Source organism: Sitodiplosis mosellana, unplaced genomic scaffold (genome assembly GCF_009176505.1).
Source record: "Sitodiplosis mosellana isolate CC-2019 unplaced genomic scaffold, AAFC_SMos_1.0 Smas_scaffold_3, whole genome shotgun sequence".
In the NCBI taxonomy this organism is placed as follows: Eukaryota; Metazoa; Arthropoda; class Insecta; order Diptera; family Cecidomyiidae; genus Sitodiplosis; species Sitodiplosis mosellana.
The window spans coordinates 8,388,214-8,447,399 of record NW_022595246.1 but is presented as its reverse complement, the minus strand read 5'-3'; the positions used below and the strand labels follow the sequence as shown (position 1 = coordinate 8,447,399).

The 59,186-nt window shown below is 37.6% G+C and overlaps 2 protein-coding genes across 18 annotated transcripts; one reads left to right on the top strand and one right to left on the bottom strand.

Moving 5' to 3' along the window:
- Positions 1 to 34,081: 34,081 nt before the first annotated feature.
- Positions 34,082 to 35,445, bottom strand: LOC129565920 (uncharacterized histidine-rich protein DDB_G0274557-like). Of its 2 annotated transcripts, none has more exons than XM_055441268.1 (4): positions 35,374 to 35,445; positions 34,922 to 35,157; positions 34,600 to 34,848; positions 34,082 to 34,504 (listed from the first exon to the last, which is right to left on the bottom strand). In XM_055441268.1, exons 1-4 carry the CDS (start codon positions 35,374 to 35,376, stop codon positions 34,273 to 34,275), a joined length of 720 nt encoding a protein of 239 aa, XP_055297243.1. In that variant the 5' UTR covers positions 35,377 to 35,445; the 3' UTR covers positions 34,082 to 34,272. The 2 variants fall into 2 exon arrangements, with proteins under 2 accessions (XP_055297243.1, XP_055297244.1); XM_055441269.1 differs by having other exon boundaries at positions 34,273 to 34,413.
- A 1,174-nt stretch (positions 35,446 to 36,619) lies between these two features.
- On the top strand, positions 36,620 to 51,702 carry LOC129565911 (protein phosphatase Slingshot homolog 2). Of its 16 annotated transcripts, none has more exons than XM_055441245.1 (8): positions 38,238 to 42,413; positions 45,174 to 45,348; positions 46,727 to 47,236; positions 47,506 to 48,080; positions 48,168 to 48,233; positions 48,337 to 48,531; positions 48,691 to 48,960; positions 49,066 to 51,702. In XM_055441245.1, the coding sequence occupies exons 3-8, from the start codon at positions 47,162 to 47,164 to the stop codon at positions 51,464 to 51,466; spliced, it is 3,582 nt and encodes a 1,193-aa protein (XP_055297220.1). In that variant the 5' UTR covers positions 38,238 to 42,413; positions 45,174 to 45,348; positions 46,727 to 47,161; the 3' UTR covers positions 51,467 to 51,702. The 16 variants fall into 16 exon arrangements, with proteins under 16 accessions (XP_055297219.1, XP_055297225.1, XP_055297213.1 ...); XM_055441243.1 differs by having other exon boundaries at positions 45,095 to 45,348; XM_055441247.1 differs by having other exon boundaries at positions 41,501 to 41,626.
- The last annotated feature ends 7,484 nt before the right edge of the window (positions 51,703 to 59,186 follow it).

Here is a 59,186-nt window from a genome sequence, read left to right as displayed (position 1 = left end):
GAGAGAGAGAGAGAGAGAGAGAGAGAGAGAGAGAGAGAGAGAGAGAGTATCGAGCCAATGAATTTGTTTTTTGTGTCTCATAATATGACTCGAATATGCCTTTACGCATTTTACTTGTGGCTATGCAGAGTCGAAGTCGCGCGAGATGATACACACGAAAAATGAAATGTGCGTTGTACAAATTCGGTGTCAGTCAATCACTGAATGCGTCGAAGAGCTAGCGCATCCAGTTTTCAAAAAAAATTTGTTCTTCTACCTCTTTTCTTTTCATTTAGCTGGTGGTGGTGGTGTCGGAACGAACAATTTATGTACAGTTAACAATGCAATGTGTTATTTGTCAGATCGTCTTCTCAACAGCAAATCAATCTCATTCCAATGTCGAAAATGTGGACTTTTGTTGTGCGTAACGAGCAACACGCTTATGACTTGTGTACACACAAAAAAACTATTGTTGGAATGAAATAGCCCGCACACGCACGAGCTGTGTGCAGCAGCATGCAATCAAAGAGTGCACGTCATGTTGACCACCGGCACTTCACTCATCGGATTGCATCACGAGCGAATTTTTCCAAACTGACTTCAACAAGGGAAAAAGAGAATAAAAATGGCAACTTATCAAATACGCCCAGAATGCCGTTTGTTTTTTTTTTCTATACGAAATGAATCACGAATTCTTTGGAAGCTTGAACAAAACCGTTTTTCTCAAGCAGCAAGAGAGAAAAAAAAATGCTGCTAAAGAAAGAATCGCCTCGTGCAGTGAGAGCGTCTCTCGCGTACGCAGGTCATCATAAATCCGTTTCATTAAATGACTGCACTCTTGAACAAATTTTCATCCACGGTGCGCATACAATGGCGCGCGATGAGTTACAAACCGAAAATCAAACAAACCCAAACCGTTTCGAATGATTCATGAAAATAAAAGCCTAAAAATTGAAAGCCAAACAAACATACCGAACCAAATTATCGTTTATAATATACTTTTACCCATCATAAAGCAAAGCCAGAAGAAGAAGAAAAAAAAACCAACCGAATGAAATAAAACAGAACTGTTTCACGCATTTTTCTCGCTCTCCGTGATTCAGTCAGTCAGTCCATCCAGTCGAGAGACAGTTCATATATGAATAATTCTAGTTGTTGGTCTATCAACTCCAACAAAGTGAGAATTTCATGAGTTTATTACTGTGCTTTATGTTTACATTTTACACAGTTTAACTGTGATATTTGGCTATTGGAATTTTTTTGGTTTCGCCTCTCAATTTTTCTCTCACTTTGTCCCTCTGTGTCTGTGTCTATCTCGATGTGTTTCATTTTCATTTTAAAACGTTGCTTATTAAAAGTGAACATTTCAATTGTTTTCATGACCCCGTAGGTATTCCAGTAGCATTTTGACATTCTTTTTCATTTCGATGCTATATGTGTTGTTATTCCATTCTGGTTCTAGTGTGTGCACAATTTCACACGTTATTCAAAGTCTTGCGAGCATGGGGCCAGTCCATCGCCAAAAAGAAATTACACCGCTTACAATGTCGACGCATATTTGTCTACTTTCATCCACGGAGAGAAAAGAACAAGACCATGAATGGCTTTGGCTGGAGCGAGTGAGTTCTTGTGTGTGTGTGTGTGTGTGTGTGCACGCGTAAAGTGAATGGCCAACAAATCGAATTAAAAGAGAGGAAAAAAAACGCGACAACGACAACTGAAGAGAGCACACATTCTTTCAACAACACAAAAGAAATTGATCTAAATTTCATTAATTTGCGATTCATCGAGAGATTCAATTTGCAAAGCAGTTTGTTTTTTTAAGTTCAACAGAGACACACACACAAAAATGTCTATCTCTCTCTCTCATTACCGAAATGCCAGAGGGAAAAAACCAGTGCTCTGCCGTTCGCATAAAATAGTTCCACTTCCATTTCGCTTCCTTTTCCTCTCTCTTTCTCTCTCTCTCTCTCTCTCTCTCTCGGCTATCGTGCATATTTGGTATGTATCGAGCATCTAATTTAGACGACTATCTGGCTGACGAATTCACATCACGTACACATCTCATTGACTGAAGTTTCTGTGCTGGCTCGACGCTCTCTGGACGAAAACCCATGAAAAACAAATGACAAAAACGACGATGGAACAACCGAAAAATAAAAGAACGCGTAAAGAGATGACAACGACAACGATTGAACGAATAAACAGCAGCGCCTGCAAAAAAAAGCGCACTGTGCATACGGTACTTATAAATATGCGGATGTGTTACCGCACTTTGGCATTATGTTGCCGAATGCAAATGGCAAGTATTTCACATAAATCAATACACATGCACAATGTGTGTTTAATCAGATTTATTCAAAGTAATTCACCGCGAATCGAAGCCATGCTCAACTGAGAGTGTGCTTTAGAACAATACATATAAGACGGAGAAAGAAGCGAAGAAGAAGAAAAAAAAAGAGATGGACATGCACTCTCTGTACTCGGTAGGCTTGGTGTTCTCATTTCGCGCACTGTTGAAGAGAGTACCGAGAGTGTGAGAGAGTACTGTTGTTGTCGGGCTGAAATCAAACCAAAAATCAAATTTCGTTTTTGTTATTTGTTTAAATATGTTGAGCACGTTACACACTTGAAATACCAGTAAATGGCAAAATGTCGACGACGACGACGACGATGAAAAAGAAGAACACTGACAAGTGGTTTGAATGAAAGTATATGAATCTTATTCTGCGCGTTTTTTGTGTCTGTCGTGGAACCATTGTACAAAAGAATTTCAAAGCAAATGAAATTCACGACGTGGAACAAGTAGAACAAAATGAAACTTGATAAAAAAAAAAATCCCCAGCCTAGTCGCGCGCAAGCAGAGCGAACGATAAGCTGCAAAACGAACTAACTGAGCAGCGGAAACGACGAGACAAAAAGAGAAAATTTTGCCAGTTGACATTTTTGCCGGTCTGTCAAACAATAAGACATATCAACACACTCATAATTAGGTTTGATTGAAATTTTAATTATGCCATTAAAATGCTTGGAAAGTGACAAAATGTGCTTGACTGTCTGAAAAATGCACATCTGGCCGCAAGAACAATTTCAACGGCAAATGATATTTTTTTTTTCGGTGATTGTTTCCAAGTGTTCGGTTGTATTTTTCTTCTCTCTCTTTTTGATTGCATTCATTTTGCATATCGCATTGCGATTGCAACTGCATTTTAATGGGCACGATTAGTCAAATATTGTTTCGTTTTTTTCGTTCGTTTCTCGCTGCTTCGCATTGGCATGTAAATCACCGATCGTTCCTTTGTTCCGTATTTTTCTTCTTCTTCTTTTCTGGTTGGCGTTGGAATAGCGGTATTCGTACTATTTTCATTGTGCAAAATACATTTTGCTAAATATTTGCTTTGTTGCGTCCACTGTACATTCCTGAATTCAGATGCACATCTTCGCGTTGTGCGTGATTTGTTTTTATTTTGCGTCGTTATTTCTCTGTGTGCGTGTGCAACATGCCATTCATTCCGGCCAAACCGAATGCATCAAAAGAATCTCTTCTTTCTGCTCATGTAAGAGAAAGAATAATCTTCACTACGAAAAATTCTAAATCGTAAACAATTTTATGGGTTTTCAATGCGTTTTCTTTTTCGTAAGCAGTGCAAGTGTGTGCCGAACGATTGAGCTGAACAAAAGCCTGAAAAACGGCACACATTCGGGCATTAGTTGCCAACCAATAAATACCGTAAGTATTGTAATAAGCACTTCGACGTTTAAATCTTGAAAATTTCCATGTAAACAACGATCGACCATCAACGTCAAACGGTGACAATTGACACGGCAACGACGACGAAGACGACGACGACAATGAAGATGATGGCGAAAAAAACAAGTCACCCAACACGATACTCAAAATCGGTGAGACACAACACAACCGTTCCTCACAACAATGAATATAAATTACCTGTGTGTGATTTGGTTTTTTGTGTGTTTTGTCGCTGAAAAAATCCTTTTTGTTGTTGTCAAATGCCAAATTGCTTCGTGTCACAATGAATGGAACAACCGAAAGAGGTGCACAGCACACCGAGTGTACCGAAGCATGTGAAATAATCACAATTTAAAGAAGACAAAAAAAATATGTCATGTATTGCATAAACATATCGTTGGACGTCATTCGGCATTAAAGAAATGATTACGAAGTTTAAAGTAACTTGCATTTGCATATTCTCTCTTTCAAGGAGCTGCGACTGAATGAAAACAACAGCATTAAATAAATAACCAAGTCAAAACAACGTGCAAACGAACTGTTTTTTCTTTCGTAGACACAAGCGTAACTAACAGAAAGTTGCGCGCTCGCGCGCACACACACACGTTACGATCTAGAAAAGAATGCACTTGATCGTGAAAAAAGCATTAACAACAGCAACAGCAACACAAGATGTGTAAACGACACCGCTCGCTTACACTCACTCTCTTTTTCTTGCACCAACTGACAGATTGTGCTAGCTACGACACAATAAACCATCGCCCACAATATACAATTCCATAATTTTTTATTATGCATTACGATTTATGGCGTGTGTCGCTATACGAATGGCAAACTTAGAACAACTAATGAGAGACGATGGTTTGGCCATAAACCAAAGCTCAAATGAGACACTGAGATGAAATAGTAATAATACTTAGAGAGAAAAAAGAGGCGAGAGAGGAAAATATTTTATTGGTTATTCGAATAGAGTACCGTAGTTCTTGGCAATATTTGACTAACAAAAGGGCCACTCGAAAGCAGCTGCGAAAAAAAAAACGAAGACGAAGCGCACCCATACACACATACAGTTTATGTTAAACAAACGGAATTGTTTGTAACGAATTATGTGAGCGCGCTGATTTATTAGTAAACACTCGTTCGATGTTTTATCGTTTTCAAAGCACTTCTTGACCGCTAATCTGCTTTAAATATACGGCTTTTCGTCTCTTAAGAGTTTCTCTTGATGCTTGCCCACCGGCTTGGCTCGCTCACTTGCAATTGCCTTGGAATTTACTGTTTATGCTAAGCAAATTCCAAATTAAATTCAGCAACAGGTAGCAGGAGGCCGGCGGACGGGTGTGCGCGCGCTTTCGTCAAATCTAACGGTGAACCGTATAAATTGGCAGGTATGCTAAATCAGGAACCGATTGACATATATTTGACAACCGCTACTCTTTTATCATTTTTTTTTCTCGGGGCCAGCAGCAACCTCGAAAATTCTTTGCTTCATTTTATGTATGAGCCAATTCCTCGCTCATCACAATATTCAATTCAATTTAGACATTTGGTGAACACTACTTCACATGAGAGAATCGCTTCTTATCATTATTGAGATCAAGAATAACTGTTTCGTCGCTCACTCTTACGCACACATTGACCAGTGGTCCGTTTTCACGAGAAAAAAAAACGAAAGAACCTTTGAAAATGCCAAGCATTCTCTTGACAATACCAACTTTCGGCAGCACAAGAACCACACAGACCACTTTCAAGTGTATTTACATTTTGTATTTTCTCCTAATCCAACAGAAACGATGAAAGCGAATTATGCCAAATGTGTTATTGAAGATGATTCGCTTTTACTGTTAAATGAGAAATTTATTGATGAATTTTCTTTTAAACAATCGATTGCGATCAAAATTCTTTAAAAATTCCATTTTAATTCAGTTTTGATATGATTTTTTTTTTCTTTTGTTATCATGTTTATTTTTATCTCTTAATTTTTTTTTCTTCTGATTTCTTATTTCTGATATCATAATTTTCATATTAGATTTATTTTTGTTTTTGGTGAATGGCTAAGAAGTAGCACGAGCGACGGCCCATGAACAAATGGTACAGCGGAAAAAGGTAGAACAAAACCATTCAATTGATTCGAATGGATAGTAGAACAACAGATTGTTTTCATTCTTCTGAGTTTCTAAACAACAAAATACGCTCTGGCAAAGAGAAAAAAAGCACAAAATTCTTGAAATTACAATAGAAAAACGAGACACAGTCAGAGAGAATTGGCGAGCAAGCGGAGAAAGAGCTCAAAGCGACAACAAAGAAAAAACCGATTCTTTTCACACGCACAATTTCACTAAACAAATTAAATTCCGTCTGAATCGAAGTAATAATGTGCGTGTGAGTCAGCATAATGTATTCATTTAATTATGGCAGTTTAAAAGCAGTTTTCGACTGAAAAAATATTAATTTTCGCACTCACGCCAATTCTTTGCAAATGTCTTTTTCATTGCGAAGCGTCGAGCAATTTCAATAATCGCTTTATTGATATGTATTTGTGTGTGTGTGTTCTGGAATCACATCAAATATTTGCATATTTTCGCACATCACGTGCTTTGCCGCATTGAAATTGGACGAAAAGATTGGTGGCTTGGTCTCGGAGGCGAGCCAACTCGAATCGTGATTGTAAAAAATGAACTTTTGATACAAACAAATTTTATATGACGTGAAGCATCGGTTCATTTCAAACAAAACCGAATAAAGCACCACAAAGGAACGAAGAACCACAGAGAAGATGGAGAGCGAGAGAGAAAAAAAAACACCACCTCACAATTATGGATAATTGGTCACTGGATGAATGATTTTAAAGCGTTGGAAGAAAAGCGATGAATGTGTCAAAAATCATGCCAAATTGGTGGCTATTTGCGTCCATTTACCAAGAGGTCAAAGAAATATATTGTGTGTCGTCGTGGCTTTTTCCCCCTAAAAGTTCAATAATCTGTGAACCCGTTTTACGGCTGCGGTTATATAATTCGAAATCAAACACCAGTTCCCTAATTAAATTGAATGTTCCCTCTCGCATGATGCCGTTTCATCGTAACAGTTATTTAGTTCTCAAGCAAACAGAGCAGAAAAATGGATCACAGCAACGATTAATATTCGTTCTAATTAAGAACCTTCCACCTGAATATATACATATTTCAAGAGGCACAACATTCTGTTGGTTGGTTGTGAACGCCACCTCAACTCATATGAACACAGGAGATATATCTCCACGTAATCTTGGCATGATCAGTTATCAAAAAGGAAAAGAGTTAAATTAATTTTGGAAACGATTGTGGTTGGTCAAAAATTCACGTATATTTTATGTCAATTAGCCACTTAATCTCTGAATGCATTTCGCAAAAAGTTCTCTCTTTCCAAACGAATAATCGTAATGCGAAAAAAAGATTAAGGGATTTTTAATTGCCGTTTCGTTTTTTGGGTATTATTTCATCTTGTCATCCGCCATCCACCATCCATATGGTCCGAGTTGATAATATTAATTTAGATGAATTGGGTGACTTCATTTTTCACTCGATGCTTGGCCAAACAAAGCTCACCATTAATAATCTACTTATAAAAGTATATGCAAGCAAAAAAATTTCACACAACAAACCGAGAGCTGTTTTCGTTTTTCTTCTTTTTTTTGCATTTCTTTCCCATTTTCAGATTGATTTAGAACTGAAGCAGAGATATAAATATTCTCTCGTTTGTTGGTTTTTCTTCTCGTCGAAGAATAGAGTATTTCTGTTTTCGTATTTGCCGGAAGTTGAAATTGAATAATACGCACGTTGGTCGCTGGTTGATTTTCAATGATGCAAGAGTTTTAGATAACGTGTGATATTAATGGGCAAAAATTAAATCGCGACCGTTACTCTGATTACAAACTTTTGTTTACAATGGCCATTTTTGGCGTTAATGATTTCCATCGTGATCGTTTCCACGTTGAACAAGAGAGAGTAAGAGACCGAAGAGTGACTTCAGTTTTACTGGTGGTTTGGTGAGCAAATTTATTGTGTGATTCGCCTTTTAATGAAAACAAAAAAAAAACAAAAAAAGCACGCACACACCGAGAGAGTTCTCCATTTCATGCGATTACTGCAGAAAGACCATTGACTTCTTGTCTTGTGTGTTGTCTGGAATGATGGTGCGCGTGTTTAATGTGCGCGCGCTCTCTCTCTCTCTCTCTCTCTCTCTCTCTCATTCGTCAACGTACATATCATCCCATTGTCTTTGTTTTCATTCTGGAATCGTTTTAAGATTCTCTTGACTTTTACTATTTTCAGCGCTGAACTGAAGTTGCGAGTGCTGTTTTCATCCAAAATAAATGCTTCTTCATCACCATCATCATCGTCGTCTTCGTCGACGACCGACGTCGTAGTTGTTGTTGTTGATGTTGATGTTACTTTTTTTTGTTGCTTTTAATACGACATAATATACCGTTAATTTGGTTGAAAAATACTATTATTGTTCCATAATAACGATGATTAACATTATACATGTTTTATTACACACGTTGAAATTGAAACTATACTGTCAATTTTCTATGGAAACATGTGCGTGTGAGAGAGTTGAAATGTGAATTTGTTGGGATTTTTTTTTTCGCGCGAACAGCCAATAGATTTTTACGTTAACCGGAGAGCCACAAAAGCACTGCGATCGAGCAACAACAACAACAACAACAACAACGACAACGACGACGATGACGATGTTTGGCTTGTCCATCCGTGGTCGACGTTTGTGGCGAGGTTAAAGAAGATTATGGAACGAGGTGAGAAAACGACCAGCGGCTATACAAGTTCTAAAGCCGTACGTGGTAAAACAATAATAGGTAACTTCTTCGACGTTGCTGCTTCTTTCTATGCTCCTCGCAATTCTCGTTCATATATTAGTTTTGCCCTCATCTTGTGGCCATAATTCGCCGGTCATCGATAGTTTTTTTTCCGCCCATCGTACTCTCTCTCGCTCTTCTGTACGGCTATTATGGTAATTTTGTGTGCATTATTTTCGCGTGTCGAGTTGGGAGATCACGCGCGCTCTGTCTATGTCTCTTGGTTCGCCATCAATTTCAATCGTCTAAGTTAGGCAGGCGATAGGTGTCGATGATAAAATAATCTAAATAGTTCGAGTGTTTGTATTATTCGCATTTAATTGGATTTCATTAGAAGTGCTCGAGCACATAGAAACCGAACAGTAACAAACGAGCGAAAAATGGAGAGAAACACAGCATAACCACATACCCAAATAGTAAATAGTTTATTCAACTCACTCTCGACAAAAACGAAGAGGATACTCGAGCAAAAATAAACATTAAAACTGTCTTGAGAATAGTTCTTAAATTCGGCTACATTTTTGCATAAATTTTTCCGGTATATATTTCACTTGAACCAACTTTGATCGGTTTATTGTTTTACTTTGCTCTTAAACTTTTCATCGGCTTCTTAGCTTTTATGCGTTCATTGTGTTTCGGGTGAAACGGAACGTACCAACAAGAATTGGAGTAGATAAGATTTGTTTTTTTTTTCGTTTGTTATGCGTAATAAAAAATCAGGCGAATGAACCAACTAGCGAAAAAAAAGGAACGGCGTAAATAAAATTTAAATGAATGAAATAAAGCGCGTTTTTGTTTTATGATTCATTTTAATAATAATTTAATATATAGTAATAAAATGCGGCGATGAAAAGGTCGAAGCACGTGGCTAAAGTCGAAATTAATACGGCAGAAAGTTTTTGCGAAAACTTGAATACAACAACAATAAACGAAAAACTTAATGAAAATATTTTCATTTAATTACCGAGACGAACCCACCGAAAAATGTGCCGTCTGTGTGTGTGTGACGAGGGCAATAAAAGGGGAATTTATTTTCACCATAGATAAATGCAAAAATACAGATATATACGGACAGACACGGGCAGAATCGATTGCATTGAAACGTTTAACATTCGAGCCAACTGTAAATTAAAGACTTTGGCCGGACTCTGGATGATTTGCAAAATGAAGAGAGGCAAACGAGCAAGAGAAATGAGCAGCATACTGCTGTGATAGTGATAATGGTGTTGGCACTTGCTGGCTCCACGTCGTATGCAATTATTGCCGTTGTTTTGTAGAATGTAATTGCCGGTAGCAAAATACAATTCTGAGAGCATCGGATGAACAACAAAATTAGGAATTACATATACTGTATACATATAGATTCTCTAAATGTGGCCGACGAGGCGCGTGAACTGAAGAATGAAAACGTTCATCTTTCTTTTTTTTTCGTTCGTCGTTCATACTCTTTCGTTTTGAATGCTGTATCAATTGCAATTGTTAGTGCGGTTGCCGGTTGAAATCGAGGTATTTATGTGCATGAAAATGAAGAAGCAAAGCAAAGTGAAGCGAAATAATATTGAAAAAAAAACATAACCACAACAGACAAACTTCGATCGTACGAAAATAGTTAAAACCGATTGCAACCAATAAAAATGGTAAAATGAAAATGGAAATCTTCTTTTGATTTGCCCAAGCAAAGGATGCGCTTAATGCTATAGAAAAGAGAAGAGAGAAAAAAATATACACAAAAGAAAGAAGCAGAACAACAACAACACGGGCAAAGGCTGTAGCATATTCTGATAAATTCCTTCTTTCACCATTTGAGTTCCACTCGTTGTGCTCGAAATTAATATACGCGCATTGAAACGAGATAGCCATGTCTACTGTATAAATTTTTGCACATTTTATTCAACATTGAACACACGATCCATGAAAGAAAAAAAAAACGATGCAACGCACTAAACGAAAACGAAACAGAGGAAAACAAAACTCGTGTGCAGTGCTAAAACAAAAAAGGAGCCTAGGCGTGTGCGCGAGCTTGAGCGCAAGCCGGGATGGAGCAAGACGGCGACGAAAGAGCCCAGAATAAAATCATTGAATTAAAAGATTTTAAATTGTTATAAATTCTGGTATTTAATAGTTTTGTAATAGCCGAACAAGCACAACAAATGGACTAGCAGCGGCATCAGCAGCATTTACCTATTAGTATTCCAGTGGGAGCACAAATTTTACTGGCCTGGCGCTAAGCTAATGGGTTTTCGTTCTCTTTTTCGTTAAATGTCGTGTAATTCGATATATTTTAGTCACTCTTCCTTTGCTGCTGCTGCTCCCCAGATCCATACAATATATCGATATGTTCGATGGTGATTACGATTATGGCAGACACATAACGCCGCACATTGTACACCACACCCCAAGTACATCATAAATGTTTTAATTAAAGATTCGCATTCAAAATGCAAAATCCACCAATTGAATATATATGCATGTACATATCGATGAGCGATAGCGAGGGAAGCGAGAGACACACGACACAACCCGGCTAAGATTTTTCATCGGTGTGTTCGCACAACGCGTCGACATTGGCTGTCGTCCGTTTGCTGCTGGCGCTCTTCTCGACATATAATTAACGTACAGTTATAAAACGTGTATTTATATTATTTAATCGCCACTAACTAACGAATGTTTCGGATGCATGCCCTGAATGCTGATCAAACAACAATTAATCACATATCTTTTGTATGATGAAGCAATATGTTTTCATTTATGCTGGCTGTGTCGTTTAGAAAAGAGAGCGACCCGAAGACAAATGAAGACAGAGTGAAGAGAAAAAGCTAAACGAGCTTGCATTTTGTTTTCACTGAAAATGCTTTGTCTCTCGGTAGTTCTTCTTCTTCTTGTTCTTTTCATTGTGGCGTCGAGTGAATCGCACTCGGAAATGAGCCATTTGTTCTCTCTTGATCTTTGTCCATTTCAATTTCAACTAGACTCGAAATGGATCTGGACTCTATTTGGTGTGTGGTGAACGCGCGAGCGCCCAGCGTAATTTAATGAAAAGTTTCGAGAGAGAATTTTTCACATGGGTCTTGAGATCTTCGTTTTTTTTACTGCGTTTTTGATTGTGTTTTCGTGTGAATGTTTTTCTCTCCAAATAGCCATTGGCGATAGGTGCACGGTGTCTACGTCAAAATACAATTTGCTCTCCAACAATTTATCAATAACACAACAAGCAAAATCGGAATGTTGAATAAAAAAAAACATACACACACCGCGTATTCAATGTCTGTGATGGTCAGAGAAGATGCTACAAAAACGAATTCACGTAAAGGGCTTCGTAATTTATAAAGCGTCACTGTTATTTACTTCTTCTTCTTCTACCAAGTGTATGGTTTTTTTGCTGCTGCTGTTGCTTGTTGTTATTCATTTTGTCTTGTCGTTGTAAAGTTCGTTGAACGGCCTACCGAAAGTTCCGTGATATTTTTAAGTATGTGCGCGCACATTTTTTTTTGCGCGCTCTGAGAGATTGACCACTTCAATTAAAGTGAAACACAAAGAGTCAGAATTTGTTTCGTTGGTCATTGGGCAGTTTTTTGTTATTGTTGTTGCTGCGGCTGATGCTGAGGCTGTTTTTCTCGATTCTTCTGTCATGTGCTTGGGACTTTCATTCTTTTTTCGATGTTGTTTATGCTGATAGCATTTGAGTTTGAATATATTTTGTTCTTGAATTCATCATAATTTCAATCCAACATATTCAAATTGTTGCGCGTGTGCGTGGCGTGCACTCTCTCGCTCACTCTCACACAAAAATCGATCGTACGCATTAGTGTCCAGTTGTGTGGATAATGTTTTATATTTCCTTAACATTACTTAATTTTATGTTGTTGTTTTTTTTTCCTCGTTTGTCTTTCTTTTTTTTTGGTTGCTTGTGTGATTTGTGTGTACGGCTTTTTTTCACCGCTTGCTTTTAGAGCTGGCGTTGACCGATGTCTTTGTGCCAAAAAAAAGAGTGGCGAAACACTGAGACACAAACGACAAATGAGTTAATATTTTGAGAGTTGTTGCTGCGCACCGATAAAATGCTTTTGCTCTTGCCGTTTGTTCGCCATCATGACACTTATCTTTTTCTCATTAAACAAATGTGTACACAATTCGAAAAATTCTTGGCGTTTTTTTTTCTTCTTCAGTTCATCGTCGTCGTTGTACGCACAATAAATGGTTGGCTTATTTGGTTTGCATATAATTTCGGTGGACTACACACAATCTCGGATTTCAAATTAATGAAGACAGAGGAACAAGACAAATTTCGTGTATGACTGCTTTTGGCAGCAGCGACAGGACTTTCAAGTGAGAGCATGATTGTGAATGAAGTGGGGTGAGTGCAGATAAAGAGAGTGTGTGCAAGAGAGAAAGAGAGAAATACGCACACAAAAAAATGAACAAAACGATAACAAAATATAATAACAAACGCAACAACACACCAGAATCATAAGTTAAAATAAAAATCGATTGGCTGTTTTGTTGTCGAGTTGAATGACCTATTCATCAGGCATTTGCAGCGCATCGATGATTCCGTTGGTGCCAAGATGCTATACTCTATAGATGAGAGAGAGAGAGAGTGTGTGCGAGCGATCCTCAGAGAGTGCGCGCGTACCGTGTGCACACGTAAACTATCATCGTGTTTGACGGTTTCGCATGCCCATCGGAAAATAAGCAATAATCTGTAGTAAAATACAATAAGAACAGGAACAACGAAGCGACAATAAAAAAAAATTGTGCATAGCCAAAGCCCAATAGCCCAACACATAGTGTATGGTGTATGGTGTGTGAGCAAAAGTATTTGCTGTTCTCGGGATTGGTTCTCATTTGGGCCTAGACTCTCGACCAAACACACTGTACTAATGCATGAATACGCCACACGCACAACACACCAACACACTCACTCCGTTTGGATCATCATCATCAACATCATCAATAGCAACAGCAACAGAAACAACAACAGCACAAAAATACCAACGAAATGTGCCGAGCGTAACCTGCATTCAATGTAAAAATGCTCTCTCTCTCACACACACACACACACATACAAACACCGAACAAACCGATCATCTTTAATCGTGCAATCGTTGCCAATATCAATTTTAAGAACACGATATATGAGAATGCAATAACGAACGACACTTTATGCCAACAACACCAGCTAAAATAATCGATACACATCGCAGCATAATTCAATGCGAAAGAAGTGTTCATGTGTCACGGGTGAGCGCAAGGGGCAGCAGCAACAGCGGCAGCGATGGTGATCATCATCGTCCGATTCATTGGAAAAACAACAGGCGTGATCGCTGTTTGATGCATCATTCAGAATCGTGGTCAAGCATATGATGCTCTTTCTCTCAATTGTAATGGCTATTACCAACGATAACGACGACGACGACGACGACGACAACAGAGCGGCAAAGGCGATGACTACGATGACATCGTGTATGGGTCTGTCGATACGAGAGAGAAAGAGGAAAAAAAACCACGAGCCACAGCAATCTGCGGAATTTCCATTATTCACTCATCGAGAATATTGATCATTTTGTCACTTACTAACATTGGCTTTGTTACCATTTTTCCCTGTTGCAGTTTGCCTCTCGCCTTTTTTTTTATTTCGGTTTACTTTAACAACCATTTGCTAATGGCTGCGCGTTGTGCTAATACCGATGCAACTTGCCTTCGTGTGTTTTATTTTTCGTCGTTTCACAACAAAATAAAACAAAATGACAACGAATGGAAGAAATGAAAAAAAAGACTTGTGATCAACACCATAAGTATTACTAATTTATTGGCTGGCTATCTACATTTCTCTGAGAGAGCACCAAACCGGAATTCAATTGTTGGCAAAAGAGCCTGAACCATGTGTGGTTTTCTTCATTTAAATTCATGCATTCAAGTCCTCAACATACTTGGATTGGTGTCTATTCTTGGCTTGGCACGTAAAAATTGCTGCATATTTGGTCTCATGATTGCGTTTTAAGTTCTCTACCTTCTTGTTGGGCGTTTTTTTTTTCCTCTACTTTACCCTTTTTTTATGCCAGAGATATCGATGCACCATTTCTGGCGATTTAAAATCACACTGACGCCAAACGCAAAATAGACCAATAAAATTTCAGTTAATTTATGTCACATTCCAGACTGACCGATCATCTTTTTCGCAACGTAATGCGAACGCGCATCGATCGACCGACTCCCAATGCTCGATTCGATGCGCAAATGATACTCTCTCACATCTATTTTTATCACACACACACACACACACATCAACGGCTTGAACTGATGTGACTGTACTCGCGATTTGATATCGCATGATGATGGTGAGTGTTAAGCCGTTCAATGTGCAACACACAAACACGATATGCAATGGATTGATTAGGCTCTTAACCACTTTTATTGGAGTTCGATTCAATCAAATTGAAAGTTTGGCTCCATCCAACCAACATAATAAAACTGATCAAATTGTTATTTCCATTTTGCATTTAAGAGAAGAAAAAAAAGCGTATTTTATGGATTTCCTTTTCCTTAAACAACAATTAAATGTGTTGATTGTCGCCTAAAATAATAAAAAGTTTTGTAAGTGATAAAAACTGCCGAGGCACCAAGTGTGATTGTCATCTAAAAGAAAAAAATATTCCCAGCAACATTAACATAGATGATGCGACTGCATAGTGCGCTGCTGCTGCTGCTGTAGCACTTCTAAGTGATCTGTTTGATAAATACTCTACAGAAGAGAGGAAGAGAATAGAAATATGAAGGAAAAAAAAGAGTCTTGCAACTTGCCTGAAAGTTGCAAATCCACAATCTATAAATAAACACACGGCAGCGTTATGGTAATGGGTGAACGCGCTACAAATTAGTCGTAAGTGTTTGTTAGGCTAATTGCATATATGCGCACGTCGATGGGCTGGCAAATCAATTGGATTTGAAAACGAGCTACAACCGCGGCTTTGGCGACGACGACGACGACACGGCAACCATTCAATGTTGCGCCGGAATAAAAACGTCGAATCGAATACATCAAAATGGGAAAAAGAGACCAGACAGGAAAATAAAAGATTCGCTTTTTTTATTTGTTCCATTCCTCTTCTGAGCTTTGGCTTTGCACATTCGCAGAAGAGAGAGAGAGAGAAAAAAACTGACAAACACCGATTAAAAATGAGCGATAAATTGAGAAAGACACCAGGCGTTAAAAGATTGCTGCAAGACTACGTCGAACTTGTACAAACATGAAATTATTTTTCTATTAGAGAATCCAAACACATCACGAGCCGTTTTCGTGTAATCAACGGGCTCCACTACGAAATTAACGAAGCTAGACTCCTTTCAAGCGAGAGCAAGAAAAAGTGAAGCGAAATAGAAAACACGAAAGAATAGTGAAATACACAGAGAGAGAAACAAAGATGAGCAACACAAACACAAAGTGAAGAAGAGCAACGACGATGTGAAAAAGAAAATAATCTGTATTACACCATGGAATAATATAAATCGACCTTGAGAGGTCGACATCCTTTTTGCCATTCCATAGATGAAACCGTGAATGCGAAGAGAAAAACAAATCGAGAAATGGCTGGCCGGTTGCGTTGTGTGGTGTGGCTCGGGCACAAAAGACACACGACTCTCGATATGGATGGGGACAGTAACATGCACGACAAGACGGAGAGAGTCAAAAAATGCTTCTTAGAAATGAAGTGCGCACTTCATTTAGCAGTGCATTCAAAACGGCATCAATATACACATGTTGTGCCTGTTATCAACAGCTAGACATAGAAGACGAACGAACGAACGACCGAATAAAAAAACAATATGTGGATGAACGAAACAAATTGGAAACTATCGCAAAAACAACATACTACAATAATTCTATTCATTTCGCATGCATCGTCCCATGCTCTCCATTCGAAAACATAAAAAATGTTTTTACCATCGAAGAATTTAATTTTTTTTTTTACCTCGCTTCTTCTTTCCGTTTCGATACATTTTTTTCCCTCGATCCAGACGAGAGTGAAGAATAACAAAATGATCACAAAGACAAGAGAAGAACAAAACATAAAATATTGCATAGAATTCGTGCAAGAACGTAAACAACGAGGCACAAAGACAATGGAGATGGATGCGCCACGGATCGATTTTGTGTGCATTGATGCTTCGAAATCGATAACAATCAACTCGAATGAAATGACTTAAATATCGATCGCTCGCGTACATATCGAAAAGGGAATAACATCAAAAGAGATTATATTCAACTTACGCACGACGATCGTGCGCAAAAATTGTATGCACGGGCCGGGCGGCCGACGATATGCGTGCAAAAAAAGGGCTATTGAAATATACCTGTTATTGAAAGTGATCCTTACTATTGCGCTGTGTCAATTTTCGTTTGTTTCACTGAACAATGGACAACAGTGGAGGCAGCAGCAGCGCAGCGCGGCGATGGAGGTGGTGGTGGTAGTGGATGAACTCATCGTGCTCTCCTGCACACACGGCGATGACTCACATTCGTCAACCTCCCATGCGTTGCGAAATTACACACATTTTACCATATCTCGTCCACACTGGCCGCTGCTACAATTTCCGATTGTCCATTTCTTCGGTATGTGCATATCTTCTGCGCTGGCAGCGTACGAGTTTGTTTTTTCTCTCTTTTCATTCTGGCATTTTTGCAGCGAAAATTTAATTTCTACTCGTGTGTTGTTTCGCGAACCGAATGATTCGTCTTGTGAAAAGAATGAAAGGAATCACAGCGATCGAACTCGTTCTTGGCTCTGAACTTTGCCAGTTTTCGCCGTGACTGACAATGTTTCGTTATACATGTATTTTTTGTGTTCATTTCTCTCTCTACACTCCACAAGCTATTTGCCATTTTATTTTGAATAATTGATGTTCTGTTGATCTTGTACGCTGCACTCTGATGACCATCGGTGCAGCTCTTTTGTTGCATTTGCAATGCTGAACAATTAGGCTTGCAACTTTGTTTTCTTCTCTCTCCCTTTCGCTTCTCTTTTGTAATTTAAATTAATTCATTTTTGTGTCAAGATAAGAAGAGATTTGCATTTCTCTCGCTTAGCGCGCGTTGTAATTTTCAGGCGAAAAATCACGCCGAAAAAGGCGAAATATTTTTGGACGCAGTTTGCGCACATATGTGACTGTTTCATGCCGACAACGTCACAATCAAGCAAGTGATCACAACACACAGCGTTTGGCGGCATGTGAAAATTGATATTAGGCATATAATTTGCAGCACATCTTTTTTACTTCGTCCTGCGAATGTGTGTTTTTTTCGGTCCATGGCAAATCAGACGTGTATTTCGACGTCATTACAAATGCAACTCAAAATATAAATGTGTGTGTGTGTGTCTGTGTTGAATTGATTATGCGTGCAATCAAAAAAAATGCCGAACCAAGCCGAGAGAGAGATTCACTCCGGACATATGAAAATACATAATTGAATGTTTTAAATGCGCACAGCGTATACTTACCATACCAAATCGAGTGTTTGTGTATTTGCTGCTGCTGCTGCTGCTTCTTCCATTATTATTTCCAGAATATTCGCATTTCATAAAATTTTCATTTCGTTTTTTCTCGTTCGAATCTCTCTTTCTCTCCCTCTCTTTATCTCTGGTGTTCTTTTTCCATTTTCATTCTCATTCCCATATCACTCACGGTAATTTAAACCAATTAAAAACACTGCATAGTTCTGGATCAGAAGCGAGCGCTCGCTCGTCATCGTCGTTCTGTTGCTGTTTTTGTTTCGCGTGCGATGCTCAGACAAAAAAAGAACAAACCAAACGAAAGATAAAAATCAAATGGATAATTTGATTTTTCTACTGAAATTCAACCGCATCGATCTCTGTCTGTCATTCGTCGGAGGGATTCTCTCGTTGCTAACGGGAAATTAAATATTTTTCATTTGTTTTTTCATTCTTTCGTTCTTTCTCTGCACAAAGCATTGCAAAGTATTTGTTTTTCGTTTCGATTCGCAGCAGGCGAATTTTTCGAATTGATGGAAAATTTGTCGTTTGGTTGATACCTCATTTTCAATTTCAATATTGAAAAATTCCGATCGCTTTTGGCGGCAATACCAAAATAGAAATTGTCACTCAGTTGTTAGATATGCTTTTCTACATACGTTGTGCGCACGAAGAATGTCAACGTTGATACATCATGGAATTGAAATCGAATGCATTTTTCATGGTCAGAGCAATTCGAAAAATGTGTGCCTTCATGTGGTTCTGACTCGCAACATTTCTATAATCGAACCAGCAAACGAGAGAGAAAAAGCGTACGCCAAATCAGAGAAGGTTTTTATGTTTAAATAATTTCTTCTTTCACGACACAATCGTCGCTGAGCAGCAGCAGCAGCAGCAACAGTGACTGCAGTCACCATCCTCATTATCCATATGAATAGCGGTAATTTATATATCCAGTAATTTTTCAGTCGTGCCGATATTTTCGGATAATATTTTTAATTCGCCGAATGACCGCTCGCGCGCACTCGCTCTCTCGCGACATTTTGAACGACAGTCAACCTTTGCATTACAAATTACAACTGAAATGTGTTTTTCATCTTCTCCAGCAGCACAACACAAAGAACATTCATCGTAATTTCACACTCGCATACAGACCAAAAAGGGCTCAACACAAGAATCTACCCGAAAAAAATAAAATTCGAATTCTTTCAAGCCAATAATTAATTTGCATTTGCAACATAAATGAAAGAAACATTTAGATAATCTGAATGCAAACAGATTCTTGGCTCCGGCGCTGTTTGTGCTTCGCTTTTTTTCTCTTTCCATTTTTTATGCGTTCCGTGATACATGTGATAAAAATCAGCGAGATCGTTTGCATTTTATGAAATGTGGCCAGAGTCGAGTTGAGTTATTTTGCATTGTGTATGTGGTATGGCGCGCCGAGAGAGAAAATTACAATGTGAAATGGAGAAATGTATATTGTTTACGAGTTCGTACGAATTTTTCGGGTTTGAAAATGAGAGAGACGCCAATCGGTTTGGCTGGTGAATTGGAATGATGGCGACATATCTGCAATTTGCTAGGCATCAAAATGTCAAACTGTACGACATTTTCTGGTTGCCTTGTCAGTAATGGCCCAATAAACCCATAAATCTATCTACCGTGTGAATTTCTGGTTCGTTTTTTTTTTGTCGTTGTTGTTCTTTCATCTGTTGAGCTTCCATTTCAGTGGGTCTCGTTTTGTTTGCATCGATTCGTAAATTGTGTTAATTTCATGTAATATTCGCTAAGATGAGACCTCGGATAAGATTTGGTACATTTCACCGATCGGCATGCCAACTCAAAAGCACTATTTTATTGTTATTCTTATAGAAATGAAATGCAAAAGAATGCTTCAGTGCTACTGCTGCTGTTGCTGCTGTGTTCTACATTAAAATGGGATAGACAAGATGAGGAAATAAATGATTGAAACGACGATAACCATTGAACAAGTCGTCGTCAGTTCACAAATTCCCCGAAAAGAAAAATCGTTTCCCGCTCATTCATTTCATTATAATTTAATTGTGGTGGCCATATATACGATATATACAGTTGTTTATGTCGAATTTCCGTAGCCAGAGAACAACAAGCGAAGAAAAGAAAACAAAAATTATCAAAGCTAAAGCAGCACCAGCAGCATAAACCGATGAACTCAAGCATCCGTATACTCATTCAAAATCATGCAAAAGAAAGACACATTTCAATTTATTTTCCACCAATTAATTCTTGATACTAATGAACTATAAAAGATTTTTTTTTTACAGTTCGTTTTTTCTCGTTCGTTCGTTCATAATTTTTCTCGCTCTCATTCATTTACATGCAAAATAGAATTTTTTGGCAAATATTTGGCTTTTATTGCGGGCATTATGGCCGGTGGAAAGAAAATACAGTTCATTTTTTTTGCCGATTCGATAATATGTAACCATAGAATAATAAGTGGAGAAGCCAATGGTTCGTCAATCGAGCCATTCAAGTGTCAAAATTAAAATTAATTTTGATTATCATGCGAGTGGAACGGTTGTTTTGTTTGCCATGTGTTTGTGTGTATTATGGGATGACGTTGATTCCTAGGGTTGAATATGTTTGAGAGCGTTTTATTGTCGAGACATCATAGTTCGTGCAGGTCAGTGGTTTATTTTGGTAAATTCCAAGCATTCATCATCTTCGAATTGAGAGATTATCGTAATTAGCATAATAATGAACTCGCAAATTCCGCGGAAGACTTGCTACCAACCAAGTGTGTACATAGGTGTGTGTATATCGGTGAATAACGAAGAAAAATTTATTCACAATTAACACTATGGATCAATATTGAACTTGACACTCGACTATGCGGAATTGACTATTTGCTTCGCCTCTATTTCAGCCAAAGTTCGAAATTGTGTTTTAGCAACGCGGAATTTGGCGAATAATTTCATTAGCAATCGTTATAGCAAAAGTTCAACCACACTTTGCGCAAATTAACATCGATGGATCTGCAAACAGTCAGTCGAAAGACATTTGCAAAAAAAACACCAACAGCAAAACCAATCGAAAGATATTTCCCTTTCATCGGTTAAGACAAACCATTTGGCAGATTCTTCAAGTATTCTGTCATGCATCGCCGCTAGTGATGCTCGTACAATGTATCTACTAGTATGCCTATTTTTACGCAACATAACCAGCGGATGTATCGATCGAGAGGATATTGATACATGGCGTCCACATGGATGAGATTCGCTGTGCGAAAAAAAAAATACGCCAAACTAGACGTAATCAGACACGGCTATTAATATCGTACTAATCTGCATAATTTTGCTGTTTATATCGCATGAAATTTGATTACGTACTATTAAATCAACGATGAGAGAACGCGATCCATGGCATGCGAGAGAAAGAATTCATATGTTTATATGACGAAAACGTGAGCCGTGAACGAACGAACCAAACGAACGCAAAATGAAAACGTGAACACAAATTTGCTACAGCGCCAATTTTAAACGATTTACAACCATTAACAAAAGAGCCTATGGCATAGGCATGTGTTTGTGTGTGTGTGTTTCAGTGTTGATGGAACATGTGTAATACACATTTTAATTTTATAAATTTGAAATTAAAATTTTCCCCGTATGACGCGACGAAAGAATACGGCGGGAGAGAGAGAGACAGCGAGAGAGAAAGAAGAAGAAGAAAATAACAACACAGGTGAAGAACAACAACTATTTCAAACTAGAAACTAAACGCCATCAACGCCGTCGATTATAAATCAACGCTAATTCTGTTTTGAACCTGATGAAATGAGTTATCGAGCTATTTAACGAAAATGAACATTTCGTTTCGGCTGATTCTTCGTCACTTTGTCACTCAGTCGTCCGTCTGGATGGGCGAGCGAGCTAGAGAAATCGATTGAAATGAAAATATGCGTCTAGGTAGCGCAGCAGTAGGCTTGATAAATTATTTATGAAAATTGGTTGTACGGTTAAAAACGGTTTGTGATCGATTGTAAACTATTAGCTCACCGCATAAAATGCTCGTTATCGCTTTTGTCGCGAACAAAAGACGCAATCATTTTATTTTTGGTTAAATAATCTCTCGCGTAATTACGAGATTGCGGCCGTATTTATTTGCCATTTGCATAAAACCATTTCGTAAAACGAGTATTCAATCGATTTGTGTTATTTTGTTTCGTTCAGAAGAGACTCGTTCTGATCAAACCGTTTTGTTTTGTTTATTTTTTTCTTTCTTTTTTTATCATAATTTTTTCGTTTTATTAAATGCGCGCATTTTTTCGCCGTCAAAAGTGAGTTAATCTGCCGATAATTACGATGTAGCATGGCGAATCACAATACTCGCTCCTCGATGCCAATGTCAATCAAAAGTGAAAATCTTCTGCGCAACTATTCTTACAGTAGTAGTCATCATTTATCACTTGCTTCGTTTTATTATAAATCTATAAAGGAAATGATTTCATCTGTTAACGACGCATAAGTGCCACTCCTCGATTTCGACGACCGCGTTGATAGTAATAGTAATAACGATGGCATCATTGAGTGTTTTCGGCTTGTATTTAATTGACGGTTTACTTGGCTTACGCATTTAAATCTTTCTTATATTCGAACAAACGAGGGGCCATTTCAATAGAACGACGATGAGGTTGTAGAAAAAAAGCAAAGAATAGATATCAATACATTTAAGCCGATTAGACTGTGGCAACGATATAACTATTTTTGAGCATTGCACATGATTGATCACGGCCGTGACAAATCGACACCAGCTTTTTTTATGCCTTCCCAGAAATCACTTGTTCGAACGACGAATTACACGATTACCATTAGATAAATTCGATTATGACATAAGTTTCACTGAATCCAATTTGGCTTGTCATCTATTACTTTCGGTTTCATGCGGAAGAACAAGCATTTGTCTGCTTTTCTACAGTGGAATGGTCACGTTTTGGCTTTTTTTTACTTACCCCCATTTCATTTTATTGGAGCTAGAATACTGTGAAGTTTTTTTTCTGTTAAATTCTGATTGAAATATAGTTTACGGTTCAAAAATGGCCAGTCCCCAGTCAGTTTGGGGTTAAAGGAAAGAATATTTCTTTTGCAAGAGGAACGCATGTGGATACAAATTATTTTTATCTATGAGTATTATATCCTTTTTTGCCTTGGATACAGAAAAGTTTTTAATAAAAAATTCCGTCGATGTGCCATCTGAAACCTTGTGAATTCACGGAGAAATTATTCGATTGAGATATTTTCAAGTTTTTCATATATTTTTAAAAGAATGCAAACAAACGAAAATACAAAGTCAACAGGTACTTGCCTGAAACGCCGATTAATATGCGAAACATTTTTTGTTTGTCTATTTTTGATTACAATGCAAAACATACTGAATTTCGCTTGTTTGAACGCTCCAAAAACTTTAGTGAATAAATTAATTTTCAAGACGTTCAATGCATTGATGGCAGCCGAAATTCGGTCAACTTTTCCGAGATTCTACGATCTCTAACAATAACAAAAATGTTCTTAAAGGCTTAAAATTCTTTCAAATGTTCACTTATGCAAAAAGTATCCATTAAATTTTCGTCAACCTCAATATTTAATTTCACAAAATAAAGTTTTTACGGCCATAAAATTGAAAACTCTGGCGCCATTCAAATTGTTATCAATCACAAATACAAATGCTCAACTCAAATGCGCATAAAAAAAACGCAGAGTTCACGAAAGTTCACGCTATTCCAATGATGTTGATTTGATATCAACATCATTAGAGCATAGTAATTAGTTATTAAGAACATTCGGTTGACGTTTATCTTTTGTCGAAATGTGAGATTAAAACTGACTGATTTCACAGCAGAAGTCAGAAGCATATGATTGGGATGAGTATGATTGCGAAGCGAAAATTCAATAATGCTGTATTTTTAGATAATCGCATCATATTATCTTTCACCAAAAAGAGAGAAAAAAATGTAGAAAGCAAAGTTTTTGCGGATGGTTTTTCTATCCAATAAAGCTCATAATGTAACGGTGAATTGTTTGCAAAGAGTTCTTTTACCTGAAAATGAATTGGCCATTTTTTGTGTATTCAGTTGTCTATTATATGGCTTTATGACATATGTTAAAAGGAGCATCTATGTTCACCAATGTCTCTCTATTTGCAAACTCATTTCTCGAACCGGATTCAATCGAGTCGTTTTTTTGTCGATCTGATTCGTTTGTCTTGTGCTCTGCTTTGATTGTTTTTCTTTTTGTCGTTTTACTACAGTCTCCTCAGATTCACACATATGTTTTAGTTAATCGCTCATCTTCGTGTGTATCCAGAAGTCAAATCGACGAAAAGAACAGAAAAAAAATACTTATGAAAATACAACAGTTTCGATGGCTGTGTGAATGAGAACGGTTCACAGACTGGGCGTGCATGTGAATCTTGGGAACGAATGAACCGTTACACCAAAATGAAAAATAAAAAACAAAAATAAACTATTAACTAATTACCGGAACGTAAAATCGAATGGTTTTATATCAGATAATTTGTCATCGGCTAAAATAAACACATAATTCGAGATAACAACCGCCATTGAATGCGATCATAAAAAAGGAATCGATGTTTAGGTAAGGTGAATGGGCAAAATGAGATAAAATTAGATAATCACAGTGATTTTACACTCACAAAACGAATCGACATAGCTCAGATTATAAGAGAAAATAAGGTCGATTATAGCTTTGATGGTTTACTTTTTCGATTCTTTTATTCTGTGGCCAATGAGATCTAAAATCATTTTTTCTAATTTGCATATTGTGTTTTCACTCGATTCACACACAGAGAGAGACAGAGAGAGAGAGAGAGAAATACCGCACATCTGCTGCTGTTGCTGAATTTGTGGACTTTTTGAAAGTTTTCTTAGAATACGCCGAAAAAGAACAACAACAACAATGCCGAACAAATAATGAAAGGCTTAATGACTTTGTCTGCGATCAATCGAGCGATCAAATTAAAAAATTCCTTTTGCTAATTTGAGGAGTACATACAACGACCACCACGACTCAAAATCCAAATGCAAACGCAAATGGCAAAGAAGTTCCTTTTTGGCCGTGCGCGCACAAGCGCCCGTGCGATCGCACGATTTGCCAAAATGCTAACTCACTAAAGAAAATTAATTTGAGCAATGCCAAGCAATCAAAACAGTAGCGCATCAGAGTAGTTTTTTTTCTCTTAAATACGCGATGACGAGAGGGATTCAACGAAGAAAAAAAATAACAAACTTCTTCGTCGACTGATTAAAATCATTCTCATTAAATTGAAATGAACGCAGACGACTAAAAGACATAAATATTGGGTGTGTGTTTTTTTGCTCTCTCGCAAATTCGTTTGATGGATTTTAAGTTTTTAAGGAATAAATATATTTGGCTGCGTGCCATCGTTCCGCGTAAACAATGATATAATGATGAAATCCTCTAAAAATGATGCGAAACGAGTTTTGCTGCTGCTGCCGCTGCTGTTGAAATATTTTGATTATCGCTGTCGGCCAAAACATCCGCAAATGCAACGAGCCGTGTAACATCGTCCATTCGAAGCCGCAGTTAAATGCGATAATGGCTCACATGCTTGTGGGCCCAATGAATCGGTGTCGATGATCATATCATCGATATGATTAGTGACATAAAATTGTTTACGTCACCGATAAGTTCTTTTTTCTCCATCTCTTTTGGTTTCGGATGATTCGGCGAGCACACGGCGATTCTTTTCATTGATTCAAATTATGAAAGCGCCTATTTTTGGCCCGTGTGAATCAATCGCCGTGGAATGTTTGAAGATGATTCGATTCTGGTTGTGTTTTTTTTTTGCTTGTAAGCAATGTAATCATTCCAGAGCTCTCTGCTTCAGTTTGGTTGAGAGCAAAGAACATTTCGGTCGTGCTCGCGCAACGTTCATTATGCAAAAGACAAAACACATTAATAAGCTTTAATCACCTTCAATAACAAAATACGATTTATTATTTTAACATACATCATTATCTAAACGGTTGAATATAGCAATGAATGTCTGTTTCGGGTTCTGTTTCTACTTCGATATGGAGTTTGTGTCGCTTCATCACATCATTTAATCCGTCGTCTGTTTAATTCGTATAGCGATTGAAAAGGGAACAAAAGCTGCTGACACAATTAGCCGCCAAATGCGAAACAGCGAAATCACACATAAATCAAAATAGCTGATAATAAATGTGATAGCACCACAAATACACACGCCTATCGAATGAACAATGAACTCTGGCCGCGCTCGTTCACTCATTCGCTCGCAATCCATTGACCACCGCTTGGAATGATCCATTGAAATCCGATAAATACGTGCAAATGCCAGACGTCTTAGAACCGATCCCACTTCTCAATGCTAGCGGATGGCGACGCTACACGATAAATAACAAATACACACACTCACACACACCTATGCCTAATTGGAAAAACAATTTTATACAAATTAATTTCGTGCAATAAGTATGGGATGATGCAAAGTCTTATTTCGAATCACAATAAAATGACTCATTTACACCGAACGATTGCGATTCCAATCATAACGAACACATTCGTTTTTATGATTATCTGCAAAACGTCCTCTCTTTATAACACTTTAATGTTTTGATTTGGCTTATGTTCGAAACGACAGAATAATAATAATAAAATAAATCGCTTTACTGGTGGAAGACGAACCTTTACCACTTTGATTCGGTTGAATCGGTTTTTGTAACAAATGATGAAACTTGAAAATTTATTATGAAATTCAAATAAAAATTCATGAGATTTTTCTAGAAGATTTTCCATAATATCCACAAGATCTCCGTATAATTATTGCGCCGAAACTAATACTTTTCCCAGTATCAGGAATGCGAGGAAACTATCAAATTGGCTTTGTATATGATCAAACTACTACTAGTACTTTTACATTGTAGCTAATAACAATAATTGAACACAACTTATGGTTCATAACGCATTAAATTGACGCTTTTTTCCGTTAATGATCGCGCGTTATATTTAGACGTCTTTATCACATTCAAGCCAATCTTCTGCTTGATTATTTCTCCAATTTGATTCAATTTTATGAAATAAATGAGCAATAACAATCAATTCCAATTTTCATGCACTTTCATGTAGTCTCGTGTGCAAATAAAGTGACTGACAGTCACTCAGTTGTATGTAGCTGCAAATAACTAAAACTGGCTAAGTTGATTGAATTCAAAAATGTTGTATAGAAACAATCACTTTTAGTTATTCTTTCAGCCAGTCGTCTAATTTCGGACTTTTTGGCTACTAGATGACTATAACTGAAGTTGACTACAGTCGAATATTTTGTTCGAGATAATCACTTTTAGTCAGTGATAGTCAGCCAAAAAGTCCGAAATTAGGCGGCTGGCTAGTCAGTCACAAATTTTTTACACGCGGTTTTATTTTTCGGTTTTCTTTTGGAGAAGTGTAGAGTTTTGAATCGTCATTCTCATTTTATACCAATAAGATTTCGATTGCAAACAGTGTCTGTTTTATTTGGAACATTCTGTCTCATTCTTCTTCTATACGATTTTAATTGCTGTTTTATTTCTTGTCGATCGTTAACAGTGACAACAGTGAACCTTGTCATTCCTGTGTGTGGTATGGATTTTCATTTTTGATGCGCATATAATTCGCAAGTCAACGAATTTACAGAGTTGAGTATAAATTGATTTCATATCGCATACATAATGAAGTGGCCGTGGATCTCATAGTTTGAAAGGTATGCTGTGCCTTAAAGTTCGGCGGAGAGCAATGCAGAACAAAAGTTATCAGTACAAACGTAGAACTTTACGCATAATCGTAATTGGGGACGTAAAGGCTATGTTCAACAGAGCGAATGCATTGAAATTGGCTGCACGCCGAGAAAGGAAAAGAAGTTACAACAAAACTATTGAGATCAAATTTGGCCACTTTTTCGCATAATTAAGAATTCATTGCAATCAGAGTTTCACTACAATATACATTATTTTATATGCGTATCTGCGCATTTCTGTATGATAAAAGATTTGCAACAAAAACTTATGATTCATAACGCATTAAACTTGTTTTCTTACTGTAAATAATCGCACGTTGTACTTGAACGTTTTTATCATATTCGAACAAATCTCTCGCTTGAATAATTTTTTTTCATAAATTTGATTCCATTTCATATGAATTAAATGAAGAAAGTGCCGGAATGGCCATATTGGTACTATTCAGGGACACATTGTGGATTTATGGTGGTTTTCTTGCTATGTAAATATGTAGTGATAAAATTGTCACATTTTTCAATTGAAATGGATATCAAATATTGCCAAAATTGCGACGTATAAAATAAAAAAATATTTCCTATACTGGAATCGATTCAAAGAAAACACACTCGATACTAAATGCTTCGACGACACAAAATCACTGTTCTTTGTTGTTGTTGTTGAGCCGCTTTTGTTTACATTGGATTTTGCTTTGCGTTTGTATGAAATACATTGATGTGAAGCGGCAAGGAGTGTGAGCGAATGAGAGGTGTAGAGTGTTTGAATCGTCACTCTCATTTTATATTTACAACATGACGATTGCAACCAGCGTCTGTTTGATTTGGAATATTCCGTCTCACTCTTCTTCTATTCGATTTTAATTGCTGTTTCATTTCGTGTCGATCGTCAAAAGTGACAACAGTGAACCTTGTCATTCCTGTGTGTGGTATGGATTTTCATTTTTGATGCGCATATAATTCGCAAGTCAACGAATTTACAGAGTTGAGTATAAATTGATTTCATATCGCATACATAATGAAGTGGCCGTGGATCTCATAGTTTGAAAGGTAGGCTGTGCCTTAAGTTCGGCGGAGAGTCATAATGTTTTTCTCATTCAGTACTTTATTTCACGCAGCATATACTCAATTTCGGACGTAAAGACTGTGTCAAAGAGAGCGAATCAAAGCGATGCATTGAAATCGGCTGCACGTCGAAAAAGGAAAGGAAGTTAAAAAAAAACTATTGACATCAAATTTGGCCACTTTTTTGGAAAATTAAGAATTCATTGCAATCAGAATTTCACTGCATTCATAAAAAGATTATGATTCATAACGCATTTCTTTCTGTAAATAGTAGCGCATTATATTCGTTATGTCTTTATTACAATCGAGTCAATCTCTCGCCTGAATATTTTTTCCGAAATTTGTTTCAATTTCGAATGAAATAAATGAAGAATCGACAAAAAGAGACAATTTAATTCCATTTTTCTCTTCAACTTCCTTTAATTCGGTTATTGATTGAATTTCTATTGGATTTTCGCGAGAACGTGCAAACATTTTCGACAAAAACTGTAATTTGCAGATTAATCTGTTCATTGAATTCCAACGTTTTTCATCGTTCGCATAAAAAAAAACACCGAAATTTCTTGACCTCTTCAACTGGGATTGAGTTTGGTATGGGTGTGCTAAGTTTTGCACAGTTTTACACCTGATGACGTCCAGTCAATAGTAATTGACTTCCAGCCAGAATTTTAAACTCGGAATAGGCGATTAAGCCTAAAATTGACGTGATTAAAATAGTGAAGGAAAAAAAGACCGATTTTCATTGTGGAATGAGTATGAATTTGCATGAAACGTGCTAACGACTTTAACGACTATAGCACCGAATATACCGTAAACGGTGTGTATTGGATCGGAATCGATGTCGTCGTCGACGTCGTCGTCGTATAATTGGTATACATATGTGTGTTGTGGTTGATATGCAATGCACACACGCTACGGCAAACGACATGTTTTGCGTTTTTATTAACAATATTATTTGCGAATCAATTTATATGACTTTGCAGATCACGTTCGCCAATCATTAGTATCATTATCAACGAGCTTCCGAATTGAGTGTAGAAGAAAATCGCGTAGTACAGGTGAGAGAATCGAATCAACGTGACGATTGAATGTGGCATGTGAAACATTGGTTTACATCGACTAGATGCGATTGTAGTGCCCACCTATGGATGTTGTTTTGTTTACAGCTTATCAAAATGCCGATTAAAAGTACATCTGATCAAACTTCCTACACATGATTGCCATTGCCTGGTGCTCATGAACTTCGTGTTCGGATGGAGTGGATATGTTGAAGAGCAAGACAAAATGAGGAGGAAATTATGCTGTGGCCCATTCAAAGGTGCGTGGACAAAAAACTAGCAGAAAGAGATGGCTGTGCATCATGACTTAACCGAATCAATGGTTATACATCTTTGTGTCGTGTTTTTTTTTCCTCTTCTCTTCGACACACGCCGTGACTGTCGCATATTCCATGAATGACCACGAATAGAAGAGTTGAGCTCATAAAAGGCTATCGACAATTGTATAAGGTTTTAAAGTGATACTTATGACTATTCAAGTATCGCATTTGATCGTACATACAACACTCGATTTTTCGCTTTGTTTACTCGCTTCAATTTCTCTCTCGACTTTGCCTACAGCTGCTGTTTGCTGCTGCGGTACAAAACGCTACAGTTCGTATTGTTACCGCATAGGAAATGTGTCTAATAACCTATATTTTAACAACACCAAATAATATGCGCGATTTAGAGAAGCCGAGTGAGAAACAAAAGGAGAACACATACTGTACGGTACTCACATGATGTCTGATCGCGCCAATCTATTTAAAAAGTGAGAAGATAGATTTAAAAGAATAGCTTGCGCGCGCTCTATCGCATGAGCATGCTGATTTGGAACGACGGAAAAAAAGATCGTAGGCAAACAATGATAACAATTATTCGCCCGAATAGAGGTAATGTGTGTATGTGTGCGTTGTTTCGATTTTAAGATGAGGTTACACAGTAGTTGACCCCAAACACCACATATGATTCACTTGATGTCCGCATTTACCATATTCATTTAATCATTTTGCTTCACCCATTTCGACGTGTTCCAAGCGGAATGAATTAAAGCGGCCGGCAATGAATTGCATGAATTTTGGTGTGTATTTGATCGCATTTCCATTGACGTCATTTTAGAACTCTTTTGTGCTCTGCATGGATTGGATTTCAAATACACAGCGCACGGCTTTTGTTCTGTATGCAAAAATCGATTCCACTTAGATGGTCTTTTTCCTTTCGGCGTCCTCGTTCTTTGCTTCTTTTAGATTCTCGAACATTGTTTTTTTCTTTTGCATATATCAAATTGAAATTCGAATATAAATACCTTAATTGTATGCGCGATGCTGGTCGGAAAGAAAAGAAATTGTTCATCAGTAAATCACCTGGAATGTGTATTCTTATGTTCTTTCTTCGATTCCTTCGATTTTTTTTTCTTTCGAGAATCGAATGAGCGCACAAAATTTCGCGTCATCGATGAAAAAAGCATATCAACTTGATTGTGAGTCGCACACATCGACTGCGGTATTTTATCCACTTATTGGAATTATTCGTGTTATTCGAAACCTCTTTTTTTTCGTTAAATTAAATCAGTCGTCAGACGGTTTATCATTTCATTTAATTTGTGCGGTTTGTTCTCAATGAACACCCATTTTATTTCTACATGACCCAACTTTGTCTCATTCGATATGGTTTTTTTTGCCTCTTTGTATATCGCATAGATTATATATTGAGTCATCGATGGCACTGTCATCGACAACGTTCTCAACGATAGGTCATTTATGCATGTATTTGCATCAAATTAATGTTTATTTCTTGAATTTAGCTCAAGCTCTTGGCTCAGCTTCATTTTCAAATATATATAAAACAGGTCATTGACCATTGAACTCACGGTATGATAGGCTCAAAATAAGCAATTGCAAGCAAAAAGAGAAAGGATTTGATTTATCATCTCTTTAAAGCCCCATTTAAGTCGTAAAAATCATTCATTGCATCAATTACCAAGTGACACAGCGGAGACACACAAAAAGAAAATCAATTAAAACATTTTTGAAGTGAAGCATCAAGTGCAGCAATGTTTATCGATTGTAAATGATCGTTTAAGCAATGCTGTTTGAAATGAAAACCAAAACAAAAACAAAACAGTGGAACAAACAAAACCAGTCAATCCATATATAATTATATATGATTGCGCCATCTTATGCTCGATTACTTCCTTCGTAATATTTCATTTATGATTATTGGATGAAGTGCTGGTACGGGTCGATGCGCACTCAGTGCGCCATACCTCGATTACCTAATAATTATGATTAGTACTGAGGTTCTGTCTTCGACTTTTGTTTTTTTTTTTCGTTCTGTCTTCATAAATTTGCATAAAGATTTCATGAGGGGCTTTTTTGTCATCTCATTTAGTGAGTCGTCTTCATCTGAAATTCTTTACTGTGGACTTTTTTTTTGTTCTCTTCTCGCGCCTGCTTTTTTTGAGTTGTTTAGCTTCATGGCAGCGTACATAATTATTATTATTCAATTAGTAATTAGTAGATGCTGGTATGTTTTATGTTGCTTTTTTCATCATCATCATCATCATCATCATCAACATCATCACCAATGGAGTTCTCGGCTCTGGCGGCCATTGATGACTTGTCGCCCTATTAAAGCGCACAACAAGCAAAACGATCAATTGAGCACGGACAAATACAATATTTATCATTCGTCAAATTGATAATAATAATTCGCCGCAACAGAATTTTCACATTGTAACCCAAAGAACATAAATAACGTGTATAATCAATTCGGCCAGCAAGTCCTTCAACGAATAGTTGTCGTTGCAAAAATTAAATTTCTTGTGTCGTCTTTCGAATCGAGCTTCATAGTTTATGATTGTATTTATTGACCCTTCCTCTTTTGTTATGTGGAATAGTTGGAGTGTTTGTTGTCGCTCATGTATGCTTATCGCATATAATCGGTCAAGCAAACACATGGAAAGCCTCTGCAAACATACGAATTTCGTTGCTGTTGTTGTTGTTGTTTTTTCTTTGTTTCTGCGCTCGACCAAATACAATTTGCTATGGCCATTGCAAATAAATATGCGAGCGAATGTGCAAACGCACGCGCGCCTCAGCATTCTCTCTCGCGCGCTTGAGTACATGAAAATTGACAAAAATCGAGGTTAAGCGAATCAGTATTGTATTGTGCTGGATATTTCGCTATTTTCGCAATGTTGTTTTGCGAAGAGAAACGAAGAAGGAAAAAAAGCAGCAGATTTCGATAGCAATCGAACAAGTCGTCGAAAACAACTTGAGAACGAGCGGCAAATGTATGTGCGAGTACGAATATGTATGTGTATGTGCTAGCCAGTCCATTAGAATCCGTTAGATTAAATTTTTCGCTGTGCCAATGTGATAGCACATAATTGCTTTGGCACGTATGCTTATTGCTTACACATTTCTTTCTATCCATATTCATGCAGATCTTTGGCTTTGGTTTGCCGGACAAAACCACAATGAGAAAAAAAAAACCGATGATTCGCTCGGGTCGGCCAGTTTGTCGATTTGTGCACCTTTCTCATTTCTCTCTGGTCTTTGCAGCGCATCGACAACCGTGGAATACTGTTCTAGAGGAAATATAACGCAATGAAAAACCAAAACGTCATCAAATATCGCCAATATGCGCATTTATTTCTCTTCGACTTGTGATACCACTCGATGACTCGCTCGGATGCGAATCTCTTCTTTTTCTCCTGTTCCACAGCGTATGGTTGTGCGCTGCTCTTTCTGTATTAGCTCATTATCAGCGGTTTTTTTTACTATGATGGCAGAACTGGTTTCTTTGTTACAATGTTTCATAATCATCATCACCAAGGTATGCCTCAGTTATTTGTTCTATCTCACTCACTTACTCACTCTTTTTCTCATATTTTTGCTACTCTTTTTTTTCTGCTCCTCTATCTTTTCTTTTTCCGATATGTATTTTTCTTTTATTTTCGATTGCCTTCTTATTAAAGAACGTTTTAGACGCCATAATGATGATCGATATCGTTGAGTATGTGTTCTGCTAGCAATTCAAATGAAACAATGATGAAACAACATTTATTATAGAATTCAAAGACAGTAAACACGTTCGCTATGTCGCAATCAAATGAATATTGTTTTATTTAAAGAAAATCTTGTCATTGGCCACAACACACAAATTATTATTTTTTTTTTTTTGTTTGTGGCATATCAATCTCCCTCTCTGAATATTTTCTGGTAGCGATTATTCATCAGGTGATTTCAAGCATCCTCTTCGCAAAGCGTTGTGTGCGTGTGCGTTTTACCATGTTCTGGCTAGAGGCGGCGGGATGGGCGCTGGTAATGGTGGTGCTGGTATTGGCCCTGCGGGAACTGGTCCATCGATCGCGATTGAACCGACTGTGCCGGCTGGAAAAGGTCCTGTCGCAATGCCAGGGGCGGCCTGCAAATTCGATGCGATAACTGACTCAGCATAACCCAACAATGGGGCGATGTGAATGGAGCCTGGAGTTTGTGCGATGTACAAACTCGTTCTGATTGAAGTAAAAATGTTCAGAACTTGCATTGCCTTGCATTGTATTGCACTTTTATCCATCAAAATAATAATTTTATTATGCATTCTACTTACCCTTGAAGACCTGGCAAGAGTGGCGATTGAAGTGGTGGCGGTGGTGGTGGTGGCACTGGTCTGTGATGATACAATGGTTTATGGTGATGGTAATCGTGATGCTTGTCGTGATGCTTGTCGTGATGATAATCATGATGATAATCATGATGATGGCCAATCTCTTCGGGTGGTATATAAGCGCCTGGTGGACGTACACGAATTAATGCACCCGTACCATCGAATGGAAAAGGTGCTCCAAACCATGTGTACCTGTATGTGTAATTTTCAAGGATATTTAGTCTTACGTCTAAGTATATGCAATTACAATGTTCATTTAACGTACAGCGGTGAACGAGGACGTGGATTCCAAACAGCTGGAATTGGTGGTTGAAATGGTACCCAATCATTTGGATCCAGTTGCCGTGGTGAACGTTCTCTTGCTGCTATGTTTACGTCCACTTTGGCTTGTGACTTCATCGTTTCATTCTTGTTCAAACGATTACTAATCACTTTTGGCATAGTTTCACCTATGACGCACCACACGCATACCATCGCGACCACAAATGATATTCGTAACAACTGAAAAGAGAGAACGAGACAATTTTTTTTCTATGAATCACACCGAATTTTTCATCACACATTCTCGGAATTCAGTAGTTAAAAACAACACATTAATCTAATCAATTAAAAATGCAGATGAAAGATATCATCAAGAATGTTGAGAATCCCAACTTGAGATGTAAGATAGAAAATAGGCACATAAAAATAAATAATTCATTGTGAATGAAATATAACCATTTTTTTCCTGTTCAAACAACACTATAAATTGGACTGATTTGAATTAAAAACCGATTCGGATGCGCTCCGAACAATTATGCATAGAATATGAGACATTTCAAATGGTTTTTATATGATTTATGAAGTTTGAGGTAGTCTTTTCCATTGCTGGAGGGAATGTGATTGAATAACATCCTCTTATCGCAAAACTCGATTGAAAATAATAATAATTGGAGCATTCAATTGGTGACTTTCAATTTCGATTATTATTTTGAATAAATGCAGACGATTCTCCGGCCGCTAACCGATTTCAACAAAAATCGTCGCATTCCTTTGCTTTGCCTCATCTATCATGCATGAATACTTGGCCATGGAATATCGTTCGCAATAAAAGAAGCAGAAAATGAGCGAAAATGAAATTATTTTCACAGTTCAACGATTATTGTCGCATATTCTCACCCACTTGGTCATGCTAGCGGATAATAGATATGTTTCAATAAGCCATATGCAATTGCATTCGGTTTGATTAAGAACTTTTGATTGTGAAAAGGAAAAAGCCAAATTCACTTTGCAATTGAATTTCGTCAAGAAGAAAGAGTGATTTGTTGAGGTAAGAGAAAAAAAAAGCCGTTTCGTCATGCTAAAAATAGTTGGCTTTAATTGCGCTAGCGACAAAAGATCATAAGGTCTTCGATCGCATTTTGATTTATTTGACTCTTCTCAGTACAAAAAATCAGAGGTGCTAATACGCTCAATTTCACGGTTACTTTAAGTTAAATAATAATGTTTACGTTAAATGAACTTTGTAATCGCATTTGCTTCGACGTAACACCTTTCCGACGTCTTTTCTGAAGAATTACACTTAACAGGTTTGGCTGAAGCTACAAGTGCATTTGGCTTGGTGCTAATGCTTTTCAATAGATGACATCACTTTATCATAGCTTTTCATAAGTTTGAGTTTTGTCCGGTTCAAGTTTGATGCTGTGTCTTCTTGAATGAAAATGGAAAAAATAAAATAAACAAAAAAACGTCACAAAGAATATTGATTCATTGCACTTATCTCATAATAGAACAAACAAATGGGTTGCAATGTAATCGCCTATTTAAAATACGGCGTTGCGCAACTGGGCCTTTAAATCCAATTGTCCCATCATACCAATTCCCTATTGGAAAAATAGTCGACTGAATCATTTGCTTATTTCGAATGGTGTGTGCAACGTCTCTTTTTCTCTCTCTCTCTCTCTCTCTCACTCTTGCTCTTGCTCTGTCGAACCAAGTTTGACAGTTCGAACAAGCTTTGTGTCAGTGTTGATTTTTTCTTTCTTTCATTTCTGTGTGTATTACATATTTTCTGTGTTTTTTTCTTCTTCTCTGTAGTGTATTGCCATCAAAGTGCATACAATCATTTTCAGTAACACTTACACACAATAGAATTCGTGTCGTTGTTTTTTAGTTCTCTCTCCTTTTTTTTCCATAAAACAAAAATCATAAGCAAAGCAAATTCAAAACTCTATCTAAATTGAGAATATTTAGTTATTTTTTTCTAAAATAAAATAAACATTGAATCATTGTAAAATAGTTGAAATTCGAAATAAGTTTCATTTTTTTTTATAATTTTATAAGCCATAGTGATTTAGTGTGAGCCTTTCATTGAAATTGATAGAAAAAAATGTGTTCGAAATCAAAATAAGGAACAGAAGTAGCAGAAAAAAGTTTGTACAGTGGCCAGAAACAAGAAACGAAAAAAAAATCGTATTTACAAATAACGCGAAAACCCAAACAAAAATCAGTTGCAAGGAAGAATAACTCGCACAAACGCATTCATCAACAAAAATAAAAATAAAAATACAAAACAAAAGTGCATTTTTTTCGTTTCGACATAGAGAGAGAGGAGAGAAATAGAAAAAACAAGCGAATCGAGTTGTACATTGGAAGCAAGAAGAACCTTCAGAAGAAGAAAAAAAAACTGGAAGTGCATGGAAATAGCTATGGAACTGTGGTGAAACTAGAACAAGCGATTGCAAAAGAAAAACTCTACTCGTGAGTGTGTGTGATTGTTTTTTTTTCTTTCTGTTTGTGGTCTCTTTGGCCGAAGAAACATTGAATTTATCGCGAATGGAAATGTAAGTTTTCCCCATCGAAGTCAAAGTCATTTGCTAAGAATCTGGTTTCCTTCAACATTGTCATTGAAAAAATTCGCTCCGCATAATTCGCAAGTGTGGTACTGTGCTGCTGCTGCGGCTGCTGCAGCAGCGTTCGATGGTTGTTCCTTTTGTGTATAGATATGTGCTTGCAAAACAATTCCATACGAAATATTTGCAACAGCATAACCAAAAAAAAAGAAGAAACAGACAACAGAACAAGCAGCAGCACCAGCAGCAGAAGTACAAAACATACAACATCAGCGAGCGCAGAGAGCAATTACAACAACAAAACGTTTGTCGAACCTGACAGTCTTTTTTGTGTGTGTTGAAAACGAGAAGCAGCACCAAAGAAAGACATGCAAGAGAAGTTACACACGCATTCGAACACACTCACACACATACAGAGACACACAGGCCCGACACATCAATGTATCGATGTCGTACAGGCAATGTAACACACGGGGGCCAGCCTGAAATGCATACATTCGCCGCACACACACATCTACAACCGTCGTGTGTTTGGTGTTACACACAGCCACCATACAGCCGTTTTTCTTTGTACGGCATTTCAGCACAGAAAGAAGAAGAAAAAGAGAGAGAGAAAAAAAGCGAACCAGGCGAAAAACTAAAACATGCACGGAACTGAGAGTGCTAAAAAAACAGATTGCGCGTGTATTCATAATAGTTAGAGTTTCGCTGAACAAGATTCTGTTTTTCATTATTGACATTTATTGTATTGAGATCTGCGTGTGTTTTTTCGGTAGATTTTTTTTTCGCTCTCTCTCTCTTCATTCTTCTGCAACGAGTCACAGAACGATCATCGGTTTGTATGTATGTGTGTGAAGACAGAGGTTTTTTCTTTCGATTTCAGTTTGGCTCTGTGTATACATACATATTTTTGTTTTGCCTTCTACATTTTCTCACTCGCGCGACTTCGCGGTTATTTCTCTCACTCTGGGACTATGACAGATCTTTATTGTGTACATATTCATTATTATTGAAGATACCGTTAGCCGTGGCTGTGCTGTGTGTTGCCACTCAAGTGTCTGTGAGAGATGGTGATTGAACCACAAGAAAAAAAAGAAAAAAAAAGCGAACTCAAATCGAAATCTCTGACCAAGTGTGCGCCGTTTAGTGTGAATTGTAAGTGAAATTAAAGCAACTATTAAAGAGGCTTCTCGGAGGTATTTGGAGTTCGTCGAGGTTCAAGAAATTACTATTCTAAATCGAATCGATACCAGTCAAGATAGAGATAATTTTTGTATTTGATTTTTTTTGTTGTTATCAAAATCCAAGAAAAACCAGCCATAATAATTCGAGTAAACAAACGATTGTGCAACGGGATTGTGTAAAAAGGGCAACGAGTGTTGAAATTTTTTTGAATGGCATTACTCATATTCGTTCATGTCGTTGTATGTTTTTTTTCTCGGCTTTTTCTTTCAATTGTGTTCGGTTTGAACTTCGAAAGTACCTGATTTATGTGTGCATCTGTTGTTGTTGTTGTTGCCATTGCTCTTGTTGCTTGATTCATTATGCCTGACATTATATGTGAGTCTTTGGCTCGGCTGTGCGCTGTGAGTTGGTTTTATTGTTTCTTGTCACTTTTGGATTCAAAGATCGAAACGCTTGAATGGAAAACCATTTATCTCTGTGTCTGCTTGCTGCTGCTGTTGCTGTTGTGCTACGAAAGCAAGAAATACCACTGGCGGCAGCAGTGTAAGAATTGCATAAACGCTCTCTCGCTAAAGTTCATGCAATTCACATAAATGATGTTGAGAATGCTGGAAACTCATTAAATAATTATTATTATTTTGCCATTGTAAATGTGACGAAAAAAAGCAGCAGCAGCCGCAGCAGTACCAACTATTTCGTAAGATTTCTCTCTTTTCTCAAGCACTTACATCGTGCGCCGAGAGTTGTTTTTCATTTGCACTTTGTATACTACTGAAAATATCGCGCGATGGCGAACAGGTTGGCCGAATTCTCTCTGTGTTTCGTTTAGCCTCTTTTTTTCTCTCTTTACAATGTAATCAACTGTAAAATTCGCATAATTGAGGTTCGGTGTTTGTAAATCAACGATACAACGAATTCCCATTTACAAATCAGATGTTGACCGAATTTATGCGTTGTGTGTGCGTGTCGTGTCGGGTCATGAATCATATATATGCTTAAATTAAACATTTACGATGAAATTAGCACGCGCCAGCGCCAGCAATAACAAACGGATCAAATCAAAGTCGTGACGTTCAATTTCTCCGAATCGGTTGCATTGGAATTGGAAATGGAAATAAATAGGTGAAATTATTTCTCTCATCACCGTTTGCTACCACTGGCTGGCTGGTATCTGGCCTCACTGAGGCCCATATTAACAATACAATTGAAATGATTGGCATAAAAATGAAACTATAACATCGTTTTTTTTTTCGATGTGATTCATGATAACACCGAACAATAACTGGGGAATTACAAAAAGCCATTGTTCGCAGCATGGAGACGATACAAAACAGAGGCAAATTAAATGACCAAGAATTAAGCGAGATAACAAATCGAATCAGGGATTGATTCAATGGAACAGCTGAACTGAATGATAGAGATGCGCACACGCGTTTGTTCGATTGTTGTTGTTATTGATGTTGCTCTGTTGTCGTTATTCGTCGTAGCCATAAAAAGTCTTTTTGATAGGAATGTTGTGTGCTGTTGTTTCGTCAAGCCAGTTCAAATAGAATAAAATCAATAAAACAGAATGTTGTACAATGTAGAATGTGCATTGTGAATTGAATAGAAAAAAAAGCAGTACGAAATCGACGATGACGACGAAGAACGCATCCACGCATACGATATGCACGAGCCGAGGCAATTCGATATCTAGAACGCACACACGAGCAAAACGAGCGCGCGCGAGTGCTCGCTTTTCAATTCAAACCTACAATCGACGAGTTGTTCGACTTGATGATAGTCATGCCAACGTTGTTAAACATGCAATTGCACGAGCGCCAATATTGACAAGAATCAATAATGAATGAACGAGCTGGTCTAGTTTGCCTGTTTCGTCATTCGCTCTCTCTGTCTGTGTGTATGTGTGCTTGTGTGCACTCGCCCCGCGCGCGTACACATAATTGGAAACATACTTTGTGCCCGAACGGGCGTTCAAACGTTTTCTTTGTCCGAATTTCGATGTGCATCAATCGCACACATTCATTTTATTATTTTTATGATTTCGAGTATGATATTTTAATTTGAAACAAGCAATTAGAATGCCTATCAAAATCAACGCGTGTATTGATTCAGTCGGACGCTGTATAAACAAAAGAAAATCGAAACAAAATGCCTTGCTTTTAATAATTGACGTTATAGCTGCTGCTGCTGATGACGACGACGACGTTGCTTTTCAAGCTCGCTCGCTTCGCTCGGTTTCTATCTCGTTTGCCAATTCTAACTGAACTTCGACTTGCCTCGATGCCAAATTACGAAAATCGATGTGTAGCCATTTGTGTGTAGCAAAACATGCGAATTTTCGCGCACACACACACACGTCTCATTTTTGCTGGCAGCGATTTTGGTTTATTTTTGACACGGTTTTCGCTTGAAAACTCAATGAAAATTAAAATAATTTTTCCAATTCAACGATTTTTCCTTGTGCGAGGTACAAACACATGGTCCAAGGCAAGGGCGAGGTACACGGTGAACGATAAAGAGTAGAGAATCTGCGACGTGTTTGCCAAACTGAAATGATTTAACGAGAGAGAGAGAAAATAAAATAAAATCGATATTTGACAAATTTAAAGTCGGTTAGCCATAGACCCAGACACATGCATAAGCACATCTCACGTACGTGCCCGTCCGACTACTGCTTTTACTGTCGTATATTGTGTGCGATGCTTTCGGAAAGTATTCATAAAAATTTACACATTTTATCAAGTCAAATAGTATAATAATATAATTTGGTCGACGGTCATGGCACACGTTTCGTTCACCGTCTTTTTTTGTTCGCTCTTCTATTTGAATTTCGTCGGGAAACTCGTCCGGTTGACATTGGAAAGAGAGCGAACAAAACGACGCACACAAAATTTTTCCCTATCGCACGTGTATTTTTAGCGAAAGTGATCTCTCTGCGTAATATTTTGCACGTACGTTTGCGTCAAGCGAGAGATAAATGAATTTTTTCGGATGTTCATAACAAAAAAGATTGCCGTTGGACATGGCCGAAGAGAAAAGCGAATTTTCTCACACGCAATTTTCCATTTCTTTTTGAATTTGTTACAACAGAAAATAGAAGAGTGTTTTTTTTCTCGGTCACAATAGAGTTGAAACAGCCATAAGTGACTTTTGAGCCTCAAAAGAGCGTTTAGTATCTTTAATAGCATCGTATTCAGGGAGTCAAAAAGTTTTTGGAGCAGAAGCCATTCAGTTTAAAGTGTGAGCTCCTGGTTAAAAGTCATTTTGCTTTGGAGTGGAATTTGTTTTTTTTTCTGCTTCTATTGGTGTTTTTCCAACGTGAAGCCTCACGTGAAAGAGAACAGTTAAGAATCAAAGCAATTTCATGCGATAGAGAGAAAAAAATCGTTGGAATTTAAAATATAGACCATTTTCAAACCAAATTTACCATAAGAAAAAGACTTAAAATAAATTTTGCCATCCAAAAATATTTCAAAAGAAACGTCGCAACAATTAGAACAACGTGTCGAATGAATCATTGTGTCTAATTGCCGCTCGACTTATTTCTCATTTGGGATTCCGACATCAGACAAGTAAATGAAGCAATTTGGTCAAATCGAGAGAGGGAAAAAAGGTGTCAGAAATAAATTAAACAAATTGAACAAAGTCGAAGCACATTAACAAAACAAAACCAAAAAAGAAACAACAACGTCTCAAATTGCTCTGGTTTGGTGCAGCATTTCCGTGGAATTCTCACTGGTTTGTGTGTTATTTGTATATTGATGATCGTATTCAAGCCAAATAGATTCTGCTGCGATTCGAAGAAAAATCAACGCGAATAGCAGCGGCAGCAAACAAAAATCAATGACCTAGTAGCATTTACGTCTGAAAAATCAATTTAAAGTGTTTTTATTTGCTCGTAAATGACACAAGTCATTCGATAGTATACGGTTGGCAAGTGTGTAATGTATATAGGCACGTTGGGAGTGAGTAATCGGGAGATCGTGCAATGGGAAGATCATCAATGCTCATTACGAGCAATAAAAGCCATCTAAACAAAGGCAAAGCTAAATCCTACGTCGAGTGAGTTTCATTTAAACGCGAGACGCGATAGTTCACCGATTTCTCTTTTTTTTTGCAAAATCATTTTTGCGCACCGCGTTTTGGCGTGTATGTGACAGGCCAGCAAAGACACTCAATGCACAGCGGAACAGAGAGGGTGTTTTTGTTTGAAATTTCTGTAATTTTCCGTTTTTATTCTCTTCGCACACAAAAAAATTGAGCTCATTGTGACACTGGTTACAAATTCGGAAGTGTACAAATTTAGCTAAAAACGAAACAGAGCAGCACATTTTAACGAACATCGAACGACAACAATGTAAAAATGTGACTGTTTGAAATTGCTCATTTCCACACAAAAAAAATTGTAATCATAATTTACCCAACGGAACCATATATTCAAAACAAAACAAACTGAAATTGAAAATTCGGCGTGAATAAAAATGTACAGCTACACAGCTGAAGTAAGAAGAAAAAAAGCGCAACGTTTTTTCTGTTGTTTTATTACATGATTTGAGCTTACTTCAAATCAGAGAGAGCGCGCGCGCGCGCGAAAGAGTTAGAGAGAAGAGAAAAAAAGAAGTGCGAGCTCGCCGAAAAGCATGAACGAAAACGTGAAAACGAAAATGTACTATTACTAAATTTAGCAATTAAGGAAGCACGACTTTTACGGCAGCACATGAACATTTATGTTTGTGCGATCGCAAGTATCTAGTAATTGTAGCGCGGCTTAACGTCTGTGTATGTAAGTCTGTGTTTATGTACAATTGCAATCCATATTGTACTCTCAATGCCGTTGTTCATTCAAACTCTGGCGCGCAAATACACGAACAAATTTTGACTCGATGAAAATGAAAGAAATAAAAACCTATAAAGTGAGCGCTTATTTAGATCGGTTTCAATTGTTCGATATTGTTTTCTCGCTTGTGCACTGTGCATGGTGTGTGTAGAGGTGCGAGTAAAGCAACACACGAAAGGCAGCAACGGCAGTAATAATAGCGCGAACACACCTTACATTGAGCGGCTTACCAAACAGCCACAGTGGCGTCACCGATGATAATTCGCACATTAAATTAGACGTTACTCTTTGTCGCTACGGTTTATATATGCTTTCGAAAATGAAATTAAAATTGAATCAAAAACTCGTCGTTATGATATAGATTCGCTTTTTTTGTGTCCACAACACATCCAAACAGACACGATCCACCACTTTCAGTTCGAACAACTAAAAGTTTTCAAACGAACCAATGTCGTATCTATTAGTTGCTGCAAACGCGCGAACAATTTTGCTGTAAATTTTTTTCTTCTGTCAACTGAAAAATAATATAGCAAACGATACTGTAAAAATAGAAACACTTTGTTTGTCAACGGAAAATTATTGTTTTGAAAAAAGTGTAGCCGTAAAACAAAAGAATAACATGCACTACGACAATGTGGTGAATGTTCGACAGTAACAAACAAAATAAAAACGCAAAACATGGCAATAAAAACAGACTTTATGTCCGAATTTCAAGTAGAAATTTCACGTAGAAGAAGAAATTACGTCCAATCTATTGTGCATACATATGGTCTATTGCGAACATATCTCTCTCACTTGAATTCAAATTTTCACAAAATACTCACATTCATTTCAGGATAAAAACTTACATTTTCAAGCTTTGAGAGGGAAAAAAATTCAATTATAAATAACCGACAAAAATACATCGCAAAAGCGAATCGAAATTGTCGAAATGAAATTGAAACCTAAAAAAAGAAAATTCAATTGAAACCTAAAAAAAGGAGAAGCAGGAAAAAAACGAAAATCGAATCTGGCCAATTTCTTTCTCGCATTCTGTCGGTTCATAATTTCTGATTGTGCACACTGAACAGCATGCGGCAGTGAATTGAGAAAAATCCTCGAAGCAAATATTAATTAGCAATTAAATGTATATATATCGTGTGCATGCATTCTAATCTCGAATCGATCAGACGCCCAGTTGTGTGTGCTTTCGTTCATTTGTTTATTCGGCGCAGTTCGCCTAACTCTAGTCGAGCGTGTCTCGCACTGCGAAATGAAGAAAAATATCGGTTTTGGCAACTGTGAACACACACGTTTTTTTCGCTGTCGTCTTTCATTTCAGTTTTTTTTCTTCTCTAAACATTTGTTTGCACATTCTCATTCACTCTATCGCGCGCGCGGGCTTTTCAGAATATACATGAAGTAAACAAACTCTCCTAAATATTGCAATATAGTTAAATATCAGTTTTGAATAAAACACACATTTGTCGACGTCTTGCGCATCGCCAAAAGTGGCAATCGAGGCAAATGTTTCGCCTCTCTCGATGAGGAGCAAAAAAAAGCGCGGCGCACACAAATTGTTTCTGTGTTTTTCATATCATAGAATCGACATTTTGTTGTGATCTCGACCCGTCGTGTGTTTTGAGGAATTTCAGTGCCTTTTTTTCTACTCTCGTGTTCAGTTATCCAGGAGGCGTACGTGCTATCATCATTGCTCGTTTTTTTTTCTCCACTATATTGGCATCGTGTTCACTTTAATTTGAGGAAGAAGCGAGAAAAAAAAACATTAATGGAAAATAAAGTGATGTGATGCATGTTGAAGTGTTGCAGACAGTGCCGTTTTATATAACGATAAAGGTCATTTCATGTTCCACAATAGAGAGCGACAGACAATCAAATTTAGTCTGACCTTTTTGTCAGTGTATGTGTGTATCGCTGTTTTTTTTTCTGTGTTTCGCGGGCTTTGAGCCCCGCACTCACTCAGCATCACAGCTAGTTGGTGTGCATATGTGGCTGTTTTAAATTTTCACCGAGATATTTATCATTTCAGTCTAAAATTAAAAGTTCGCGCTCGCGCTCATGAATCACAGCACATACAGAAAAAAAATAACAATATATATGAGTGGTCGGGAATAAAAATGACTAAAGTCGAACCATTTGATGGATAAGCGTATCAAAATATTCATGTTTTTTTTTGATGTGCAACATAAATTCTGTTCGCTTGGAAGTGAATCGTGAACAAAAGGGATATTGCAGCTTTTTTGACCAGAAAAAACGCCATCTTACGTCTTGCCCGTAAATTATTTTACTGTACATTTAGATGGTAGAGCTTGAACAAAAGTTCGACACTATGCATAATCTTGGAAGGAGCTTGATAAACTTGATGAAATACATATATTTTATGGTCGCTGCAATACCCCTATGATCGTGAAATATCTGCTGACTTTAGAAATCATGTTCCACTAAAGCAAAAATATGCGATAAACCTTCAAGTCGATGATGAAGGTGATGATTCATTTTAATGGTGGTTTCGATTATGATTTGGTTTTGGAAAATAAATTGAATAATTTACAATTTTTTCCGATTTTAATGCAGTCTTTTGTCTAACCAATCCATTGGTGTTATCGCCACATCAAAATTCGCGCTCCTTATCACTTGATTTGCATTCCAAAACCAAATCACAATCAAAACTACCGTTAAAATGAATCATGATTCCTTCATTATCGACTTGAAAGCGAATTGCACATTTTTGCTGCAGTGTGACATGAATTATATAGTTAACAGATATTTCACGATTCACTTTCAAGCGAAAAGAATTTACGCTTATCCATAAGTGGTTCGAATTTAGTCATTTTTATTCCCGATCACTCATATGTATCGTTTGCGATGTGAGTAAACGTGCGATTGTGGCATATGAATGCATGATGAACAATTTTTTATATAAATAAGCGATTTTCAACGGAAAATTGACGTTAGTCTCATCATTTATTGTTGTACATGTGTACGTTGTTTTTTTCGCTCTTGATGTTATTGCTTCTGGCTTTCATTTTCATTCGAACCGATTTTTTTTCGGCTGTTATTCCGCCGAAATTGGAATCGTTCATTTCAACAAGTATCCTCTCATCGCTCTCGTTACTAATTGCATCAATTTTGAAACTGAATACATTTTTTTGTATTGTGTTGTTTGAGGCGTGAATTAATCACAATCTCGTTTTTTTTCCTCGATTATTTCCAGATCCAACCGAGAAATTAAAAAAAAACCCAGCAAACATGAAACGAACATCACAATAGGAATTTAGATAAAGGAGGAAAGTGACGAAAGCGTTCTTTATCGCCGACGCCGCGCCCCGTGTAGCAACAATACTCGGCCACACAACGGATTCGACGACAAAACGCTGTAACACATCTTCACGGGATTGTTTTTGACAAAACACAAAGAAATATTTACATACACCGCTTGATTTTATTTGTTTTCAACAAGTCGACGGCAAATGTAATGAACCAGAAAAGAATTGGAACATTACAGGCGATAACAACAAAGTGAATGAAAAAGAAAAAAAGGGAGAGGGAGAGAGAGAGAGAGAGAAGGAGCAGCGATAAATTAGATCGTAAACAAATTATGTCCACTTCATTCTAAGTAGCAGATACAATACTATTTTAAGATATAACCATGGCGGACGGGCATATTCATAAGCATTTACAGTCGATGTTCCACTTGCTTCGCAATGAGGAAACATTGAAAATGGTATGAAGTCACCTATTTTTTTTAACTTTTTATTTTGGTTTCTTTTCTTCCTTTTTCTTTGTACTTTTTTTTTAATTTTAAAACTTTTCTCCATAAAAAATCGAAGTTTTTCGTTGTTAAAAAACATACCGTTTACCTTTCTTCTTTTGAAATCACAACAAAACCAACTTTTTCCTTTGAAACCTATTCTCTTTCCAAAAAACATGGAACTTTTTCTTTAAAAAATGACACTTTTTCAACTGAAACCCTTGGTATTTTAATTTGAACAGGCGGTTAAATTGGAGAGTGCTCGATACGGTCGTACGCGGTATTTAGTGGTGGTGTCCTGTTCACGAAAGGACATCAAACGGAAATTGACACAATCCCATCAACAGCAGCAGCAGCAGCAGCAGCAACAACATTTTAATAATTTAATTAACGCTCAAAATATCAACAGTAGCACTAAGGGTATTAGCAGTAATAATCGCAACAGCAATGAGAATCAAAATAGTAATAGTAGCACGACACCGAGTCCGAATCGAAAATCATCGCCAGACCAATTGCCGAATAGTTCGCCCGCACTAATTGCAACTTCGTTAAAAAGTGGCACAAAGCACCTTATCAACGAAAAAGATCTGACGAATTTAAATCGACTCTCAACATCACCGAAACAAGAACAACAGCAGCAACAGCAGCCATTGCCGCCGCAGCAGCAACAAACTGATCAGCTCGACGAGATGAATCAGAACAACATGAACGAAGTGGAAGAATCGTGTTTGTTAGGCATTGATTGCAATGAAAAAACCACAGTTGGCTTAGTTTTACGAATATTGGGTGACACAACCATCCGATTGGATGGTGACGGGTAAGGAGTAGCTCTAAGCTGAAACTTAAATCACGCTCAACCACGCTCTCTAATCGTTTTTTTTTCTTCGTTCTCTATTTTTTACAGTGGTTTTTGCATTAGCGGCAGCGGGCGAACGCATATTTTTAAACCAGTTTCGGTGCAGGCGATGTGGTTAGTCATTGATCCGTGTTAAACGTTATTTCGTTTATTTCGTATTTATTTTGGAATTCTAATGAGTGTATTTGTGTCTTGATTCCGTGTATCTTTTCTGTAGGTCTGCGTTACAAACTTTGCACAAAGTATGTGCAAAAGCCAGAGGGAATAACCTGTATCCTGGTCGACCGTCGCATGAATGGGTCTCATACTATGACGAACGCATCGGTTCCGATCAATCGTGTTTGAACGAATGGAATGCCATGGATTCACTTGAAACTCGACGACCACCGTCACCAGATGCCATACGCACTAAGTAATTATCCGCTCCAATTGCCTCTCATCCATTTCAATTTCTCTCACACGGAAAATTGCCTTCGGGCAACTTCTTTACTTTCGTATCATCCTGAAAACAATTGCCGATGATGAAATTGACTTTTTTCTTTTTCTTTCCGTCGCTATCTCTCGTACACAGACCGACTGAACGTGAAGAAACGGAGAAAGTCATTAGGACTACGTTGAAGGAAATTATCGTACAACTGGATCTCGATGAAGTGACATCAAAATTTATACGAACAAAAGTGGAGGAGCATCTCGATATGAATCTAACGGAGTATAAATCATTTATTGACGAAGAAATGCTGAAAATTTTAAAACAACTCGATGCACCAACGAAAATCTTTGACCACGTCTACTTGGGCTCCGAGTGGAATGCCAGCAATTTGGAAGAGCTGCAGAAAAATGGGTACGTTTCGCAATCTCATTTTACATCATATCAATCACCTTCGATTGAAATGTCAATTAATTATCTGTTGTTGTTTTTTTTGTGTGCCCACAATCTCTTTTCTAGGGTTCGACACATTGTAAATGTGACACGTGAAATTGACAATTTCTTCCCCGGCATGTTTGACTATTTCAATGTTCGAGTGTATGACGATGACAAGACAAATTTGCTGAAATACTGGGATAATACGTACAAGTATATATCGCAGGCGAAAAATTCGGGCTCAAACGTTCTAGTCCATTGCAAAATGGGAATCAGTCGATCGGCATCCGTTGTGATAGCGTACGCAATGAAGGCATACGGTTGGAGTTTCACCGAAGCAATTGATCACGTGAGAAACAATCGAAATTGCATAAAGCCAAACAAAAATTTCCTGAACCAATTGGAAACGTACCAGGGAATGTTGATGGCAATGAAAAATAAGGAGAAACTTCAGCGCAGCAAAAGTGATACGAATCTGCGGAGTGTGAAAGATGCTCGACTGTTGCCGGGCAGTGAACCGACTCCATTGATTCAAGCCTTCAATGCAGCGGCAAAGAAACAATCTCAGAATTCATTTCTAATGCGAAGTGCCACACTGTCGAATCGACCAAAAAGTTGGTCGCCCGACAGCCTAGAATGTGCGGTTTTGTTGCCCAAACAGCATTCACAATCGCTGGAATATTTGGCGCCCGAATGGAATGAAAAAGTAAAACTGAAGAATAACATGAGATTACCGTGTAAAAATGGGCAAAACTACAGTGTGTCTCAGAATCAGGTGTTTTACCTCGAAGAAGCAAATGTGATGCAACAATGCATGTCCAATGTAAAGCTTATTGTGAATGAATTGGAATCGAATGTGAAGCGCCGAACGGAGGGTAAACAAACCGTCGAAGGTAAAACTATGAACAAAGATTCCGATTCAAGCAATCAAAATGTAACGTTGCGTGTTGTAACAAAACCTCCGATTTCCACAACATCAACATGTGATAGAACGTCACCGTTTGGTTCGCTCAAACGCAGCGAATCGAATAAATCGCGTTCGGATTATGATGGGCAATCGGAAAAGTACAGCCCGGTCATGAAATCAAGAAGTTTGGATGTATCGAACATGGTTACCAGCACTGCCACGACTGCCATAAATGTACCACCGTCGACAATAAATAACCGACCACCGTACGGTAGTCCGAACAATCGACATTCACTTCATGAAGAAACCATGTCGAACACATCATCAAATCCAAACGTTTCACCAGCATGGACGCGCCGCTTCTATAATCCTACAAATTCGACCGCGAACAACAATAACAATAACAGCAACAACATTAACAGCAACAGCAACAATAACAACAACAACAACAACAACAATTCATCGTCTCGATCTGGTTCATCGTCATCGAACTCATCGAACTCCTCGAATTCATCGTCATCGTCAAATGTGTCGTCGCTGGCGAGTATGTCGACCGATCTCATCAACGATTTATGTAAAACGGGCTCGAAAAATGTAAAAAATCTGCGAAATGCATATTCACTCAAATCGACAAATCAAAATATCAACTCAAATAAAACCGTTGGCATGATGCCAACGTATGCCGCGGTGGATAAACGTAATCTATTCAACGATAGCGATACGGAATCGAGTTTTGTAAACATGACAATTGCTCGACTGGCCGACCAATTTTCCAAAGATATTATGCAACGCATAAAGAAGCGTTGCAAAAGTGATGGCATGCTATACGAATCGGACCTGTTGGCAACCGTTAACAAGCGATTCTCATCATCATCACCGACTGACTATTCGGAAAAACCGCTTAACAACCGGTCAGCAATCACATGGAACAATCGATTGGCCAACAACAATAAGAATAACATTCAAATAAAAGGCAAGCGCAATGTAAAAAATCGTGGATCATTGTGTCGTACCGTGGAGAATCTCAAATTGAATTTTGAATCGAAAGAGACTGATGCATCATCGAATATTGGGATTGCAAAGGAGGCGAAGCGTGGTAAATCGTTGCCCTCGTCTCCAGTTGCATCAGTCTATGCGAATAATATGTCGATGACAACAACAACAACAACGATGGCAACGGCACCAACAACTGTCGAATCGACGCCAACCACCCTTAAGCTCAACTATGATAAATTAGGCTGCGAAGAAATCAACGTCAAAGGATTGGTGGACAAATACGAAGTGACCAAATTGAAAAATGAGACAAACACTAACGCCACCGCTGCCGCCGCAGCTGCCACATTCAATGCATCCACTCCAAATGTAATAGCACGCTTCAAGCGTCACACCATCCATCAATCACCGCAACATAATACAATCCATCCAAAACCGCCACCAATTCCACATGCATCGATTGTCGTCGCTTCAAAGCCTGCCAACATTTTACTATCCAAACAACCACTGCATCAAAATAATAATCAATCCTTTGCTAGACTCAAAGAGCACTTTAATTCAGCCTCTGCTTACAACACTATGTGAACAAGAAACATACACAGAAAACAAAATGATACGAAAAAAAAAATTTATTATCGAAATTGTTTATAATTATTTAAATTGAAGAGAGAAAAAAAAGAAAAAAAAATAAATAATCTTTTATGATAATTTTTTGGATTCAATTCAATGGCATTCAAAATTTATCGCTTTTTTATGTTTTTTTTGTTTTTCTTTTTTCCTTTTGTGTAAATAAAAAAAAAGCTACAATCTATACATGAAAATTGATATTCTGTGTTTTTATTTATCGGGCCCAGAGCTGCGCTGGCCTGACAACCGAACAAGATTTATGACGTTGACTAGTATAATGTAATCCGTTTAAAAGAAGCTCAATCACAGCAATTAGCCATTCCGTCGCATATCAAATAATCCTAATTGTAATTACTACCGGATCGGTATCACTTTCAATCGAATTCGAAGGGACATAAACCAACAGTGCTCAGACACACCGCGTGTCTATCTATCACACGAACTCACACACACACACACCGAGAGATATTTGATGGCAAGTAAATGGCAACAATAAGTATATCAAATTTCATTTGATTCCATTCGCCCAAACGAAATATATTTTCCGTCGAGTGTCATTATGTTGGATTCAATTATGGCAAATGCACTATATGCTAGTCGGATTCGAAGTGAAGAACGAAGCAAAACCTTTTTCCCCTGTAGCTCGCCCAACAACGTCAATTACATTGAACGTGAAGTGTGTTGACTCTCGACATTATTAGATTTATTGAATTTCAAGGACAAAATCTCATTTCATATCAGCTCGATTCCATTATGCATTTGCAGCTATTTTTATATCGCACCCAAATCCTTTTACGCTTTATCATTTTTGATGGATACGAACACGCTCAACTGGTCGTTCAGCGATACACAACACACAATCGACTCGCATTTTTTTTCTTTTATGTCTCACTCTTTCCATTTCGATTCATTGCATTGATCCAATCAAGCACTCATATTGATGGCATTGCACGCCACACACATGTGGAAAACAATGAAGTAGCGAGAAGAGAGCAACAGCACTGTTATCCGAATTTGATACACTTCAACATCAATTTGAAGTGATAAATATTTGTGATTTTTGTCGATGCTCTCTTTTTTTTCCGCTCTGTCCATACTTCACTCTATATATAATATTGTTATTATTGGTATTTACTGGGGTTTTTTTTCTGCACACGTTCGCAATTCCATAAAGCAACTCAATTTCGATTTTTGTGCGTCGTTGTCGCTTATCGTTTGTTTATTTCATTTTATCTAGTTTATCGTTTTGTTCCATATAAAAACGCGCAGTATTGGTGTGTTTTCTATCGAGAGTCACATTGACTCCGAGATTATATTGGCTTTTTGCGCGTCCATAGTTAAGCGCTTAAAACTCAAACAATCTGCCCCGTTCATATTTCATCGCATACAAAGTCCTTAAATAAACTGTTTGTGCTACTGTAGTTTGGTTTTCGTTGTTCAAACAATATAAAATGCTTACTTTGCCTCTTTCTCTCTCTCTCTCTCTGTTTTCCTCGTATGCACAAGGTAAACGACCTACTTGCCGCCAATGAATGGAACTTAAGAAATGTGCTTTGCTCTTCTCATTTAAGTAGTGCAATATCTAGCTGAAGGGTAGATGGTGTTATTTGATCTTTCGTGTCTTGAGAATGTAAGCAATTTCACACTGAAGTTATGACTTTTTTGATTCCGCAAAGGAATTCTTCCACGCGATTCTTCCGAATCATAAAACTTTGACTAGGGAAGAAAAATGATGTTCACTCTGACGTGCTCAACATTCCCATTGGCAAAACGAATCAACTTTTGAATTGGGTTACTTTGTATGTTGAGCTAAATGACGATGGAGGTAAATGAAAAATTCGATGCATTTTTCATCGACGAAAATGAATGAACGGACCAAGTTTAAATTTTCCGCGTGAATGGCAAACGAACGAGAGGCGCCCGGGAGAGTGTACAATTTCCAAATTTATGATCATATCATCAACAATCAAAAGGGAGACTTTTTACTTGAAAAATGATGGGCAAATTGCTCGTGAGTAACTCTTTCATTTTAAATCCACCGTAAATTTGAATTGCTCGTAAAAATCGAGCGAGTGGATTTTTGCCAATTTGTATAGTTGATTTGCGTTCGCGGCACACACAAAAAAAAATAAAGACATGAAGCATTTTCACAAAAATTTGTTTCCGCCGTAAAAAGTATATTAAACACGTTCTCGCTGGATGCGTATAAATATACACATATTTCGCAGTTCATTTCATTTTTAAAACTTATTGTTTATTTCATTGAAATTTCACATTTCCGCACATTGTCAAATAAAGAACGCACAACAAAAACGACAATGAACATCAACACAATTTACATAAGCTCTGATGCTCACGCTCGCGACAAACGAACACACACACACACATGTGTGACACGCATTCTCTCTCGAAACTAAAATTGAAAGTGCATAAATCAATCGGCATTAAATGCTCAATACTTTCGCTGTGAACTGTGCGGAAAGATTCATTGTTTTGTGTGACACACAAAAAACAACAAAACATTTCGCTTGTAACAAAAGCATGGGTTGAGGTTTAATTGACTTTTTTTCTCGCTCTCGCTCTCGCTCTCTCTCTCTGCAGGCGAACCACACAATCGGCGGTTTGGTTGTTATGCGATCGAGCGCATTCACTTCCCAAATGAAGAAATAATCGAAAATGATAAATCGTGCTTTTAGTTTGGTTTTTTGTTTTTATTTTTTCTCGATTAGCCCAATTCGAATTAATTGTGATTCATTGCAAAAATTGTTATGAATATATTTTATCATCATGGCGATACAACCAGGGCGAGCATAATATACAGAAAAAATGCGGAGTTTCAGGCATTTTGGGCTGGTTCTTAATCTACTGTTTATTCAGGTCAAAAGAAGATATTTACATTAAAATGGAGTGAGTCTTTGATTGAATGAATTAATTTTCTTGAAATGCAAACAAACGGAACGGAATCACCATAGAAATGGAATGGTATGGTAAATTCTCTTCTGTTGATGTGTGTTTTTTTTATCTCGAATATGATTCGAAGATTAGACGGCAAGAGAGTGACGAACACAATTGCTTTTGGTGCTGCTTCCTGCAATGCGCAATACAAATAATAATAATTGTAATCATTTGTTTCTTCTCCGATGGAATTCCGACGCCGTTGCGTGAGAGAGATCGAGAGTGAGAGAAAGAAAAATGAATACAACAACAACACAAAACGGTTGCCATTATCAGTATGCAAATACGGTTGGGGTATTGCTTTGGGCTGTCTTCATCCATATTTTCTTCTTTTTTTTTGTTGGAAAAAACGTTTTCATACATTTTACAAGAAGCGTGTAGATTATCATCACAAAATGATGATGATGGATTCAGTGTGAGTGTGTGCAGAAGCTCAAAAATAAGGAAACATTGCATGAAAAGCATATCTCCAGCAGGAAGCCGTTTAGCTAAATCGTCAATTGGATTTGTACGCACGTTTTTACATTATTAAAAACAACGACGACGACGACGACTATGAAGAAAAAGTAGGAATCTGTGTGCCGACAAACACGGGCTCACTCACTCTCTTCCACAAAATCATTCCGTTTCGTTTCATTCGCACCATTTGCAAATGACGATGATGGAACATTATTAATAATAAATATGTCGAATTTAAAACGCCCCACGTTTTCATTCGGGCGTACATTTGGAAAATAAAATTAGCCGCTCCAAATGAAAAGTGGATGGAAAACACAACCAATATGTGTAGAGACATTCGGTCGTCTAAAGAACCGTCGCTCAATTGTATTAAATGACGCTGAACGCTAATGTGTTGTTTTTTTTGTTTTGCTTTTATTTTTATTTTTATTACCATTTTGTTGTTATTGTTATTATTTTTTTATAGATTGCTGCGGCTTTTTGCAAATGGATTTGCCATTCTTCGACGCCTCTCATCCATTTTCCTCCTCTTAATCGGTCCCTGAATGAAAACATTTCGACTTGAATGTGCCATGCACCCATCTGTTCTCAATCTATTTTCGAAATACGTAAAGCCATCGTTACTTATTATTCACTCAGTCAGTCAGTCAGAGCAGCGACAAGATGAGCTGAGCGAGCAGAAGGATAAAGAGGCGAACGATGAAAAACAATGGAAGACAATATGAAAAATGTTTGATTTACTTCAATTAACTCACTTAAATCAAGCTTTCAAGATTAAACAGAGAATTTTTTTGTGGCGTTCATTTTTTTCTGCCTTGAATTAATAGGTTCGACAATGATGACGGGCCCGCTCCTCTTTTTTTCTTTCTATCTCTCTATAAAGTGGGATCAAAATGGTAAATATGGAAAATGTTCACATCTATTTGCCTTTGGAGTCGGGTCGATCTGTAGGTCAAATCTGGATTGGTCATTATTGGAAATTCTCTCAACGTCAAAATCATACTTTGAAAATAAACCATGCGAAATATTGAGTACACACTGCCTAGATCCCTAGATGATAGAGACAGATTATTCAACATAGAAACGATTTTATTCTCTCTCTCTCTCTCTCTCTCTCTCTCTCTCTCTTTCTGATTCTCAAACGCACCGAGTCCGATTTATACGCATCAACTGTGAACCAGAAAAGACAAAGAAAATTGAGCACTCGACCACGCTCTGTTTCTCTGCCTCATTTATTATATAGCTTCAATTCAAGCAACTTTGACTTTTTTTCTCTGTTCTACACGCACGCACACAGGCACAGTCACCGACACAGTGAACGTAAAAATGACAAATATTTATATTCATTTTCTCTACAGTCATCATTTTCTCCATTAGCTTGATGGTTTTTTAAACAGTAAACGTCTTCGTTATGTATTATTTTTTTTAGGTAAAAATTTTTTAAATGCTAATGAAAAATATTCTCTCTGCAGTGGAGAGAAAAAAAGAGATATTTATCATCGTTCTGTGTGTTTGTGTCTTGCACAAAAAGAAACGGCTTCAAAGCCGAATGCAAATATAGAGAGCGACTATGTCTCGAGCAGAGATAAAAAAAATCTTCCTCCCGTGCATAATAAACAATGGGAGGCGAGCAAAAAAAAAGAGAGGAAGGAATTCATACACTTCCGCAGGGAAAAATCAAGAAAATATTTACTTATTCGCCGGTTTGTCGAGGCGAAAAATCTTCAAGCCTGAGCGGAGTGCATAACTGTGTCAGGCAGGCTCTGTGACGGAAAGAGATCATTCATCATATGACATATTTCTTATGGGGTAGTTGATGCGGCTGTTGCTGTTGCTGTTGCTGTGGTTTTCCGTTTTTAAGCCGTGTGTTTCGTATCAACGCCATATCTTCCTCATCTCACCCAACGACTGTCCAAACGAACTCCTACAAGATTTTCGTTTGCGCTACCGTATGCCATGAGTCTCTATCTAATTCAGGTAATTTTTCATTTACAACACCATTAACAATATTATTTCGAGTCGTTTACTTGCATCTTACGTCTTTAGTCGTATTGTAGGCAATTTGTGTGAATGTTTGGTGTGAAACACTCCCATTCAAGAATCATTCACAAAGCAAGCGCGGCAAAGCAATTGTCGACACAAAATTCGTTTTTGGTTGATTTTTGGCAATTTTTACCTATCTCTTTTACGGTATGAGCTCAACTCTACTTAGACCCACACACCGATCCGATTTGTATGGGATTTGGACGTGTGAGAGCTTAGCTGCGTTACGATATGAGAAAGACGATGAAGAAGAAGAAGAAGATGTGTTTTTCGGTGCGTCGTAAAATAAACTCATAAATCTCCCGTGTGCACACATACGATTTTATTATCTCTGTCGTTTCTCTTTGTCTCGATTGGAAGTTCTGAATTGCATTTTGAATGCTTTTTGTATGCTCAATGGACCGAAGTAGGTACGTATGCATATATATATATAGTGTATGTTCTGAAAATCCGCATTTATGGAAAGAGGTGTATACAGTGAACGCAAATCACAGCTCAACACAACCGAAGAATGTTGGGAGAAGAAATAAAATTGTCCACATGGAAAAATCCTAAGCACTCCAGCAGGAGCAGCAGCAGCAGCAGCAGCAGCAGCAATCGTTTCGGAGTGGTGATATTTAGCTTGTCGACCACATCGCATCTCAGTTGTACAGCAATTCATCGGTTACCCAGCCACTACTTTATGACCAAAATATCATACGGAACAATCAACTTTGATTTCGAACACCGATTCGAATCCCATTCACCAACCAGCTGGAACATACAACGGAATTGCTTTATCAGCAATAGTTATGGCTTTTACCACACCGGTTCCAATCCAATTCCTTAGACATAGACAATGCACATGGATTGAATTTGGGCCTGGATTCATTGGCCATCGGCAGTATGAGTTAAATAGAGGGAGAATGGAGTGAGAGAGGACAGTAGACTCATATATAAAATTGGCAAACAAATCTCTCTGATCAAAAGTTCATTTGTTTTTGTAAAATAAACAAACGAGACAAAGCGTATATATGTATGTATCTATAGATAGGTGCCGTGAGCATTTTCTGTTTACGATGAGCGTGTCTGTGTGTGTTCATCAGCGTATTTTTTTTTTGGCTGCGGAATCGTGGATGTGTTTAACAACAACGACATCAACAGAAACGCATGCTTCTCTGTGATGCTGATGTACTGTGCAATGGGCTTCCCAAAAATCCATTTTCTATATATATATATACTTGTTTCACAACAATTTTATTGTGCGGATGCTAAATCTTGCGAGGGATTATCTATATTCCGTTATAATGCCACCGCCGTCGTCATCGTCGTCGGTAAGCATTGGCTAAAACACAGCGTCGCATGAAATTGAAAAATATCTCTGATGAGGGTGCATGAACAAAGGCGCCGAACGCAATTTGTATGCACAAGTCACCGTTCGATTTCTCGCAACAGCAACAACAACAAAAACAGCGACAGCCAAAATGAGATGAACCGAGCTGAAAAGCGATTGAGAGAAAATATTGCTTCGGGAGTGGGTTGGTGAAAAAAAAAGAAGGTAAGGAAATGAATGAAATAAAATCGAGAGATCGACAGAGAGCGCAACAAATTACTGTTTATTATTCCGTGTACGAATTCAATCGTGACAAATAGCACACAGTGGTCTGGTTGTTTCCTTGACTTTTGGTGAAAAACCGTTTTTTGTTTTGGGCAACATGTTCGGGATTGTTTTTTTCGTTCCCAGTGTGTCGTTCACATTTCAACATCTGACTTTTTCCGTAAATTTCTAACCACCACCAAACCAAATGAAACGAAAACCACCTTCACACAAGCGCTTGCTTCATGTTAAACAATCGAGTTTTTGTGCATGCATGAATTGTAGCTAATTTTCTCAGAGCATCAAATTGCATTGCAAGTTTTTTTCCCCCGAATTGCGAACGGTGAAAAAATCAAACGCCACCAAATGAATTGCTGCAAATAACCTCACGTAAATTTCCAACTTTATCATTCAGGGTGAAGAGAGAGGTAAAAAACGAACGAACGAAAAAATCGAAAGTGGATAAACTCTCTCGCACTTGGAATACATATTCGATCATTTTGGGGGTTAAATCAAGTGAATAACAGCCATAACCTTTAGAGTAAAATATAAAAATGTGTTTTTCCTGAAATTTGCTCCGCTGGTTTTCTCTCATCTCTCTCTCTCTCTCTCTCTCTCTCTCTCTCTCTCTCTCTCTCTCTCTCT

Bases quoted from the DNA above. Each gene is read 5' to 3' on its own strand.
- LOC129565920 (XM_055441268.1), bottom strand. The intron at 34,849-34,921 runs GTACGTTAAATG...TTACACATACAG, and splicing joins CCACGTCCTCGTTCACCGCT to GTACACATGGTTTGGAGCAC. The intron at 34,505-34,599 runs GTAAGTAGAATG...TACTTCAATCAG, and splicing joins CTCTTGCCAGGTCTTCAAGG to AACGAGTTTGTACATCGCAC.
- LOC129565911 (XM_055441244.1), top strand. From the start codon at position 47,162: ATGGCGGACGGGCATATTCATAAGCATTTACAGTCGATGTTCCACTTG. The intron at 47,237-47,505 runs GTATGAAGTCAC...TAATTTGAACAG, and splicing joins ATGAGGAAACATTGAAAATG to GCGGTTAAATTGGAGAGTGC. The intron at 48,081-48,167 runs GTAAGGAGTAGC...TATTTTTTACAG, and splicing joins ATCCGATTGGATGGTGACGG to TGGTTTTTGCATTAGCGGCA.